This window comes from Mytilus galloprovincialis, chromosome 8 (assembly GCF_965363235.1).
Source record: "Mytilus galloprovincialis chromosome 8, xbMytGall1.hap1.1, whole genome shotgun sequence".
Classification (NCBI taxonomy): Eukaryota; Metazoa; Mollusca; class Bivalvia; order Mytilida; family Mytilidae; genus Mytilus; species Mytilus galloprovincialis.
The window spans coordinates 67,862,226-67,934,314 of NC_134845.1; the positions used below are offsets into that span (position 1 = coordinate 67,862,226).

The 72,089-nt window shown below is 31.9% G+C and overlaps 1 protein-coding gene and 1 long non-coding RNA gene across 3 annotated transcripts; both read right to left on the reverse strand.

The window, feature by feature from the left end:
- Positions 1-17,009: 17,009 nt before the first annotated feature.
- LOC143042429 (KRAB-A domain-containing protein 2-like) lies at positions 17,010-19,273 on the reverse strand. Of its 2 annotated transcripts, none has more exons than XR_012967985.1 (2): positions 17,845-17,949; positions 17,010-17,487 (listed from the first exon to the last, which is right to left on the reverse strand). XR_012967985.1 is itself a non-coding variant. In XM_076214713.1 (2 exons), exons 1-2 carry the CDS (start codon positions 19,226-19,228, stop codon positions 17,194-17,196), a joined length of 1,041 nt encoding a protein of 346 aa, XP_076070828.1. In that variant the 5' UTR covers positions 19,229-19,273; the 3' UTR covers positions 17,010-17,193. The 2 variants fall into 2 exon arrangements, 1 of the variants encoding a protein (XP_076070828.1); XM_076214713.1 differs by lacking the exon at positions 17,845-17,949 and adding an exon at positions 18,482-19,273.
- A 10,567-nt stretch (positions 19,274-29,840) lies between these two features.
- On the reverse strand, positions 29,841-36,272 carry LOC143042435 (uncharacterized). The gene is made up of 2 exons (XR_012967987.1): positions 35,683-36,272; positions 29,841-30,714 (listed from the first exon to the last, which is right to left on the reverse strand). It is a non-coding gene; the product is annotated as an uncharacterized LOC143042435 (long non-coding RNA).
- Positions 36,273-72,089: the final 35,817 nt, after the last annotated feature.

The following is a 72,089-nucleotide window of genomic DNA, read 5'->3' on the forward strand; positions in this document are numbered from 1 at the left end:
AACTAAACTGAGGAGAACGTATTAAATATAATAGGAGAACAACGACACAACATTCAAATGTAACACACACAGAAACGAACTAAGCATTAGACAAAATCCGATGAGAATAACAAATATCACATCAAAACTAAATACATGAATTTGGGATAGAAAAGTACCGCACCACATCTTATAGTAATGTGAATTCACACTCAAATATTAGAGAAAACAAACGACACAACAGAAACACAACGTTAAAATGTAACACACACAGACATGAACTATAATATAACAATGGCCATAACACATACGAAATACTTGTTACATTACATTGTGATTGCCAATTCTAGCATGAGCCAACTGTACCTGAAGATAAATAGAACAATCTTCCATTAATGTGCTTTTCTTTTGGACCAAACTGATTAGTGAAATGACCAATCCAAATTCAAAAGAAGGTTTTGATTTTACGACTTTAATGGACTGGCATAACTGCATAACTGGCAACGATAGTGTTTCTCATTGTGTTTAATGGTCATAGCCATGTCTTACAGTGCAGTTTTGAACACCTTGGGTTGACATTTGATGAGGAGCTAAACTACCTGTTGAATTTGTAGGACTAACATTCCTTCTAATTTGCCTGATTTTTTTCATTGTTATTCGTTTATAGTAGCTCTGTTTTATTTTCAAGGATAGGTAACAAATCTGCAAATTGAAATGTAATGTCAAAAAGCACAAAATGAAAAAAAAAACTTATTTGGTAAATTTGGTTATGAGACCACTCCGACTATGTTTTTATGATAAATTCGCGTTTTTCATCACATTATTGATAAACTTTATTATGAATATCCTTTATAGATACAATTTACCTTTTAAGGATAAATTTGTTCAGAATCCAACCATTGTCGTTAAATCAAATATGTTATATTTGAAATGTTTGTATCATAAGTTACTTGAACGATGTTTTCGAAGATGTTTACTGCTAATTTGTGTATCGAGTCTTGTATTATCTTAAAGACCAATTTAAGCTGATAAATATCATTTCCGATGTAATAGACCACTTATGTTGACATCTTCTTGAGTAAGAAAAATTGACCCGTGCTTCTAACAATTTGCAATATTTTAATTACATATCTTAGTCTGTTTTGATAAGATTATATCCACGCCCTTTCACTGGACTGCAAGTCATAAAAAACGCGACTGATATCTACACTATAATGGAACTTAATTAGGGGGCACAGCAATAATGGATTTATCTCAAAGCATTTATAAATAAAATCATAACTTTTTTTTAAGAATTTGAGAGGAAGCCCCTTAACTACATAGCTTTCTTCTCTTGTGTATGTCTCTTTGAAAAAATACATATACGCATTTAATTTATTAGTATCTTCGATAATTCTTAGATGAACTGCATATGTACTACTGATTATAATGGATATATTTATCAGCATTTTCCCTTTGTTTACTCTTGAATAAATCATGTTGCCGAAACTATATGTGTTACCTTCATCGAAATTTCATTAGTGAGCTTGACGTAATAAAACGACAAACAAATGATTCTCTGAAGATAAAGAATATTCCGTTTTTAGCACATATACTTTTCAAAAAGTTTCATTAAAAAAAGAAAGTTAATATGGCGGCTCAATATTAAAATGACTACGTTATAAATGTCATTCGTGCACTTGATGGTAAATTGTAGCCAATAAATCAAACATTGTTGATAACAATTTTTAAGTGTTTGGGTTAATAATTTGAAGGATTAAACACACTTTACTAGAGGTTTATGATGTGTAAACTAGGTCGATGACTGTTATTCAGTGTGTGAGTTAATCGCCCCAGTTTACACCCAAAATACATCTAGTAAATATAAAATGTATTAAATCACATAATGTAAAGCTCCTGCATATACATATATGTTCTCATAAAAAACACGTGCACTAACATATCGGCACTTCAGTTAAACCATTTTTCCTTTAAAACATACAAAATAACTTTAATGTGTATGCTTGAAAGCCGTTTCCTGTTTAGATCTTGCTTTTTGCTTATTGCACACCAGGATTTTCCTTACCATTCAGTGTTAACCTTTTTTTATTGTCTTGAAAATAAACTGCTATTATTTACAATCATTGGGCGATATATTGCATATTTCAGAAATAAAATAAAAAAAAATTAATGTTATAATCCCATATCACTGATGAAAAATTCAATAACCGAACTTTTACCTTAAGATTTACAAAATTCAATGGGATGTTGGGGGTCCATATATTGTTGCTCCCTTTTCGTCCTTGCTTTTAAGAATAATTAAAAAAAAACACAAAAAAACCCAGAAATTAAACTACGCCCCCCCCTCCTTTTCCCTTTCTCAAAATCTGCAGGGATTTGAAATCATAAAACGTGTGACTATGTAAATTGGCATCTACAAATGTAGTGGCGCTTGTTAGTTCCACACTGGAAACATTTGCATTGTTATGATAAATGACTGTTAATAACATCTTTTTACACTACAATTTGGATGTTTATTGGTTAATATTAAAGTATAATATACATGATTTGTTATTAGCTTTGAACTAGCTCTCAGTAGCTGCGAGTAATCTCAGATCTGTTCTCAGGGCCTTTTAGTTTTGGGGATATATACATATACTGTCACGTTCTCTCTGTTTTATTGTTTGTTAGATGTATTTCTACTTTGTATATGTTTGATGAGTTAATTGAAACTAGTTGTGTTATCTGTGCTATTGCTTTTCTGTTTGTCTTTCTCATTTTTAGCCATTGCGTTGTCAGTTTGTTTTCGATTTATGAGTTTGACTGTCCCTCTGGTGACTACGAAGTTAGCAATATCCTTTAACTCTACTTTCCGCTATATAGGTGATGTTCCTTCATTAAATAATTCAAAATTTGGTCACTATGTTGATTGCATCTATCCCATCGAGCTTGAGTTAAGGATACTCATATCTTTACTTACATCGAGAAATTGACAATAAGGGTCGATTAAAACAATACCTTACGACAAAAGAGATGATTTCAAATTGTGAACTTTCCATTTCTAAGTATCAACATTCCAGCAGCACCTGTATACGGGGTATATATCTCCCAATTTATACAATTATTCCGTGCCTTCATTTCCTATCATGCTTTTCTTGATAGAGATTTTCTGCTCACAAGAAGCTATTAAAACAAGAGTTCCAAATGGTGAAGTTGAAATCATCCCTTTGTAAATTTTACGGACGCCATCACGAGATGATTGACCGTTATGAAATAACCGTTTCACAAATGATATATGATATGTTCCTTACGTCGTAACTACAATCCCCTTCTCATTCATGAATATGACCTACCTAATTAGACTATTTACCGGATTTGTAATCACATAAGCAACACTACGGATGCCACTTGTGGAGCAGAATCTGCTCACCATTCCGGAGCTCCTGAGATCACCCCTAGTTTTTTGGGGGGTTTGTGTTGTTTATTCTTTAGTTTTCTATGTTGTGTCATGTGTACTATTGTTTGTCTGTTTGTCTTTTTCATTTTTAGCCATGGCGTTGTCAGTTTATTTTCGATTTATTAGTTTGACTGTCCCTCTGGTATCTTTCGTCCCTCTTTTTTAAACCTTTTTCAAATGATCCATGTGATTGGAATGATTTGTTCTTAAAATGTGTTTCCCCTTGCAAAAGCTTTGACACACTCACAATGCATGCATAATACAATATAAATCCTCATTAAACACTAAATGCAACGATATGTTCTTCAAATATCATTTATTTATAAATAAATATATATTATTCTCTGAAAATCAAAAGAACTAATGTATCGTCTTCGTCACTTTTGAGACGTCAGGAGCTATCATTGATTGATATTATTTTATGAAGTGTTGAACAATTTTAAACACAAATGTATGTCTTCCCATTTAAAAGTATAGCATCAGCTGTATATGTCACAGACTTGGAATTGGTATACCTTATTATATGTCATGCAAGCTATGTTTTCATCATTGCTGACATGTTTTTTTTGTGGGTTTTGTCGGGTAAATGTATACCATAGTTCCTGTTTCTTCCTGTTCAAATGAAGATCTGTATGTGTATCCATTTCGTTACATCTGCTTGCAATCGCCAATGGTAGTCAGCAGGGTTTATGAACATCCGATGTTCGACCTGTTAGTCAAATGGATTTTGTTAAAATATACTTTTTTTTGGACTTTTAGAAAATGTTTAGTTGTTTGTTTTGTATTTAGTACCCTTTACCAAGAAATTAGATTTGCAAACACATGATACACACGATTTAAAATGATAAGTAAAACAATTTCATTGTGTAGTGTCTTAAAATAAAAAAATAAAGAAATAGGCAAATAAAACAGCATATGGCTACAGTAACCATCACTCAAAATGATTTGACGTTAACTGCATTTAAGTTAAGCCCACAAACTGTGCCCCTCTACTTGTCGACTTGTTTCTTTATTATTATGAGGCTGACGTCATGCAGGAACTTCTTAGGAAGAAAGAAAAGAAGTTAGCAATATCATTTAACTCTACTTTCCGCTATATAGATGACGTTCTTTCACTAAACAATTCAAAATTTGGTGACTATGTGGAACGCATCTATCCCATCGAATTGGAGATAAAGGATACTACAGCTACAGTTAAGTCGGCTTCATATCTTGACTTACATCTAGAAATTGACAATGAGGGTCGGTTGAAAACAAAACTTTTCGACAAAAGAGATGATTTCAGCTTTCCAATTGTGAACTTTCCATTTCTAAGTAGCAACATTCCAGCAGCACCTGCATACAGGGTATATATCTCCCAATTGATACGATATTCCCGTGCTTGCATTTCCTATCATGATTTTCTTGATAGATGGTTATTGCTCACAAGGAAGCTATTAAACCAAGAGTTCCAAATGGTGAAGTTGAAATCGTCCCTTCGTAAATTTTACGGTTGCCATCACGAGTTGGTTGACCGTTATGGAATAACCGTTTCACAAATGATATCGGATATGTTCCTTACGTCATAACTACAATCCCCTTCCCTTTCATGAATGTGACCTACCGAATTAGACTATTTACCGGATTTGTAATCACATAAGCAACACGACGGTTGCTACATGTGGAGCAGGATCTGCTTACCCTTCCGGAGCACCTGAGATCACCACTAGTTTTTGGTGGGGTTCGTGTTGTTTATTCTTTAGTTTTCTATGTTGTGTCATGTGTTCTATTGTTTTTCTGTTTGTTTTTTTTATTTTTAGCCATAGCGTTGTCAGTTTGTTTTAGATTTATGAGTTTGACTGTCCCTTTGGTATCTTTCGTCCCTCTTTTAAGAATGAATTATGCCTACCAATTGAAGAACACTATATAAACAGATTTCATCGCACGAAAAAAAATGTACAATTTTATCACACGTTCTTTCGTCTGGTTTTTAAGCTGAAAAAAGCATTATACTGATAATATATATGTTTACTATTCATTTTATGGAATATAAAATTAAAAGCAGATTTCATGTCAGTATCAAACATTTGGTAAGCCTGTTAATTTTGTTATATTTATTTCCACTACAACATTGATGAAGTATGTGTTCTTTGTATGATACAGGACCTACTAAAGGCTGCTTCTAATGGGGACGACGCTAAACTAGTAAGGTGTTTAATTGGAGGAGCGAATATAGACTATCAAGACTGGGTGAGTTATAAGAATAGCAAAACATTACACATTTGTTTACTTTTTCATTCATATTTAATTTAGCAATTCAATTCCCCAGTATTTGATAAATATTTATATAAATTGTCGAAGTTCGAGACCTATGAAATAACACTTTGCAACCGATTTTAATATGAATCACCTTTTTTAGTGATAATTCGTTTTTGTTTTGATATTGTTAAAATTATGAATTAATGTCATACTGTCAACACTTATATATATCTATAAACTCATAAAGATTATATTCTCCTGGTAAATCCTCAACAAAGTTATGTCAATATTTGAAATGTAATAATCACCTTTTTATCGCAATATTGGTGTAAGAGTATTATTACCTCTCCATATTTTATATTGGTAGGTGCTGATAATTTGTTTTCAATCTTATTTTTTGGGGGGTTTTAAATTTTGACATTGATATACTCAGTTTCTGTTTTTTTGCCCTTATGTGTTGTTATCTATTTAAAAAAGATATGTACATCTATAAAACATGTCGCCTCATTATGACTAAAGAAGTAAAATTAGCGAAAGCAACTATTTACCAATATACTCATGTGAATATGATATCATGTATCGGGTCTACTTGCTTAAATTTATTATAATGTTAGTTCATTCAATCATATGAATTAATCCAGAAATATTCAGTAGTATTACCAAAAATTAAAACGCTATTTATATCAGAAATGTTAAACAGTGCCTGTAACAACACACCTGAGACGAACTGTATTAAAACCTATCATTAAAAAACAATCTTCATGGCATATAACTAAATATGACAAAAAACAGTCATCAGTACACAAAACACAACATGACCACAATAATACTGAGTTAACCAAACCCCAACCAACAAACCTTACAGACAGGTATGCAAATCGTGCTGCTCGTGTGGTAGCGGTAGTGGTCTGTCATATATGTAGACGAAACGCGCGTCTGGCGTAATAAATCATAATCCTGGTACCTTTGATAACTATATACCTAGAGATCCGATACATTCAGGATTTATATTCGAATCAAAAAGCTCATATTTTTCAAATATACACTTTTTACGAGGTAAATACGTTATATATGAACCTGTTGAGAATATTTTTGTATGGACCTGATACATAATATTGACATTCGGACAGGAAACAGTCCGAATGTCAATATAATGTAACAGGTCCATACATAATGTATTGACTTAGAGACAGTTCTTAATTTATATATACGATGTAAATATTGTATTAGAAAAATAGCTTTTAATATTCTTTCTGTGTATTTCAAAATTGTATTCTAAATAACCTAATAGCTAGTTGTGTTAGCGTTTACTGTATTCTCATCGTCTGCATTTAACATAAAATTCTTGATATGTTCTTCTAATAAAACCTGAAAATTGTTTTTATGTCTGCTGAGGCGCTTCTTTTATTGATTCCATGTATGGCCCCATCTAAATTTAGCAAGTTTTTTTATATTGACCGTCAATATACATATACATAGAAACATATCGTCAATTTGACTTAGAAATAGAAACAAGACTCTGAGACATAAAATAACCTTTAAAACACGTGAGTGTTGTAGCCCATGATAACAGAGGAATGCTACACTTTATGTAACCTAAATTTAAGCAGGTTATATCTTTCATTTTTTACGATTTTAGAACAAAATAAAGTCCATGCTAAATGTGAGGAAAATGTTAGAGTAAGCCTCTGAAAAAAAGTATATCTATATCGAAAAGGATGTCAATAGGCTATACACATATTTGGCATGTATGGTAACTTAATTACTCCCGTAAATTGTATAGCAATTTTTTAATTGATAATTGTTTTGGTATTTTCACCTGACTACATCCTTAAAAGTTTCTTTTGCATAATGATACTTGGCCCTCAAAATGCATTGTTAAGATAATTCTCAAGTTATAAGTTATGTGGAGGTGACATGGGATAATGGTTTTTATGTAAAAGTTCACTGCTGGACAACAGTGAATATTTATTACTTCTTACTGTTTTGGGAAAGTCTGATGTCAATGCTACTAATGTGCTAACCATGAATACAAAATTTTATGAGGATATCTCAACTGGTTTCGAAAATACAGCATGTACAAATTCGGCATGCATTTGCATACATCACACATAATCAGACAAATAGGGAAATTCAAACAAAATTCTGACTAATCATCTTAATTTGAATGTAGTATATGTGTTCCACCTCAATATTGTATTATATTTTAATCTAGAAATTCAATATCTATAATGATGATAAAAATATTGTGTATGGCGGAATTTTATATGTTAAACAAGTAGTTCACATGGAAACAATAAATATTCTAGGATTTGTTTTTCGTATTCTCCAAATGACTTAAATTTTAAATCTATTGTTGTTTCTGATGGTAATGTATTGTGTTCATGTCATTGTCCCTCAATCTATTTCTTATTTACATTGACACTTCGAAATCCAGTCATGTAAGTTTCCTGTTTTAGTTTTAGTTGGTTTTCAACGAGTTTCGTTCGTGTTATCGTATGTTTTGAATGTGTGTTTTGTTTTTTAAATGTTTTTAAAAAAAAATCAAAATTTTCATCAAAAGTTCTGTTCTTGATGAAAATAAATGTTTATTAGATTATCCTTCATTGGTCAACCACATTTAAAGCAACAGTTGGCTTTGGACAGAATATGTCATTATTAGTTTCATTATAGCAATATTCCCCTATTTGTATATAGAGAAACAAATATACCACGGTCTTGCTGTATTTCATCCTTAAATTGTTTATGTTGTTTGGCATAATATATTGTGATATAATAGTGTTCTTCTTTCTAAACATGTTAATGATAATAGCCTATGAGTTGCATGGTTCTTTACATGTCAGTATCATGTTAAACATCTGTGTTTTGATGTATCAACAATAAAGTGGTGGTATGTGCTTATATACTGCAATGTTAAAACATTTCTGAAGGTATTGGTTCCAATTTTAGTATATTACAGTTTTCTTCATATCCCTGACTTTACACTGGACAATATTATGGCTGTTCCTACTAGACTTGGTGAAACTAGCTGTTATCTGCAAATAATAAAATATAAATGCTATTACATCATTAATAAATATTACACAAAATGTAGCCAGAAGAGATACTACATTCAAAACAGGTTCAGCATGCATTTTTCCAGCAATAGATATAGGATGCGAACATAATATTTCAATATTTTTATTAAATATATATGGTTAATCAATGCCGCCGGCCATCACTGCCACAGTGATAAGATTCAGTGACAGATCCAGGGGTCAAGAGGGAATGTTAGAGCCCACCGCCTCACGCTCATTTGACAGCTTGAAACAAATATGATTTTCTCAATATATATAAATTTCAGTTTAAAATCATCGAAAACCTTTAATTTTAATTGTCACACATTCTTTTGGGGTAATCTTTTATTGGGAATAACACCACCTTAAAAATCCAAGATTAACCCCCTAAACTTATAATGTAATCTGTAAAAGCAAGCACATTTAGGAACGAGGTATGTTGTGACAATTACAGACAATAATCTTTCCTATTTATGTTGTCCTTGTTACACCTCTTTTAACTCTTAATTTAATTATCATGATTATGCAAAGACATTTGAATATGTTTCTATTTTTATGTTGATGCATTTTGACATTATGGCAATTTTAAGTGTTGCCACAGTTAAACTCTGGTACATTGTATCTTTAAAAGTAAAATGTCAATAAAAGAATTAAACAAAGACATGATATGAAGTCCTTAATTAATGAGAAAACCAAGGTGAAATGTAAATGAACTCATTCAGATTTTTTATTTATTATTTAAATTTGTATATTGAAATCAAATATTTAATAAAATAAGAATTATGAAAACTGCAAGGAGTCTTAAATAGAAAAATGCTTTTGGCATTAGATAAAAATATGATCTTTGCTTTGTTTAAAAATCGGTTTCCTGATAAAAAAGAAATATATACCACGATATATAAAAATAGAGAGATGTGGTGTGATTCTAATGAGATTAGTATCTAATAAAGTTAAAATGAAATAGTATTGTGCAGCCTTCAACAATGAGAAAAACCCATACTTTATAGCTGGCTGTATTAAAATTTCCAGAGCATAAAAAAGGTGAGACAATTCAAAAGAAAACAATTAAGTTAAAGAGCTTAATTCATAACAAAACAATGATGAAAAAGACGTATGACAGATATGATCATACCACAACCACTGAACTGCAGGTGATCAACTTTAAAAGTTGGGAGGGGGTGTTACATCCCAAATGGAACTACAAAACCAGTAGCAATAAGCCTAACTTAAAACGTCTATAGGACGCACAGTGACGAAAACCACTTACATAGGAACAAAAGTCAAAAGGAGATGTAATATAAATGCACATGACTACTACATGTATATAACATTTTGTATATAAAATTGTCTTGTTTCACTCAACTTTTTGTTCTATCTAGACTAAGTTAGAAAGACAATTTGTAGGTTGAGCTAAACAAGATGAAATTCAATGACTTAAATAATAAAGCCACTTCATACATGCCATATATTTGTACATTTCATTTATAAGGAAATGTAAAGGTTGGTATAATATGCATTAAATATAGATGCTTTTCATGCTACGTGCAGTATACTATGCATATTCAGACTGTAACATGAAAATGCAGTTTACAGATTCAATTTGGCGCTGTCAGTGTAATCTGTCTGTTAATTAAAATCATAGGGGTTGTAACTTTAACTTTAACCATGTTTCTGAACTTCAGATGCATTAATTGGGGGTAATATATTTATGATTAAATTTTGTCAATTTCAGATAATACTAGCTTAAATACTCTGTTTTGAGGTATCATAAAAAGTCAATATGTACATGGTATAACATCATAATGACATGTGTCTTGTAACAAAAAAGTACATCTGAATTTATTATTGATTTAGAAAGTTAATTTTTAAATTCATGTAATAAACATACATGTACATGTATTTGAGTGCATGTAATATTAATAGTACATGTATTTTATTTATACATGCATTATGCTTACAGTTCTAAAATTGATACATGTCATATCTGTTGATTGGGTACTAAGCCCTGAGCTTCTTTTCAATTTATTGATTTTCCTTAACAATTTTAGAATTTTATCTAATAAACATGATTACACAATATAAATGTTAACATACAATATTAATAATACAATTATTAATTTATCAATTAATGTATTTTAATCTGAATTTCAATTAATCAAATTACCTGTATCTTCCGGGAGTTTGGTATATTTTCTTTACTGGAAGTGCATAAGTCCCTGTATTAGGTTGCTTGTTAAACATGTACATGATTGTCTTCTGCAAATCTGGTTTTAAGAACATGGCTTTGGCACCTCACTGTTTAGAAATCTTTAGATATGTAAGAAAAAGTGTAAACCAACACTTGTGTACTTCACTTCTGCCGCACATGTTCCATACATTTCCGATTTTACTATTTTGTTTGTATATAAACAGATAATCCTGCATAACTGACTCGAATTCACTCCATATATTTTTAAACAGCGCAAACATCATCTTTTAGATTATCGCGCTGAAAACTTTCTATTCTGGCAAAACATAATTCACCAGCCATCCGTACCTCCTCAATAAACTATCAAACTGAGGTGATACTTTAGCAAAACGAAACGAAACTAGCTTCAGACTCTTTCACTTTATCAACTTTCGTTTTCGGTAAAGGAAGTAACTTATAATGTGATCAGGCTAAAATACGGAATCTTGTTAAAATGGACTTTGATAAATATGAACAATTACGAAATACGCACACATGGTAAGCTGTACATGTGATATGATTAATGGAAGAATATTGTGTTTGGCAGCAAACAAAATGATTTTGCGGGTGCTCGACAACGTTAACTTTTCATCGTCAAAGCCGAAATTACGTTTTACCGCATCTGGGCCCTTTTTGTCAGACGTCGTCACCTATATTATTGAATATTATGTTAAAATTAGTATGCATTTCTTTTTCCAGTTTGGTAACACTGCACTTCATAAGGTTTTATTTAAAACAGGGAAAACTGAAATCGCAACGTTGCTTATAGATGGTGGAATTAATCTAAATTTACAAAATATGGTAAGTGAATGATAAATCACATTAGAGTTACCAATCATATGTAAATGTTTGATATAACATCTCCATTAATATTCTAAATGAACCTAATTTGCATTCCGAAAAATAAATGATGGACGTCAAAATACATAATTGTAATCGAATAAAAAAAAAAATGGACAATATTATCAAATCGTACACGTTCGAAAAGGAATGAATTGTATTTATTCTCACGAAACGGTGATCAAACACATTTTACATACTTTCTCTACTAGGTATCACATTATTCTAACAAAGACATGAAAACGTTATCCGCAGATATTTGTTAAATAAACTGTATTTTTGAAAACAATGTTTCCTAGCAAATCGTTAAAAAGGAAAGAAAAGTATTATGTTTTTTTTTTGTTTTTTTTTTTTTTTTAGGAAAAGTATTATCAGTTATTAGCATGTTAGTGCTTGGTCCTAGATATCACTTATAAAAACAGTTTAACTTCTTACCTTAAGGTCAACGGGCATTTGATTGAAGACTTTGTAGCATTCACATTTTCAGAAACACCTTTAAAAAGAAACTATTTTGTTTAGTTAGTCTATACAATGCATGTAACAGAGATGCCAAATATGCAAAAAAAAAAAATCATTCAACAAATTTACAAAACATGTACAAATAATGACATATTTCAACTGATTTTTATAGTTTATTGTTATGTTATACTATTACATCACTGTCGTCTCAATTTGGGTGGAAGGTTTGGGATCTCGCCTACATGTTTCGCCCCGCCACATTCTGTATATATGTGCCTTTTTCAAGTCAGGAGCCTGAAATAAAGTGGTTGTTGTTTGTTGGTGTGTTACATATTTGTTTTTCGTTAATTTTTTTTACATGAATTAGGCCTAGAGTTATCGATAGCAGACTATGCGGTATGGGCTTTGCTCATTGTTGAAGGCCGTACAATGACCTATAGTTGGTAATTTTGGTGTCATTTCGTCTCTTTTTTTTTTATATATGACGAAAAAAACATCACAGTACACAACAAACAATAATGAAACTAAAATACTGGGTAAGACGAACTTACATACCAGAAAGGTACGCAAATCATTTGTTTCGTGTGGTTTTCGTCATGTCTCTCATATACATGCATTGCTCCTAAACATATGCACTTCTTTTTAAAACCAAAATCTTATAGTTGCACCTGATGCAATTATTGAAAGTTAAGTCTGTAAAATGGCTCGTGACTCTTAAATTTGTATAACAGTTGTTATACTCTAGTTTTAAGTTCTGATGAGGTAGAATAGCCAAATGTGTCCAACGGAAGTTGTCCTATTTCATTTTTCACAGCTGAACAACAGTGTATTTGCATTGCTACTACCTTGTTTGCAGGTGAAGTTGATTTGGTTTCCTCTCTTTGTTTTTGATTGTATAGCAAAACACCACGTTGCTGTCTGTTGCCTTAATTCGGCTTAATCAACTGATAAAATATTAACAGCTATACGAAATATCGCTAAATTATATATTTTATTATTTTAATTATTGTCACACACAGTTATATGACATGTATGATTATCATGTTGTCTACCAGCTCGACTTGCTATGCTAAATGCAAAACAACGTTTTGGCACGTTAGTTGATGCGTCCTTTATCATTACATTTTTTGTTAACATTACTTTGTTTTGATTTTCAGATTGGTAATTCTGCACTTCACGAGGCTGTAGTAAAAGGACAAACTGAAATCATAAAATTGCTAATAAAAGGTGGTATTAATCTAGATTTACAAAAGAAGGTTAGTGGGTTATTTATCATATTGATTTCACAAATCATGTCAATGGTGTTTGTTTAGGGGCCAGCTGAAGGACGCCTCCGGTTGCGGGAATGTCTCGCTACATTGAAGACCTGTTGGTGACCTTCTGCTGCTGTTTTTTTTCTATGGTCGGGTTGTTGTCTCTTTGGCACGTTCCCCATTTCTATTCTCAATTTTAAAAAATAGTAAACACTGGACACTTTCAATTTGCAAAACATTCATTTGCCGAACCGCCGCCGACTCTCCTTAAAGCTTCAGAATCGTGTATATAAACAAAATGTGCGGAATTACATGATATTCAATAATTTCACCGCTTTTCTGCTGTTATTGTTATATATATTTTGCAATTTTAACTAGAAAAAAACATGGAATTTTGAATATCCATGGGACAGGGCGACATCCATGGGATAATTGTAGTCCTATGGAATATTAGTTGTCCAATGGGACAAAATAAATCCAATGGGACCTAGTATCCGACAGGTTTTTTAATATCCCATGGGACAAAACAAAATCCTATCGGATTCAAATTATGAATATACCTTAATGTGCATGTTACAATGAATTCTGTTTGGTAGTAAATTGTTATCAGATGAATCTTTTTAGTTGAATATCTTTTTTTCCTCTGTAAAATTAATGCACTATAATTCTCTATAACTGTTTGAAAACAACAAAAAGCAGATAATGTAAGTATCAATATATATTTGTTTATGAATTCTAGAATACATTTTTGAAACACAATTAATTTCCATTTGAAATCAATGAAAACTCTTTTATTAGGCTTAACACACCAGTTGCTATATCCCTTCACCCCAAAAATAATAGTTTCATATCATCTAGAATTGTGTGATCGTAATGTATAATCCGGTTTTTGGTCAATCAGCAGAGAACATTATCATTATTGTGGTTTCAATATCTTTTGGTATTTAATCAAACTTCAATTCATTGACATAGTAATGAACATGATGACTGATCTGACTTTTGTAATTGTTTGGCTTTTGAAAAAAATTGAAATGAGTTTCACTCATGAGTCTTAAGTTGATGAAACGCGCGTCTGGCGTACTAAATTAAAACTTTGGTACCTTTGATAACTATTTACACCACTGGGTCGATGCCACTGCTGGTGGACGTTTTGTCCCCAACGGCATCACCAGCCCATTAGTCAACACTCCGGTGTTGACATGAATATCAATAATGTGGTCATTTTTATAAATTTTATAAATTCTTTATTAACATTACCATTTTGATAACTTTGTTTTGCTTTTCAGAATGGTTATTCTGCACTTCACGGGGCTGTATTTAAAGGACAAACTGAAATCATAAGGATGTTAATAAACCATGGTATTAATCTAGATTTACAAAATAAGGTTAGTGAGTAATATATCATATTGATTTCACAAATCATGTCGATGGTTGGTATGGAATGACTAATTCTACTTCAACTGTATTGCGCCAACTTTGCATGTCGATAACAAATGGGTCTGCAGTCAAAATCCATTTACACTTTCTAATCTGAATATGTTATCATGAAAAGAAGATCAAATAGACTTAACGTAGTTTAACTAAAAATTTCTAGACATAGACAAACACATAAACTCCGCGGAAATTTAACAAATAAACTGTATTTTTGAAAGTAGTGTTCCTAGCATGAAAGTGCTTTATACTATATATCAATTTTAGAATTTGTTTTCAATGGATTACTTGGAAGTGAAAAGGTAATTTGTAGATTTATAAAAAGATAAAATTGAAATATTCAGTAAAATTACCCAGGGAGAAAATGCTGTTTTTTTTATTGTTTTTTTTTCAAAATGCCATTAATACATTTAATAATGAGGGGAAATATTTTAATAGAATAGTATAATCAAACTGCTGCACAGTACCATGTCAATTAAAGAGATCGGATCAAAAGATGGACATTAGTAAACACTGGACACTTTTAATTTGCAAAACATTCATTTGCCGATTCGCCGCCGACTCTCCTTAAAGCTTCAGAATCGTGTATATAAACACAATGTGCGGAATTACATGATATTTAATAACTTCACCGCTTTTCTGCTGTTATTGTTATATATATTTTGCAATTTTAATTAGAAAAAAACATGGTATCCTTTGCAATTTTAATGCACTATAATTTTCTAAAACTGTTTGAAAACAAACTTTTAAACGAAAAGCAGATAATGTCAGTATCATTATATATTTATTTATGAATTCTAGAATACATTTTTGAAACACAATTAATTCCCATTTGAAATCGATGAAAACTCTTTTATTAGGCTTAACACACTAGTCATTGCTAGTTGCTATATCCCTTCACCCCAAAAATAATAGTTTCATATCATCTAGAATTGTGTGATCGTAATGTAAAGTCCGGTTTTTTGTCAATCAGCAGAGAACATTATCATTATTGTGGTTTCAATATCTTTTGGTATTTAATAAAACTTCAATTCATTGACATAGTGATGAACATGATGACTGATCTGACTTTTGTAATTGTTTGGCTTTTGAAATATTTTGAAATAAGTTTCACTGATGAGTCTTAAGTAGACAAAACGCGCGTATGGCGTACTAATTTATAATCCTGGTACCTTTGATAACTATTTACACCACTGGGTCGATGCCACTGCTGGTGGACGTTTCGTCCACAACGGTATCACCAGCCCAGTATTCAAAACTCCGGTGTTGACATGAATATCAATAATGTGTGGTCATTTTTATAAATTTTCTGTTGACAAAACTGTCAATTTGTTTGGAAAAACTAAGGATTTTCTTATCCCTGGCATATATTACCTCAGCTGTTTTTGTTAAAAAAAAATGGAATTTTCAGTGCTCTTCAACTTTGTAATAGTTTGACTTTTTAGGAGCCTGAAATAAAGTGGTTGTTGTTTGTTGGTGGTAACATATTTGTTTTCGTTAAGTTTGTGTACATGAATTAGGCCTAGAGTTATCGATAGCAGACTATGTGGTATGGGCTTGCTCATTGTTGAAGGCCGTACAATGACCTATAGTTTGTACACACAAAATGTCATTTCGTCTCTTGTTATTTATATATGTCGAAAAAAACATCAAAGTACACAACAAACAACATTTGTGTATTTCAAAATTGTATTATAAATAACCTAATAGCTAGTTGTGTTAGCGTTTACTGTATTCTCATCGTCTGCATTTAACATAAAATTCTTGATATGTTCTTCTTATAAAACCTGAAAATTGTTATGTTGTCTGCTGAGGCGCTTTCTTTCTTTTTGATTCCATGTATGGCGCCATCACGTCATTTGTCTAAAGTTAGCAAGTTTTTTTTATATTGACCGTCAATATACATATATGTTAGCGGCAATAAGTGAAATTAGGCATTAAGCTTAAATCCTAGGCAATAAGCTAACGCCTAGGCATTAAGTCTAATGCCTAAATGATGTTAGGCATTAGTCTTAAATCCTAGGATTTAAGCTTAAATCCTGAAAAATGTGTTCAGGCATTAAGCTTAATGTCTAAAGTATAAATGCGAGTAAATAAAAGACATTTATTCAATTAAATAAAAATTATACATTTGTTACATAATAAAATTACGAGAACTGAAGTTTAAAATGTCATCTACTGGAAATAAAATCACAGATAAAATATGTTTTTATATTAAAACTCATCAAATATTACTTATAAAACATGAAAACTTAATACAAATGTGTGTTAAAATCATTTGTTATCACAAGTTGTTGAACTGTGGCACCGACTATTGCACTTTCTCCCGTTTTTCTTGCATTTGCACCGATTACTTAAACATTTAGTTTTACAAGAACATTTGAAAAATCCTTGACCTCCGGATAATGACTGATGGGTTGCTGCCTCACGTACACTTAAAGTTGTTTCACAATTAATTTCCTCTTCCAGAATTAAATTTTGTTTACATATTCCCATCTCATTTGTTCCAAATGTTCCTAGAAGTTGTTCAAATCTTGTAGCCACAACAGCATTGCCCTTATCATTGACCTGAAAAAATAAACAGATAAAATTCTTTTGCAGGCAGTTTGATTATTTTACTTTAAAATATCGATAAAGAATTATTTCTGAGAGTAGAATTAATTAGGTATTTGCATTTTGCGAATTATGAAATGAATTCGTGTTGCATATGGTGATTTTCAACTGTCTTTGTGGCATTAATCCGCATCTGATTTTCGTCAGGTGCAGATTCTGGATTTTTCAAAAAGTGGGGGAGGGGCCTGGTCCCATAACCCCCTTCCTACATTAATATAAACATATTTACTTTTACTTGTTTTCTTTCTGTTTAGTATTTAATAAACATGACATATTAAATGATGCAGTCAAACTTTTGATTAAATATCTTACCTCAATGACTCGGCCGAGTAAATTTCTACTGTCACCCTTCCCTCTATCAAACATAGGTATTGGTACGGCAACTGTTTGCCCAACTTCTGCCGTCCCTAGTTCCTTTTTGCTCCAGGCTATCATAGTGTTTGCCTGCTTCAGTTGACTGTCCATGGCTCCAGAACGATGTCGAACTCTGTTGGTATCAATTTTACAATTTGGACATACCACCTTTGAACCGTATCTCTCTTCACTTACAGTAGTACCACATATAACATGAATGTGTTTGTCACATTTAATACACATATGAGCTCCAGATGTATCCTTTTCACATACATAGCACTGTAAGACATCCTGAAAAATAGTTTCCATAAATAATAAGGTAAAAAAATCATTTGGTGTGGTCATACATCAGTTTTTAAAATTTAATTACAGTTTTGTGGTAATAAAGTGTTTTTGTTCATGTAAGATAAGACCTATAGGTAACCATACGGCCTTCAACAAAAACTCATAGTAAGCAGACTTTTTTTCTTAAGCTCCGAATATCATTCCTGTGGTTTATTTGTTATATATTACATGGAAGTACTTTAGTTCAAGCTCCCGCCAGGATTAAAGAGTCGTTTTTTTTTTAATATTTCTGAGACTATTTTCAACTTACCTTTTGTGTTTCATCAGTGATTGGAGTAGAAGGTTCCACATTTGGTTCTGCAATAGATTCTGGTATATCAGAGGCATCGACAATGTTTTCTGTTTTATTTTCAGTTACAGGTTGATCATTTACAGACTCTGTCTGGAGCTTAAGTAAGTCCTCTTCCTTTTCTAAGGTCATCAATATTTCCTTTGGAATTTTGGTTTCTGATGTTAATCCAATTGTTGCACATTTACCAAATAAGGCTTCATAGGGGGACCGTCCAATGCCTTTGTTTAGAGCTGAATTCTTTTGAATCTGGACGAACTTGATACCAATTGACCACTTTGTTGATTCATTGTCCCTCAGCCATGCAGTTAGCATGTCATGGATATCGTCATTTGATCGCTCAATGCTACCCTGTGATTGAGGATGTCTCGGTTTCCCATGAACGATAACAAGTTCTGGCCACATTAATTTTAACTCAGATATGACCAAAGCTGTGAATTCCCGACCATTGTCACTTTGCAGTATATGGGGCGCACCAAAAATTGTAAAAATATCAATTAAATTAAAAGCCACCTCTGATGCACATTTTGAGGTAAGGGCTTTAATGTTACAAAATTTTGTAAGGTGGTCTTGAAATACCATAATAAATTTATAGTTTCCATCTGGGTTTGATTGAAAATCCATCAAATCAACTTGTCCTCTACTGTTAAAGTCTTTAGATAAAATGGGTTTCACTACTACTCCTTTCCCTATATGTTTTTTTTTCATATAGCAATTTTCACAAAGTGACAGAAATAATTCAATTGCATCACGTGAAATATTAGCATATCCATTATTTAGATGTTTTATCATGCGATCTCTGCCGCCATGACCTGTTTCTTTATGTGCCTTTTCCAAAATACCATAGAGTTCCTCAAGGAAGACATAAATTTTGAAATTTCCCTCGTCATTCTCGCTGACTTTAGTTATCAACCTCTCAAATCCACCAATGTTAAAAATGTCATACCTTCTTAAATTGTAGTAATCTTTTGTCAATTTCTTTTCTGATGATTCCAAAAGTTTAATCTTTGCCAAAAGATCATGGTACTTTACTCTAGGGTATATGCTCCTTGTTTTCCCCGATTCGAATTTAGACCTCAAAGATTCAAGGAATTTTTCCTCAATAGACATGGTGTCACTTAATGCGAATAATCCAGATGAAGAAGTGAAAAAGACAAGATGGCCTGAGGGCATTTAAGAAATATTTTAACAAAGAAAATTTACTTATCCAATAAAATGGTATGAGCAAAAAATCATATCTTAATTTTGTCTACTTTTGACCAGTTCAAACCAGCTTGACCAGTGAAGTGTAAACATTTTCAAATAATTATTATAAGGATTATATAGAATCTCCCCTTTTTTATGGGATACAGTTACTTTTTTAAATCTTTTTTATTTTTTATACTTCCACAAAAAAGTATGAGTTAATTCTGTTTTAAATAAGAAAAGTACTAAAATTTGAAGATTTGTCAGATAAACGTATATTAATATTAGGAATATAATTACGAAAATACTTTATTTCAAGAAAAATCACTAATCATGCTAAAAACACCTAAATTCTAAAATTTCACTTATTGCCTAAAATCATGTTCGGCAATAGGATGAATAATCATCACCAAATTTCAGGTAATAAGCTTAATGCCTGGAAATTTCAGGCAATAACTTAATGCCTAGGCGTTAGCTTATTGCCTAGGATTTAAGCTTAATGCCTAATTTCACTTATTGCCGCTAACATATACATAGAAACATATCGTCAATTTGACTTAGAAATAGAAACAAGGCTCTGAAACATAAAATAACCTTTGAAACACGTGAGTGTTGTAGCCAATGATAACAGAGGAATGCTACACTTTATGTAACCTAAATTTAAGCAGGTTATATCTTTCATTTTTTACGATTTTAGACCCAAATAAAGTCCATGCTAAATGTGAGGAAAATGTGAGAGTAAGCCTCTGAAAAAAAGATTGATAATTGTTTTGGTATTTTCACCTGACTACATCCTTAAAAGTTTCTTTTGCATAATGATATTTTGCCCTCAAAATGCATTGTTAAGGCATTTCTCAAGTTATAAGTTATGTGAAGGTGACATGGGATAGTTTGTCAAACAGATGTGGTTTTTATGTAAAGGTTCACTGCTGGCCAACAGTGAATATTTATTACTTCTTATTCTTTTGGGAAAGTCTGATAATTTGTTACCTATCTTTTTCATTATTGATTTACATGTAACATGTGTAAGTTTTGATAAATTTGGTTTCTATTTGTTGACTTGATCTGTCAAGATCGATTAACGAGATAAGAAAATCTATACAAACGGTTGCCTAATTATCATTAGAGACTTACAATCTAAAACAATAATTGATCGATATAGTTATTTGATTATTATTTCTGATCCACGTTTAATTTTCTACGCTGAATGCGACAAAGCGTTGTATATTGTAAGTTGATGATAGCATCAACGCCTATGTGACCGTGACTGAGAAAATGGGTCCAGATGAACTTTTTACATATTTTCAGTTTTTTTTTTGTATTTTGTCAATGCTACAAATGTGCTAACCATGAATAGAAAATTTTATGAGGATCCACTACTGGACGAAATAACAACTGTCCATACCAGTAACAGTCGTTCGAAGACTGTAATTGTTTGTTAAAGTTGTAAGTAATAGTAAAAGTTCAATGATAAGTTAATATTGATATTAAAAGACCTCCGAGCAAAAAGGGGTGTTCAGATCCCCGAGCCTGAAGGTCGAGGGGATTTGAACACCCCTTTTTGTGAGGAGGTCTTTTAATGTCAATATTACCTTAATCATTGAACTTTTACTGACTTACAAACCGTCAAAAATATAAGAAAAGTACATAAAAAGCACTTGCAGAAACCTAATTCTCCTGAACTGGACGAGTCCAAATATGTTAAACTTAAATGATAGTTAAACAGTACTCAGACTGATATGTACAATTAACAGTTACCAAATTGACATGAACACGGACCAATTTAACGGCATTAAATCATATAATTATTAATTTATGATAAAAAAAAAAATAAAATCTAAATAACACCAAATGATAGTTTTACAAATTAGGGGTTACATTTATATTTTTTAGCCAACTTTTCAAAATAACGATTTCTAAGCAATTAAAATCCCCATACAGGCCTAATTTATAATTGACCAATGAATATTAGGCCCAACAACTTCATGCTATATATACTTGATGTTTTTGATCTATCAGTAATCATGAAATAGAATCGTAAAGATCAGACCTTAGAAAACAGTAAGTAAATTCTTCCAAGAATTAGCTTTTTAAACAGCTTGTTTAAGAACTTCTAATCGGAGAGACCTAAGGATGCATAAGGTCCTTCACAATATTCATCCGGTAAATGTTCCTTTTGTTTCTGATTTGGTAATTTTCCTACATTAAGATACATGCGAATGCAAAATAATAAGTTTTGTCTATTCAGTCCAATTAATTAATAGATCTTGCTTTATTTTTTGTGTTTTTTTAGAATAAGAACTATGCATACAAACTTCAATGAATAAAACCGTATTAAACAAGGTTTCACTGTCCCGATCAAAACGTGTTGGGTGAAATATACTTGCAAGTTCAATATATTTTATGAAAACAAACACTTTAATTTAGTCGTCCGTTATTCCCTTTTTATGTCTAAATGAAGCAAAAACACCCGAAACAAACTTTTATCTTTCTTAGTTTTATCCTTGCCTGACAAAAAAAATCATATGTTATAAATCGTATTTAAACATAAGATAAGAACAATAGCAAAACACTATTTAAAACTTTTGAATACGCAGTCAGTTATGTGATAAACTGGAGAGAACCCCCCCCCCCCCCAAAAAAAAAGAAAGAAAGAAAACAACATAAAAATTTAAATGAAAATTGTAAATTATACCATTTTACAAGATCTTGTCTTTGTGTGCTAAGTACTAGTAATGTAACAGAGAAATTAATTAAATTGATTGATTGTGGTTTGGTTTACGTCCAGTAGCAAATATTTCATGCCTGTTAATGACTATAACACATAAATTTTAAATACAATAGGTAAGTCGTACAATAGGAGGTCGACGGTGAGGTTGGACGTGAAACTTTAAAATACCACTAGAAAATGAGGGTATATTGAATAAGTACAGAAATTAAGACTTGAAACAGCAGGTAAAATTTGAACCACTCAAATAATAGGTGCAAGAGTTTTTAATTTGATCCATAAAATCTACCCTGAAGTCGATCATCCATGTCACGTGTAGTTTACAAGATCATTTCACGCATCCAATTTAAGCTAGATACGTTTAGCTCGCTTTAGTAACTGTAAGAATTCTGTGAAACTGTATTGTGTATTGTACTTAAGTTTTTGGTATGGTATTCTGTACTACCGATCACTACCGCTCTCCTGGTTGGTCTCGTGTGCGGGAGGTCATTAAATTTGTTCGAATCCCGAACGGGTCAAACAAAGACGTTAATTAAATTGGTATTCTATTTCAACGCTGAACACGTGGCATCATAGAGTAAGAGCACAGACTGGCCGGCTCAGAGTCGGAAATGTGTCCGGGTCGGGTGACTTTTCTTCCTGCGAACAAATATCTTGTGAACTTACACGATAAAAAAAAACCCGACTCAGCTTGTCAGTCTAGTAAAAAAACGGGATTAATACTCTTATTATATTTACACGTAATCGTCCTGAATATTAATTTTATTCGCCGCTGGTCGTCATCCATTGTCATTATTTATTTTACCGTTTTATTATACTGGTATATATTAAAAAGTCTTAAATTTTCATCAATCAAAATTAAAAAAATGGCAGGTGAAATATTTCAAACACTTGTGATTGTTGGGATTATTATCTTTGACGGTATATAATATTTAATCAAATGTGCCTTTTCGGATATATAATATTTGACAGAAAATATTATTCAATTTACTCCGTATAACTATTATTTAGTCATGGGTTGGTTTTGAGAATATTATTCTGTATACGGAATGTTCTATAAAAAAAGACCGAATGTTGACTTTAAATATTTTTATTTATCTGTGTCTTTGGGTTGCTGTCGCATTAATATATACCTTTATCTCCTTTTATTCAAAACCAAGATTCGCTTGGGTATAGAAATATTGACATCTCTAGACCTCTCCCGTCCGACACCATACCCTTGCTAAATGGGTGCGTTCGTTTGGCTTATTGGTTATATAAATACGTAGCTTTGTCCGATCAGAATATAATAGGAATTTATATCTGAAGCCTGGTGCAGTGAGAATTCCACGCTATCTTTACCTTAAAAGAAACATTAGAGGGAAAGACGATCTACGCACTAGTTGAATGATTGAAATGTGTAAACAACAAGAAAGATCAGCTTAATCTTTTTAAATAAGTCGCATGGCTGATTTTAACAACATTTTCTGTGACTTTTGCTAGAACAATAGTAGAAAAAAAATAATATAACAAAACCGATCAACGAGACAATATAAAAAAAAAATGAAACGCTCAAAATAAGTTGAATCTTTTTTATAAATTGTTGTCAACCTTTTTTTATCATTTTTTTTGTGCGTTTATGGCAACAATTATACCAGTGTGAGATATAGATAAACTTGAAACAGCAAATGTTGTCACCTAGACGAGACCGCCGTCATTGTACGCTTCAATATATGAGTTATTGCCACTCAATGAAGACTGTTTTTCTGTTCTAGTCCCTCCCCTATTAGTTTTGCTGGAAATTATACAATGTAACTCTTGATGTGTACTACGACAACGTTTTTTATTAATTAAAAAAAAGATGAAATGCAAAGAGAAAAATGATGGAAGAAATGCTAAGATTTACGCATAAAAATTCAAATGTAAATAAAAATGAAATATATAAAAATTGGAAAACTGTTTGAGACTATAATCAACTGATGACAAATGATTATAAATCACTAAATGAAGCTGATTAATTTATTGCTCCTTTGTGTCCAGTGGCAAATATGTCATGCATATTCACGACTAGATTCAAAGTGGATCAATTTTGAAGCAAATGTTTACAAATTTAGAGTGGCACTTTTTACAATAAGGCAGAGCGTTCGCTAGAGGTAAAACGTATGCCGTAATAGAATAGATTTAAACAATAATGATCAAACTCGTAAGTTAAGCCCTCCTTCCCTCTTTTTTCTCCACGATAGACGAATGCCATAAACAAAACGTCATGAATTTACAATTAATAACGGCCACTATAAGTAAATGAGATATGGACTTTTTTATAAATTGATTCCTATTGCAACCATCTCCCGGTTCTGGACAGGTTATTCATTTCCACAAAATACCGCCTGATTATTGATTGAAGATATTTAAGCAACAAAAAGCACTTTGAATCAAACAAATTCTTGAAATTATAAATTAAGGTATTTTGCTGGGTGTTTTTTCCCAATCCTATTTCGGACCCCCTGATTTTAAGAGGGCGTATCTAATTAGCCATGCCCGATTAACTTTAATTGAATTGAACCTCAACTTAAAGACCTACATCGGGTAAATAAGTTCGAGGTACAATAAGTTGACAATAGAAATCCTTTGTGAAATAGGATTGTCCCAGGTATCTTAGAAAATAAATTTGCGTTGAATAACAATGAAAAATGCACGAGCAGGTTTGTAACAGTTGTAACATTTGACTGTTTCGGTTATTTTGTGACTGTCCCAACTTTTCAAGTGTTTGTCTCAAACATAAATCGACTGCAACAACGCTAGAAATAGCTGTCACAAACATTAAAGGACTGATACAACTAATTTCAAGTTGTAACAGTTGGTTTACAACTGTCCCAACTCGAAAAACGTTGTAACAGTCATACATAAACTGTTTAAACGCCGAAAATGTTGTCACGGTTATAATACGACTGTTGCAACCTTTTGAAAGTTGTTACAGTTATTTGATAACTGTCCCAACACGCAAAACGTTGAAACAGTCGTAAATAAACTGTTTAAACGTCGAAAAGGTTGTTACAGTTAAAATATGATTCCTACAACCATTATACAGCAACAGTTTAATAATCCATAAGTGTCGCAACTTTCAAATATTGGTAGTCATTTTATAGACTTAAAAGTCACGGATACCAAATTTCTATCTGACAGTCCGGGATAGGTTAAATTATTTTAAATACAATTACATCGTGTGCAATTTTTTAAAAAGGCTGTTATAAAAAAGACACAACTGCCATACCCATTTAATACATTAGTATAAATAGAAACTGATTGTAAAAACAAATAACTTATTGAAATATCTGCCGCTGAAAATTTTGGGATTCCACGCTTATCTGGTAAATGTTGTAAATTAATAACTCAATTGACACTCCCTTGTCTCGCATCTCTTCGAAAAAAAACAGACCACCGTTAGATACCTGCAATTTCACATCGGACTGGTTTATGCGCATTTAATTCACAAACACAGTTACATGCACCTGTCAGATAAATTGAACAAGGTGTCTCAATTTATTTGTAAAAAACTGTATCTTATAGCATGACACTTTTCGAAATTATCATGACAACGTTTTATTTTTTATAACCTAGTTGTGAAATAATTCATGCATATAAGGTTTTACCCGTAGATTTACGAATCACATTACTTCATAATAACGGCCAATATACTATAAACCCAGCGGGAATATACACAATTATCAAACTTATCCCAGTAGAAAACTGCCGAGGGCTTAGTTCATACGACATGGACACTTTTAGAATTCATTTTTTTGTTTTTAAGCTCTTGTGACTATTTGAAAAGTATAAAAGTTACCGTACTCGGTTCTAACAATTTTGATTTATAAATTAAAAAAAAATCTCAGTTATGCTGAACTTTCAACGCATCTTTTGTAGCTATGGAAAACACTGAAATATTCGTTAATGTCTTGTATCTAAATTCAATATATATTATTTTACCGTTTTTTTTTAATAGTCTAGTCAGATTTACTCAACTTTGTACTGTTATTGTACCGAGTGGTGTCTTATTTGAGGTTCAAATGTCTTAATTAATAGCTCTCCACATGGACACAAAAATATTAACCATCGAGTTTAGATTTCGCCGGGTTTTTCTCAACAAATTTATCACATATATAAACCTACATATAAAAGTGAGGTAAATCTACCATGTGAACAGACATGACAGAGATATATTTTTCCTGAGACAAGTTCCTGGATGGACGATGTATAGATTAAATGACAGGGAATTACGTCACTGTAATAACTATTTTACATTGTAGTGATACAAATCAGTATACTCTGGTTTGTTGTTATATACATATTTGTATATTTGTTTATACAGTTACATGCATGTATGCATGTATATGATTTTCATCCATTTAAATATAATATTATTCTATATACATGATATACATTACATATGATATTTTCATATCGATATATTCCGCTATCATACTATTCTAATACATGTAATATAAATGAAAGACTGCTGAACCCACGCCTCTAAAGTTTTGTGAAGGTAGAGAATCCTTAAATGGATAAGGATGTACATGTATGCAGGGTTGTCAAAAGAAATTCTAATATAAGTGCAGTGCAAGTGAATGGTAGACACTCTTCTGTAATAACTGATTTTTCTAATAGATTGGATTGAATAGGCATTCATAAAGTCCTTCAAAACATTCTTGAGATATTCTTCTGCATGTGTTAACATATTTTAACACTGATCTATTAAATATTGATTAAATTATGTTGGTAGTCATATATACATATATGGTATTTTGGTTTCATATGATATTTTTTTTGTGTATATCAGGTATTTTTTGAATATTTTTTCTTTATGCTAGAATTGTACATGTACATGAAGGTTGCACCACCCTGACACAGGTTTATTTTTCAATGTATGTAGTGTGTTTTGTTGCTTTGCTGTTTATCATATTTGTTTGTTTGTAGCTTTTGTATATAAATCAAACTCTCATCACTGTAGGGCTTCTCGTCTGATCTTTTTTTTTACATTGACAGTGTTGCGTGCAAGGCTGAACCCTTTATATAGGGTGCTCATTATGAAGTATTAGTTTTGGTCATTGTTGAAGGGTGTGGAGTAACCTATTATATAGCTAACAAGCACATCACTTAGTCTACATGGTCTATGGTTGATGGTTGTCTCATGGAAATTCATACCACATCTCCTTATTCAAATTAATGACAAGAGTGCACACACTGAAATGTCTCGCCTTCTTTACTAATCATTGATGTTATGTTGATAGTCCTAAGTATAAAGCGTTATTACAACTGTCACATAAACTTAACATTAAACAAGATAGTTAAACAAAGACCAATGAACCATGCAAATGAGGTCAAGGTCAGATGAACCATGCCAGGCAGACATGTACAGCTAACAATGCTTCCATACAACACATATAGTTGACCTATTACTTATAGTTTAAGAAAAATTGACCAAAACACAAAAACTTAACACTGTCCAATGAACCGTGCAATTGAGGGCAAGGTCAAATAAAACCTGCGGGACTGACATAAAGATCATAATATATTTCCATACACCAAATATAGTTGACCTTTGGCATATAATATTAGATAAAAAGATCAAAACTTAAAAACTTAACTTTGACCACTGAACCATGAAAATGAGGTCAAGGTCAGATGACATCTGCCAGCTAGACATGTACACCTTACAATCATTCCATACAACAAATATAGTAGACCTATTGCATAAAGTATGAGAAAAATAGACCAAAACACAAAAACTTAACTATAACCACTGAACCATGAAAATGAGGTCAAGGTCAGATGACACCTGCCAGTTGGACATGTTCACCTTCCAGTCCTTCCATACACCAAATATACTAGCCCTATTGCTTACAGTATATGAGATATGGACTTGACCACGAAAACTTAACCTTGTTCACTGATCCATGAAATGAGGATCGAGGTCAAGTGAAAACTGTCTGACAGGCATAAGGACCTTGCAAGGTACGCACATACCAAATATAGTTATCCTATTACTTATAATAAGAGAGAATTCAACGTTACAAAAATTCTGAACTTTTTTTTCAAGTGGTCACTGAACCATGAAAATGAGGTCAAGGACATTGGACATGTGACTGACGGAGACTTCGTAACATGAGGCATCTATACATTGCTATATACAAAATATGAAGCATCCAGGTCTTCCACCTTCTAAAATATATAGCTTTTAAGAAGTGAGCTAACACCGCCGCCGCCGCCGGATCACTTTCCCTATGTCGAGCTTTCTGCAACAAAAGTTGCAGGCTCGACAAAAACCATGAAAATGTGCTCATTGTTAGATAAAACCGGCCAATCAAACATGTACACCTAACATTCATGTTATATGCCAAAAAAAATAGTGATCCTATACATGTACAAATTAGCTTATCGCATCTGAGAAACATTAAAAAATAGACAAAACCAATAAAATTCAACATTGTCCAATGAACCCATGACATTTAGCTTAATGTCTGATGAACCCTGCCAGTCAGACATACATGTACATGACATAGACTCAATTGTTCCATTCTGTCTATGATCAGAAACCAAACTTTGAAACGACTAAGACTGCAGTGTATTAGCTTTCAAATATGGGAAATGTTATCACAGTACAAAAATGTACATTAACCATGTTAACAGAAAAAGTATAGAAATTTAAAAACAAAATTTTTTAATCATGTTAATAGAATAAAATGTTCTGAATTTTTTGTAGAGTGAAATAGGAGACACACAATTATTAATTTGGCCTAAACTGAAATTACTCTTAATCACTTATCCATGAAATTAAGTCAAGGTCAGGTCAGCTCAACCTGATAGACAAGTAGACCTTGCAAGATACTCATATTGCTCGTATGAATTGTTTTATATTGTCATTTCCGGGCCTTTTATAGCCGACTATGCAGTATGGGCTTTGCTCATTGTTGAAGGCTGTACAGTGACCTACATGTATATTTGTTAATTTGTGTGTCATTTTGGTCTCTTGTGGAGAGTTGTCTCATCATGCTCATTGGCAATCATACCAGTGTAACCACATCTTCTTTTTTTATATCATATATTGTATATACAAAAAATGTATCTAATTACAAAATGTACATGTACTCGTATAAGAGAGCATCTCACTTAGAAAAACAGTATTTTGTACATGCAGTCACTAAACCATGAAATGAGGTCAGGTGCAATGGACATATAATGACAGACTGAAACTTCATAACATATTAGCTATCTGAATACAAGATAAGAAGCATCCAGCTCTTGCTTTTAAAATGTAAAGCTTTATAAAAAAGTTTACCTCATCAGCCCAAGATTGTAATACCTATGTCCTGCATACAATCAACTTTAAATGACTTTTGTGGAAGGCAAGACAATAAAATGATACTTTGAAGTACATGTATTGTTTAATATTTTTGACTAGTATAAAATGCCAGTTTCAGAATGAACATTAATTTAGATGATTGATTATATTTATATACTGTATGTACATTCAGACTCTTATATAAGTACAGCAAGCAGTCATTTTACATCAACCAACGTCCATGCAAGGGCTGTAAAGGCAGTCAAGGTCATACTTCCGTCATCATGACACTTACCAATAGTGACGGACCCTGACAGACCCTCATGGGTAATCAAGGTTGTGTAACACCCCCTGGTGGTACATATAGCTAACAATAGGAATGCAAGCATTAACTTCTATAAATTTCACACAAACCAGGTATTCTCAATATCCAAATTCATATAAATTATTATCCAAGATATTCATGAATTCAGATATGATGCACTATTGATATTCACTGAAACTGATTCTTTTTATTAATCCAATTTGCTATTTTGAATAACTATCCAAGATATTTCATAGAATTCAAATATGATGCAATATGATATTAATATTCCCAGAAAACTTTGAATTCTCTTTAATTCCAAATTATTATTTCAATTTCAAATAAATTAATTATCAAAGGTATTCACTGTCATCAAATAATGTAGTCTTTCTTTCAAACTGTAAGTTTGCTATTTGTACAATGCACAATTTTCTGCTTGTCCAATTTGATATGAAATCCCATCAACATCATGGCATATTGCTGTAAGCCCTATTTGTTATTTCCAAAAACAATAAGTCCATTAATCCACTGTTTCACAATTTACAGCTACAGGTATGCGAGATACTTAGTGTCACCTATACATGCTATATGTACATGTATTTCCTTTTTATGTCGGCTTCATAATCTGGCTGGGAATCATGCTCAAACCAATGTGAATTCTACAAACGAAAAAACATAAATTAAGAATAAAGTATTGAATATTGTATAATTATCATGATTATAATAACTTTATACTTCTTTAAATTTATATAGAAGATACATGTATACTCATGTATAAATACTAGCAATCATAATTTTCTTGACAACAAAGTTCTATGATGTACACAAATGAATTTATGAGACTTATACAATTCAATTTATAAGTCCGGTATGCAAAGAAGAATACAACCCTTTTTTGGGGTTTTATTTCAAAAAAATATGTTCTCTCTTTCTACATTAATGTTTTCTTAAGTGTGTACTTCATTGAAGGGTTACTGTCTAATTGAGACTAGCACTATACAAGATTGTTTTGATCAATTATTTAAAGCCAGACAAAGTTATTTCTCTCTAAAACATAACAGGTGATTTCTTTGGATCATTTAATAATAGGAAATAAATACTACAAAGATGACAAAAAAAAAAATGCACTGTTGACTGTCATTTTGTGTCATGAATGAATAAACCTTGTTTTTTATGTAAATCATGAAATGTAGAATCTTTGTTCAAAGGTTAACCCTTTCTATAATTTAAACATTTTTAGCAACCTAAAAAAAGCTAGTATTTCCTTCTTATGATTCGCAGTAAACTTTGAGTTTAATTTGACATCTTAAATGTTACCCAGTTTACTTTTTTACTTATTGCAGCTTGTATTAAATAATGCTTTGTAGTTTATTTAACCAGACAACATACTTTCTTTATTTTGTATTAGTTATTTACTCATTTTTATGTTGATAAATCAATATTTGGCTGCATGACTTAGACATGTTAGATAAACTTTTAAAACTTTTAATATAATATCAAAAAAAAAAAGATTATATAATGTTGTTTCACATTTTTAAATTACTTTCAATTATAAATTTATCCACAATTTGAAAAGGACATTTAAAACTTATTGATATCATTATAAAATCATCTTCAATACCTCGGTACGTCTAAACACTGCTAAGGACTCCTTGGTGCACTAAGGACTATACAATGCCACTAAGGACTAGAAGGACTACTGTTATACGTGTTATTTTTACATATTATGTTAGAGATTGATATTTAATGCATAAATTTCAAATTTTATAGCAAAATAATCATAAATAAAAAAGATATTCAACATTTTCTAGGCACGTGCCTATTTTTCTTTGATATACCGAAAATCAATGCACCGATTGACACGTGCCAAATAATATAACAACTGATTAAACAATCATATTCTTTAATTTAAGTAATTAACAATTGTATCGAAAAGATTAATACTGGATTATCATAATAAAATGTGTTGTTTTTATCTAAAATTATTAAAAGGACAAATAATTTTGCTTTTGTTTCATTTATTTCCCGACAAAGTTATTTGCCATAGGTTTTATCCTTGATGTGCGCCAAGTAGTAAGTAAGAGTGTGGTCAGCTTGGTAAAATGTTTATGTAAGAGACATGAAGACAAAATGAATATATATATTTATAACTTTTTTTTGTTTTTATTTTAGTTCCGACAAAGATGCGTGTATATACAAATGGCTTCACTAAAACATGATTAAATTCCGAAAAAAAACTATAAATCATGATTTTTATTTTTCCACTTTCTAATACTGCTTTATACGTTCTAGTACGAATAACGATTGAATTGAAAAAAAAATCATGTGGCGTCCTTGGGGTTTATCAAAACCACCAGTTTTCAACCAGTTTGATATCAGTTTACAAAGGCTTCATACGGTACTTATTTATTTGAAATGTTTGACATTTTTTTTTTCTAAAAGTAAAAGAAGTTCAAAATAATCATTTAACGAATTTTAGTCAGATTAGGTTTTATTTCAAATATATAAATATGAAAGCAATAAATGTTTTTCAAAATGTTCCACAGTGTTTAGTACATTATTTACGAATAATTTCCTGCATTTGTTAAATTTGGAGTTAAAGATATAATGTTGACAGAAAACGAGAATGCTTTGTACAAATGCCTTGAAAATATGCCTTAACCACATGATTTGAAAATTAAAAAAAAAAGAAAAAGACCAACAGAAATATTTTAAAATAATATTTCTTTAATTCAGTTTTCTTTAAGAAGATCTTGTTTGTTAGAAGGGAATCCAATTTGTATTCTTTTTTATTACAAAATTATTTGTTTAACATATTGTAAGAAATAATTTATGAAATAACGACTATGTGGTATGTGCTTTACTCGTATGTGCTACTGGACTTATCACAGCCCAAGATCATGATGAGTTAAACGAAAAAGCAGCAAACATATCTGTCTTTTACCCAAATTTCGACACGTACTTTCAAAAACTTAAAGAGCGATTGTACGAATATGTATTAAAACCACGTAATCAGCTTCAGCATGTTGATTTATGGACAAATAACAATTGTGAATCAATAAATCATGTGTTCAAAACGGCGATTAACTGGAAACCAAAAAGCATACCAGAACTTGTTAAAATTCTCCACGAACTAGTCAAGCTGGAGTTTGCCGACTTAAGACGAGTACTGTACAGCCAAGGCAATTACCTGCTGTTTGGTTACTATAAGCGCCACCAATTATTGTATCAATGCTGGCTTACAAAATCAGCTGACCAAAAGATCGTCTTTTTCATATACTTGTGAAAGACAGTGACAAGTCAAGATTGACTGCAGAAAAAGAAAAAAACTGTGACAAGTACTCTGTATGACTTAACTATAAAAAATACCATTACCCCAAAGACTTGCCAAGAAACCATGCCAGACAAAAAGACCTAGGGTTGCCCGAACACAGCCGCGACTTTGAACATTTAACTGAAATGTCTTATATTCAGTGCTATGAAATGTAATGTAAATATCTGTATAATATATGTATATATATATATAAATGTGAATTAAATATTTAAAAGAAATATATATATTCTGTCATTTATTAATATGAACATCAAATTAAACAACCTTCATTAGATATAATATGTTGTTCTGGAGACAAATTTATTATTTACAAAAAATAATTACAAAATACACTTGAGAAAAAATACTTCTTCATTCTGAAAAAAAAACACATTAATAGTATTTCAACAACCATTCATTTATTGGTATCCAACTTTACCAATCTTGTCCATTAAACACAACAAATAGCATGATTCCCGTGTAATCAGTTATGTAATTTGACACGTGTCAAACGGTTCATTGATTTTCGGCACATCAAACAAATACGGGCACGTGTCTAAATAATGTTGAATATCTTATTCATCTATGATTATTTTTCAACAAAAATTTAAATTTATGCATTAAATATCATTCTCTACCATAATATGAAAAGAAATTACATGTAACAGCACCCCATCTAGTCCTTAGTGGCATGTTATAAGTCCTTAGTGCACTAAGGACTCCTTAGCAGTGTTTAGACGCACCCTCAATACCTATGACATTTTAATTTTCATCCCTCAAGGCAATAAACTCATGAAACTGTTGTGTCTTAATCTGTTTATTACATATAACATGTATATAAGAAGTCCTGATAATTAACTTTTCAGTGTCAACATCCTGATTGTTACCTTTTCTAATATCACATTTACATGGTCATCAATTGAGGCTCAGTAAACATATTTTTAAAATTATTTATTTTGAAATTGAATTCAACATGTAAAACCTGTTAAGTATCTTTTTTTAACCAAATTGATCTGAGCATGGAAGTAATATTTAAATATTACTTCCATGATCTGAGACATACCATGTAGTTAATTAAGTTAATTTTTGTAATTCAATATCTATAAAATTCATAAAATGCATAAGTATAGGCCATTGGAATAAATTAAAAGACACTTGAAATATGTTTAAAAGGAGATGATTGGTATATATGCAAAAGAGACAGCAGCCCCAAGACCAAAACAAGTTAAAAGGCATAATTGAATTTTGATTAACCATGCTAACCGGGAAAATATTATATTAATGTTAAACATGTTAAACTGACAGAGTTCACATGAAAATAAAAAGTTAAGGCCACACTGATTTGATTAATAGTTGTTTTGATTGATAATATAACATGTACAAGACATACTTTAGAAATATAAAATATATCCATGTTTTGTTATTCATGACTCAGAAATTATTTTAAAAATATACTCAAACATGCTAGTTTCACATTTTACACATAAATATTTACTTTGTCATAATATTCAACTTGAATTTTCTCAATTTAAAAAAAATCCAGTTAGAAATAAATTTAGGATGAGTCATGCAGTTTTCAATACATTAACATACAAGTCAGAACAGGAGCCTGTAATTCAGTGGTTGTCGTTTGTTTGTGTGTAACATATTTGTTTTTCGTTCATTTTTTTTTATATAAATAAGGCTGTTAGTTTTCTCGTTTGAATTGTTTTCCATTGTCTTATTGGGGCCTTTTATAGCGGACTATGCCGTATGGGCTTTGCTTCTTGTTGAAGGCCATAAGGTGACCTATAGTTGTTAATTGCTGTGTCATTTTGGTCTCTTGTGCCGTGGACAGTTGTTTTATTGGCAATCATACCACATCTTCTGTAGGTTTTGTAGTAAAAGGCCATCCAGCAAAACTAAAACCATTGTGAATGCCCCACATCATCATGAAGGGTTTAACACAGTAAGATGATGAACACGGGTGGATCAAGCCATTTAAAGAAAGGGGGTCTCAACCCAGGATAAAGGGGGTTCAAACTAAATGTACCTTCAAATACAATTGATCTTCCAAAAAAGGGGGTTACAATCCCGGGAACAATTTTTACAAGCCCAAATTCTTACTTTGCATTTGAACATGCAACTATATATATATATATAGAGAAAGATATGTAATATGCACGAGTGAGGTGATAAAGAACGTCGATTCATACCTGAAGCATGAGGGTAGGCCTGAGGGGTAGGCACGAAATGTGCACATTTTCGATTCAAAATCGTGGATCCATGATTATTCTGATAGACATGCTTTAAAATATTGTTCATTTCTACTCACCGATTGAAATGTCCAGGTCATCCGTTATATTATAATGTAGTTTCCCTTCTACCATGGCATGTGTACGATTCTTTGTAAAATATAGTTTGCAGACCCGCTATTTCTGCCGACAAGGGTACAATAACGTCAAATCGTTTACGGGTGAAGAATATGATTTCCGTTTTTAATAAAACTTGACAGATTTGATTTATTATCGTCGGGAAATGTCCCTAATGGATATTAATTAAAATTAATCAGCTTTATTATTCTGTATGATATATGTAACTTAGTCATGTTCTTTTAAATTTACTTCAGGTACACCGACGTTATTTATCAAAGCAATTTGAAATATAAATTTCAATGAATTCATACGCTTCACAATTAAGACAATTAAAGCAATCTTCTGCAATAATATTTAAAACTCTATTTTTAAACGAAGGCTTTTGGTATAAAAATAGTTATAAAAGACTCTTGAATAGACTGAATAAAAAATAAAGATAAACCGTCAAACGCACAAGTCCGCCACAAATGAACAGACATAATTATAATGCCATAAACGGAATACGACAAAAGACAGAACGATCGCAAAATAATTAAAAAAAACAAAAAAAACAACAGCAGATGAGGGTTCATATAAATTATGGGTAATTTCACAACTGTATCATCAATACGTGACACTTAAATAAAATACATTTATCCATTTATCCTGTATCAAACTTTGAGAAGGTGCCCCTGAGACGTGTACACATTTTTTTAACATTCGCAACCGTCACACTAAAATATTTGTATTACATATTTACCGACTGTAACAACCCATGAAATGTTTGTTTTAAACATTTTACGACTGTGGCAACCTTTTAAAAGTTTTAATAAACATTTAATGACTGTAACAACCTTTAAAAGTTGTAACAAACATTTTACGACTGTTACAACTCTAAAAACATTGTAACAAACATTTTTTGACTGCTTCAACGTCTGAAAAGTTGACACAAACAAATTTCAACTGTCCCAACTATAAAAAAGTTGGGACAAACATACAACTGCCACAACTTTTAGAAAGACTGTTATGAATAGTATTTGGCTGTGACAACGCCGTAAACCAATGCAACAGTCCTAAAATGACTGATGATAGCATTTAATGTTTTTCACAACCCATAAAAGTGTTGGGACAGACAAAATATAACTGTAACAACGAAATAAGGTTGATTTGACAGTCTTCTTCAGTCTTCCACAGACTAAAATAGTCGTACAATGACTGTTACTGGTATGGACAGTTGTTTTTGGCGTCCAGTAGTGGGATATGTCAACTGGTTTCGAAAATACAACATGTACAAATTCGACATGCATTTGTGTACATTACACATAATCAGAAAAATATGGAAAGTCAAACAAATTCTTACTAATTATTTTAATTTGAATGTAGTATATGTGTTCCGCCTCAATATTGTATTATATTTTAATCTAAAAATTCAATATCTATAATGATGATTAAAATATTGTGTATGGTGGAATTTTATATGTTAAACAAGTAGTTCACATGGAAACAATAAATATTCTAGAATTTGTTTTTCATATTCTCCAAATGCCTTAATTTTTAAATCTATTGTATGTGTTTTTTCTGATGGTAATGTATTGTGTTCATGTCATTGTCCCTCAATCTATTTCTTATTTACATTGACACTTCGAAATCCAGTCATGTAAGTTTCCTGTTTTAGTTTTAGTTGGTTTTTAACGAGTTTCGTTCGTGTTATCGTATGTTTTGAATGTGTGTTTTGTTTTTCAAATGTTTTTTTTTTTCTTAAATCAAAATTTTCATCAAAAGTTCTGTTCTTGATGAAAATAAATGTTTATTAGATTCTCCTTCATTGGTCAACCACATTTAAAGCAACGGTTGGCTTTGGACAGAATATGTCATTATTAGTTTCATTATAGCAATATTCCCCGATTTGTATATAGAGAAACAAATGTACCACGGTCTTGCTGTATTTCATTCTTAAATTGTTCATGTTGTTTGGCATAATATATTATGATATAATAGTGTTCTTCTTTCTAAACATGTTAATGATAATAGGTTATGAGTTGCATGGTTATACATGTCAGTATCATGTTACACATCTGTGTTATGAAGATTCAACAATAAAGTGGTGGTATGTGCTTATATGCTGCAATGTTAAAACATTTCTGAAGGTATTGGTTCCAATTTTAGTATATAACAGTTTTCTTCATATCCCTGACTTTAAACTGGACAATATTATGGCTGTTCCTACTGGACTTGGTGACACTAGCTGTTATCTGCAAATAATAAAATATAAATGATATTACATCATTCATACATATTACACAAAATGTAACCAGAAGAAATACTACATTCAAAACAGGTTCAGCATGCATTTTTCCAGCAATAGATATAGGATGCGAACATAATATTTCAATTGAATAATTAGATATATATGGTTAATCAATGCCGCCGGCCATCAATGCCACAGTGATAAGACTCAGGAACAGATCCAGGGGTCAACAGGGAGTGTTAAAACCCACCGCCACATGTTCTTTTGATAGCTTGAAATAAATATGATTTTCTCAATATATATAAATTTCAGTATAAAATCATCCAAAACTTTTAATCTTAATTGTCACACATTCTTTTGAGGTAATCTATATTGGGAAGAACACCACCTTAAAAATCCAAGATTTGCCCCCTAAACTTCTAATGTGATCTGTAAAAGCAAGCTTATTTAGGAACAAGGTATGTTGTGATAATTACAGACAATAATCTTCCTATGTATGTTGTCCTTGTTACACCTCTTTTAACTCTTAATTTAATTATCATGATTATCATGATTATGCAAAGATATTTGAATATGATTCTATTTTTATGTTGATGTATTTTGACATTATTGCAATTGTAAGTGTTGCCACAGTTAAAATCTGATACATTGTATCCTTAAAAGTAAAATGTCAATAAAAAAATTAAACAAAAACATGATATTAAGTCCTTAATTAAAGAGAAAACCAAGGTGAAATGTATGTTATTGTAATAAATGAACTCATTCAGGTTTTTATTAGCTCACCTGGCCGAAAGGGCCAAGTGAGCTTTTCTCATCACTTTGCGTCCGTCGTCCGTCGTCGTCCGGCGTCGTCTGTTAACTTTTACAAAAATCTTCTCCTCTGAAACTACTGGGCCAAATTAAACCAAACTTGGCCACAATCATCATTGGGGTATCTAGTTTAAAAAATGTGTTGCGTGACCCGGCCAACCAACCAAGATGGCCGCCATGGGTAAAAATAGAACATAGGGGTAAAATGCAGTTTTTGGCTTATAACTCAAAAACCAAAGCATTTATAGCAAATCTGACAGGAGTAAAATTGTATATCAGGTCAATATCTATCTGCCCTGAAATTTTCAGATGAATCGGACAACCCGTTGTTGGATTGCTGCCCCTGCATTGATAATTATAAGGAAACTTTGCTGTTTTGGGTTATTAGAATGAAATTCAAAACAGTGTGGCTGTGGCCATTGATTGACACATCAAATTCATCCATTGACTGGGACAATTTAGGTGAACGTTTGTATGTAACGACCACTGCTCACTATGTACTTTTTAAAGACATTTAAACTGTGGGGTCACCAAAGGTTTCTTAACGCCTTTAATTATAAAGTAATTCGAAAAATTAATCAGAAATAAAACGATGTTTTGATTTATATCAATTATATGAATCAAAACATAAAGGTTATTCCTGATTAATTTTTCGAATTATTTTATAATTAAAGGCGTTAAGAAACCTTTGGTGACCCCACAGTTTAAATGACTATCGTAGGTACGTCGTGAACAGTGGTCGTTACAGACAAACGTTCACGTAAATTGTTCCAGTCAATGGATGAATTTAATGTGTCAATCAATGGCCACAGCCACACTGTTTTGAATTTCATTCTATCTTGAATATTATTATAGATAGAGATAAACTTTAAACATCAATAATGTACAGCAAAGTAAGATTTACAAATAAGTCAACATGACTGAAATGGTCAATTGACCCCCTAAGAAGTTATTGTCTTTTATAGTCAATTTTTAACAATTTTTATAAAATTTGTAAATTTTTACTAATATTTTCATCTGAAACTACTGGGCCAAGTTCATTAAAGATAGATATAACTGTAAGCAGCAAGAATGTTCAGTAAAGTAAGACAAACAAACACATCACCATCACCAAAACACAATTTTGTCATGAATCCATCTGCTTCCTTTGTTTAATATTCACATAGACCAAGGTGAGCGACACAGGCTCTGTAGAGCCTCTAGTTTAGTATCTACATTTGTATATTGAAATCAAATATTTAATGAAATAAGAATTATGAAAACTGCAAGGAGTCTTAAATAGACAAATGCCTTTGACATTAGATAAAAATATAATCTTTGCTTTGAATTGGGCATGTAATATTGGAATACATGTCCTTATAAAAATCATTTTCAATCATTTTCAATCTTAGTTCAAAAATATTTTTTAAAACTCGGTGTAGAAAAAGAATACAACAAATACAATTTAAGTATGAAATTAATTTCGACATTAAATGCACTCCATTACAATTACGTGAAAGTTTGTTTACACATGTTTTAAACCGGTTTCCTGATAAAAAAAGAAATATATACCAAGATAAATAAAAATAGGGAGATGTGGTGATTGCCAATGAGACTAGTATCTAATAAAGTGAAGATGAAGTAGTATTGTGCTGCCTTCAACAATGAGAAAAACACATACTTTATAGCTGACTGTATTAAAATTTCCAGAGCATAAAAAAGGTGAGACAATTCATAAGAAAAAAATGAAGTCAAAGAGCTTAATTCATAACAAAACAATGATGAAAAAGATTTTTTAAACAGCACAAACATCATCTTTTAGATCATCGCGTTGAAAACTTTCTATCCTGGCAAAACATAATTCACCAGCAATCCGTACCTCCTCAATAAACTATAATACTGATGTGATACTTTAGCAAAATGAAACGAAACTAGCTTTAGACTCTTTCACTTTGTCAACTTTCGTTTACGGTAAAGGAAGTAACTTATAACAATGTATAATATGATCAGGCTAAAATACGGAATCTTGTTAAAATGGACTTTGATAAATATGAACAATTGCGAAATACGCACACATGGTAAGCTGTACGTGTGATATGATTAATGAAAGAATATTGTGTTTGGCAGCAAACAAACAAAATGATTTTGCAGGTAATCGACAACGTTAACATTTCATCGTCGAAGCCGAAATAACGTTTTACCGCATCTGGGCCCTTTTTGTCAGCGTCGTCACCTATATTATTGAATAGTATGTTAAAACTAGTATGCATTTCTTTTTCAAGTCTGGTGACACTGCACTTCATCTGGCTGTATTCCAAGAAGGGGGAACTGAAATCCCAACGTTGTTTATAGATGGTGGAATTAATCTAAATTTACAAAATATGGTAAGGGAATGGTCAATCACATTAGAGTTACCAATCATATGTAAATGTTTGATATGATATCTCCATTAATAATCTGGATGAACCTAATTTGCATTCTGAAAAATAAATGATGGACCTTAAAATACATAATTGTAATCGAATAAAAAAAATGGACAATATTGTCAAACCGTACACGTTCGAAAAGGAATGAATTGTATTTATTCTCACGAAACGATGATCAAACACATTTTACATACTTTCTCTACTAGGTATCACATTATTCTAACAAAGACATGAAAACGTTATCCGCAGATATTTGTTAAATATGCTGTATTTCTGAAAACAATGTTTCCTAGCAAATCGTTAAAAAAGGAAAGAAAAGTATTATCTTTTTTTCTTTTTTTTTTTTTAAGAAAAGTATTATCAGCTATTATCATGTTAGTGCTTGGTCCTAGATATCACTTATAACCAGCCCAGTAGCCAGTACTTCGGTACTGGCATGAAAATACGGATTTTTTGTGTTATTAAAATTTGCTGTTACAAAATATTAGAAATTATTATAAATTAAGGAATGTATCTCCCTCATGCAAAGCTCTGATTCCTTTCACGGATTTGGTTATACTTTTCGGACCTTTTGAATTATAGCTCTTCATCTTTTATATAAGCTTTGGATTTTAAATATTTTGGCCACGAGCATCACTGAAGAGACATGTATTGTCGAAATGCGCATCTGGTACCGTTAATTTTATTATAAAAACAGTTCAACTTCTTACCTTAAGGTCAACGGGCATTTGATTGAAGTCTTTGTAGATTTCACATTTTCAGAAACCCCTTTAAAAAGAAACTATTTTGTTTAGTTACATAAATGTAGTCTATACAATGCATGTAACAGAAAAAAAAATCATTCAACATGTTTCGCCCAGCCACATTCTGTATATATGTGCCCTTTTCAAGTCAGGAGCCTAAAATAAAGTGGTTGTTGTTTGTTGGTGTGTTATATATTTGATTTTCGTTAATTTTTTGTACATGAATAAGGCCTAGAGTTATCGATAGCAGACTATGCGGTATGGGCTTTGCTCATTGTTGAAGGCCGTACAATGATCTATAGTTGGTTATTTCGGTGTCATTTCGTCTCTTTTTTATATATGACGAAAAATATATCAAAGTACACAACAAACAACTAAAATACTGGGCAAGACGAACTTACACTCAGGAAAGGTACGAAGATCTTATGTTTAGAGTGGTTTTCGTCATGTCTCTCATATGCATGCATTGCTCCTAAACATATGCACTTCTTTTTAAAACCAAAATGTTACAGTTGCACCTGATGCAATTATTGAAAGTTAAATCTGTAAAATGGCTCGTGACTCTTAAATTTGTATAACAGTTGCTATACTCTAGTTCTAAGTTCTGTTGAGGTAGAATAGCCAAATGTGTCCAACGGAAGTTGTCCTATTTCATTTTTCACAGCTGAACAACAGTGTATTTGCATTGCTACTACCTTGTTTGCAGGTGAAGTTGATTTGGTTTCCTCTCTTTGTTTTTGATTGTATAGCTTGGTTTTAAAACACCACGTTGCTGTCTGTTGCCTTAATTCGGCTTAATCAATTTATAAAATCTGAACATCTATACGAAATGTCGCTAAAATATATATTTTATTATTTTAATTATTGTCACATACATTTATATGACATGTATGATTATCATATTGTCGACCAGCTCGACTTGCTATGCTAAATGCAAAACAACGTTGTGGCACGTTAGTTGATGCGACCTTTATCATTAAATTCTTTGTTAACATTTCTTTGTTTTGCTTTTCAGAGTGGTAATTCTGCACTTCACCGGGCTGCATTAGAAGGACAAACTGAAGTCATAAGGATGCTAATAAACCATGATATTAATCTAGATTTACAAAATAAGGTTAGTGGGTAATATATCATATTGATTTTACCAATCATGTCAATGGTTGGTATGGAATGACCAATTCTACTTCAACTGTATTGCGCTAACTTTGCATGTCGATAACAAATGGGTCTGCAGTCAAAATCCATTTACACTTTCTAATCTGAATATGTTATCATGAAAAGAAGATCAAATAGACTTAACGTAGTTTAACTAAAAATTTCTAGACATAGACAAACACATAAAGTCCGCGGAAATTTTACAAATAAACTGTATTTTTAAAAGTAGTGTTCCTAGCATGAAAGTGCGTAGTCCTATATATCAATTTTGGCTTTTTTTCCAATGTATTACTGGAAAGTGAAAAGGTAATTTGTAGATTTATAAAAAGATAAAATTGAATATATTAAGTAAAATTACTTAGGGAGAAAATGCTGGTCTTTTTTTATAATTTTTTTTTTCAAAATGCCATTAATACATTTAATAATGAAGGGAAATATTTCAATAGACTAGTATAATCAAACCGCTGCACAGTACCATGTCAATTATAGAAATCGGATCAAAAGATGGACATTAGTAAACACTGGACACTTTTTATTTGCAAAACATTCATTTGCCGATCCGCCGCCGACTCTCCTTAAAGCTTCAGAATCGTGTATATAAACATAATGATTGTGCGGAATTACATGATATTCAATAATTTCACCGCTTTTCTGCTGTTATTGTTATATATATTTTGCAATTTTAATTAGAAAAAAACATGGAATTTTCAATATCCCATGGGTCAGGGCGACATCAATTGGATAATTGTAGTCCTATGGGATATAGTTGTCCAATGGGACAAATTAAACCCCATGGGACTATATTATCCCACGGGATTATTAATATCCCATGGGACAAAACAAAATCCTATGGGATTCAAATTATGAATATACAGTAATGTGCATGTTACAATGAATTCTGTTTGGTAGTAAATTGTTATAAGATAAATCATTTTAGTTGAATATCTTTAAACAAAAAGCAGATAATGAAAGTATCAATATATATTTGTTGATGAATTCTAGAATACATTTTTGAAACACAATAAATTCCCATTTGAAATCAATGATAACTCTTTTATTAGGCTTAACACATTAGTTGCTATATCCCTTTACCCCAAAAATAATAATTTCATATCATCTAGAATTGTGTGATCGTAAGGTATAGTCCGGTTTTTGGTCATTCAGCAGAGAACATTATCATTATTGTGGTTTCAATATCTTTTGGTATTTGACATGGTACTGTGCAGCGGTTTGATTATACTATTCTATTGAAATAATTCCCCTCATGATTAAATGTATTAATGGTATTTTGAAAAACAAATATAAAAAAAAGACCAGCATTCTCTCCCTGGTTAATTTTACTGAATATTATAATTTAATAGTTTTATAAATCTACAAATTTTAAAGTTAATAAAACTTCAATTCATTGGCATAGTGATGAACATGATGACTGATCTGACCTTTGTAATTGTTTGGCTTTTTAAAAATTTTGAAATGAGTTTCACTGATGAGTCTTAAGTAGACGAAACGCGCGTCTAGCGTACTAAATTAAAACTTTGGTACCTTTGATAACTATTTACACCACTTGGTCGATGCCACTGCTGGTGGACGTTTTGTCCCCAACGGTATCACCAGCCCATTAGTCAACACTCCGGTGTTGACATGAATATCAATAATGTGGTCATTTTTATAAATTTTATAAATTCTTTGTTAACATTACCATTTTGATTACTTTGTTTTACTTTTCAGAATGGTAATTCTGCACTTCACGAGGCTGTATTAAAAGGACAAACTAAAATCATACCGTTGCTAATAAACTGTGGTATTAATCTAGATTTACAAAATAAGGTTAGTGGGTAATATATCATATTGGTTTCACCAATCATGTCAATGGTTGACATGCCAGGCCCAATTCTACTTCAACTGTATTGCGCCAACTGTGCATGTCGATAACAAATAGGTCTGCAGTCAAAATCCATTGACTCATTCTAATGTAAACATTGTCAATCTTGCAATACCGTAAATGTTCAAAAAGGAATTAATTACTTTATTCTCATGAAAGGAAGATCAAATAGACTTAACGTAGTTTAACTACATATTTCTAGACAAAGACATTCACATAAACTCCGCGGAAGTTTAACGATTTAACTGTATTTTTGAAAGTAGTGTTTCTAGCATGAAAGTGCTTAGTCCTATATATCAATGTTAGCATTTGTTTCCAATAGATTACTGGAAAGTGAATAGATAATTTGTAGATTTATAAAAAGATAAAATTGATATTCAGTAAAATTACCCAGACAGAAAAAGCTGGTCTTTTTTTATATTTTCTTTCACAATGCCCGTTTTAATGAGGGGAAATATTTCAATAGAAAAGTATAATTAAACCGCTGCACAGTAAAATGTGCGGAGTTACATGATATTCAATAATTTCATCGCTTTTTTGCTGTTATTGTTACATATATTTTGGAATTTTAGTTAGAAAAAAAACATGGGATTTTCAATATCCCATGGGACAGAGCGTCATCTATGGGATAATTGTAGATCCATGGGACATTAGTTGTCTAATGGGAAAACATAATTTCCATGGGACTATATTATCCCACGGGATTTTTAATATCCCATGGGACAAAACAAACTCCTATAAGATTCAAATTATGAATATACAGTAATGTGCATGTAAAAAATGGATTCTGTTAGGTAGTAAATTGTTATAAGATGAATCTTTTTAGTTGAATAAATTTTAATGTAATATAATATTCTATAACTGTTCGAAACCAAACTTTTAAACAAAAAAGCAGATAATGTAAGTATCAATATATATTTGTTTATGAATTCTAGAATACTTTTTTGAAACACAATTGATTCCAATTTGAAATCAATGAAAACTCTTTTATTAGGCTTAACACACTAGTAGCTATATCCCTTCACCCCAAATAATAATAGTTTCGTGTCGTCTAGAATTGTGTGATCGTAATGCATACTCCACTTTTTGGTCATTCAGCAGAGAACATTGTCATTATTGTGGTTTCAATATCTTTTGGTATTTGATAAAACTTCAATTCATTGACATAGTGATGCAAATGATATCTGATCTGACTTTTGTAATTGTTTGGCTTTTGAAATATTTTGAAATGAACGTCACTGGTGAGTCTTATGTAGATGAAACGCGCGTCTGGGTCGATGCCACTGGTGGTGGACGTTTCGTCCCGGAAGGTATCAACAGCCCAGTTGTCAACGCTATGGTGTTGACATGAATATCAATAAAACTTTGAAATTTTCGAAATATTTAGGATGTTCTTATCCCAGGCATAGATTACCTTAGCCGTATTTGGTAAATCTTTTTGGAATCCTCAATGCTCTTCAACTTTGTAATTGTTTGGCTTTTTAAATATTTTGAAATGAACGTCACTGGTGAGTGTTATGTAGACGAAACGCGCGTCTGGCGTACTAACTTATACTCCTGGTACCTTTGATGACTATTTGTCTTTTAATTCATTCTGGTCTTTTGTTTGTGTTAACTCCTTCTATTCTATTTCTTCTAAAAAGAACCAATAAAATCCAAAGTGGCTTGCATACATGAAGCAATTACATATGATTTTCAATAAAAATAGTATGCGGTTCTGATATAACTTATCGTTGAGGGTTGTCCAGTGTCATCAATTGCTTAACTACATCCTTTGGTCTGTGATATAGAGCTGTCAAATAAGCAACATATCACATCTTCCTATTTCAATTTTATATAACAATCAATTTATGTATTCTTGTTTATAACGTTAGACATATATAGATCAATGTTAAAACTTTAGGCAATTACAATAACATTCCATTTTTCACAAGAATTTGAAATATATTATACAAAATGTCAACAACAGAAACAACACTTCTTTAACATGTTTAAGCTTCTGAAGTTCTGAAATAGTTCAACTTGCGTTTTATTTCAATGAAAAAATACCTTGAACACGTTGGAAATTATAACATTGATATAAAACACTATAATGTTTTTTTCCCTAATTTTGTTGTTGTTCGCTAGCTGTCTCATTTTTACATACACTTATACATATATGACAAATCTTTTATAACACATAATTATTTATAGAAAAATGGGATAATTTTTATTTTGGTAATCTAAAAACATTATAATTCCACCAAATAACTTATTTCCAAGTTACACCAATGAGTTGGAGATTAATTATAAAACATGTATTATCATGACTATCAAGCAGTTGATAAGATGTCGTGCAAAAATCCCACTTATATTAAAGTACATAAATTCTAGTATGTACATGTGAAACCACAAGTTACTGCCTGAAGTTCATGGTAAACTATAGCAAAAAACATTCAGAGGATACAATTGAGGGAAAGGACTAGACAGCTGCACAAACACACTCATAACAGAGCATAACACTTACCAAACAAAGATGTTTTAGTCAGTCAGTATTCCGATTTAAAACGTATGGATGCAAAAGGCTCAGTGGTTTTAGGCTGACTATTAAATCATGCCCTTTGTCTCAAAATATCCCAGCAGCTTTAAATACCAGTTTAAGTCAGAATCTTGGCGGAGGGGGGGGGGGGGGTCCTTTTCTGTCTTCTTAACAGTTGCAGATCTGACACATGTCATAAGGAAGCACTGTCTGTCATGCATAAGGAGAAGCCCCGCTACAGTGATTCTTTTAATAATCAACCAATTTTATTCTCCAATAAAAGGTCGGCCCTTCCCTGTGCCCTCATCTCAATCCGCTTCTACTTCCTTCACACTTTGTGTCCTTGAATTTAGAATAAGATTCAAGTACTCTCTAACTAAAGTAAGTCAGTCATATTTGCTTATATCAGGGTTTTGATTTGAACTGGCGGATAGTTGTTTCATTATTAAGCATACCGTATCTCCTTCTTTCTTAGTATACGAAAGCTTTATTTCTATTTGGTGTATTGAAGAATGAATAAATATGCAGCAATTGTTTAGATAAATTTTGAAATACAGCAAAAGAGATGCAGATAATATAAAGTATAATAGTCCTAGGTCGAAGACATACTGACAACACCATGGCAAAAAGTAATAAAGGAGTAAATGGCGTGCACCAGTCTATAGAATTTAACGATATTATACAAAACATAGACATTTAAAACACATGAGATGCAATCAGACATTCTAATAGAAATTAAAACAAATAATTTTAAAGATTTTGACCTATAGCTATATTTTATATCTTACCATTTAACAATACAAATATGTTCTGGTATTATGTAATAATTCATTTTTTATGCAGACCCAGTTTTAGTAACACATTGAATTTAACGTGGTTTTATGCATATCAGCTCAGATTATGTGTGTAATTTTATGAAACAATTCAACAAAACACGTTTTAAACAGGTTAAATTCAATTTGCCAATTTACAAATTCAGATCTACTGGCATTCAACACCAAATTACTTACTCGCTGCATATTTCTCACATTGATACTATATTGTCAATCCCTCAACATCGTGAATACGCCATCCAAGGCGTTGGCTATGTTTGATACAGTTTGGCGGCTTCGATGCAGAAAAAAAAATCCAGATAAAAAAGTGTAGAATTTGGTAGTGCCCGCGTCACACTGTCCCGATTTTTACGCCGATTGCAACACGATTATGGAAATTTTCAAAATCGGGACTGATCGTATCCAGATCGGGCTATTCGTAGTGCCATCTTTAACCATCTTTAACCATCGGCCACTTTTTCTAGCCTTCGGGGACAACTTCGGGAAGGGTTCTAAATTTTTTAACATGTTAAAAAATCCCCGAAGGTGCGTCCGATGTTGAGGGTTCGTATTGAGCTCGTATCACCATCCTTACCATTGTAATGTCATCGGGAATGCATCTTTGAACATCGTATTGCATTTCGTGTTTCCATCGTTTCCATCGGGCAGTTTTGACATGACGATGTCTACACGAATGAATCACGAAGCTACCCGAAGGTCTCACGATGGCAACACGACTTCGTGAAGACCTCGTAATCCCGTCGTGTTGACATCGAATAAAAGTACGAAGGCGACAAGATGGAACTACGACGGCAATAAATCCAGCTAAATGTAATTAAGTTAATTTTCGCGCTAAAATACATTTAAAGTGTCATGCGCGATATGCACTGGTCTGTCTAATACGACAGTAAAGAAAGACGTTTACAAAACATGGAGCTCATATCATATGATTCTATGAGAACAAGAAAGGCGACAGCGTTGTTTCTATTAATTTAAATGGAACAAGAAGAGCAGCTATTACAGGCTCATGATTTACTTTTACAAGTAAAATATTATTTTTTGTCAATTTTTCATATCAAGTAACATAATGAAAATCATAAACGCGCCTCGTACACCAACACTGCAGGTACACGTATAAAGGGAAACCAACTTTTTCTTCATTATTCTGATTTTTTATGTATCGTCTGAGTTGTTGTCACACGAATGTTTACTCCATAACCATTTTGTTTTCTATATGTCATATTTTGCAGCATTTGTTGCTTTCCCCACATCTTTCCTTTTGTCTATATTATTATGATATTCTCCTGGAAAGAGCTCTTTTTGAATAAAAGGGACCAACGAACCCATTACCTTACCTTTAAGATAGATCAGTAAACATGGGCATAATTATGGGTGATTATTCAGACTAGTACACACATTTTACAGTTCAAACAAGGCAATGCCGAGCGTGGCATCCCCTCGTATGTAACATATTGGGGACAAATATGGACACTATATATGTATTTGACACATGTAGAAAATGGTAAATTGAATATGCATATTTGATACATAAACTAAAAAAATGAGCAACCAATTTCCTGTGTATTACTAGTATGCTATTTCAAGGAGAACAAACAAGTCCATCTGCATGACCTTGACCTTTGGCCTTGAACGTAAAAAATGTCAGATCATGACAAGGAGGAACAATATACTAAATGTGGTTAAAATCTCTTGAAGCATATTGGTTTTAGAGTGTCCACAAGGGTGATATTGCCTTGTATTACAACTGCCACTGTGACCTTGACCTTTGAACTTTATTGTCAATAGCGCTTAAGATATTCTCCTTCTCCCTGATTCTGCTGGCATTATATTCAGAGACTCAGAGTCAAGTTTTACCCTTCAAACCCACGGTCTTCCGTCTTATGATTAAACCAGAAAGTAAATGTACAATATAATATATATTCAATATCGATCAAACAATTTAAAACGCGTGATCCCTTCGGCATATAATTTTTGAAAACTAAGGCTTTTCTACCTCAGGCATAGATTACCTTAGCTGGATTTGGCCAAACTTTTAGGAATTTTGGTCCTCAATGCTCTTCAACTTTATTTGGCCATTTATCTTTTTTGGATTCGAGCGTCACTGATGAGTCTTTTGTAGACAAAAAGTGCGTCTGGCGTATATACAACATTTAGTCCTGGTATCTATGATGAGTTTATTTAAATGCATCGTAAGCTGTACACGACGTCTTTTAGACATCGTATGGTCATCGCGCCATCATCGTAATCCATCGTGTAGCCTTTGTAATCCATCGTGTAGCCTTCGTGATCCATCGTGTAGGCTTTGGCTGAGATATGAAGCTTAAATACCCGTCTTCGGTTAACCTTCGTATGTCCATCTTTTGCTATCGTATATAATTTCGGCACCATCGTATAGACTTCGTTATTCATCGTACTTGCTTTGGTCACTTTTTAGTATTTTAACGAGATCGGGACCAACTTCGTACGAACTTACAATTTTCGCATTCGGGTGTCCATCGTATATAAAAATCGGGACAGTGTGACGCGGGCATAATGAAAATTTAAATTTCTAGATTTTTACGCCGATGGTAACACGATTATGGAAATTTTCAAAATCGGGACTGATCGTATTCAGATCGGGCTATTCGTAGTGCCATCTTTAACCATCGTAGAACCATCGGCCACTTTTTCTAGCCTTCGGGGACAATTTCGGGAAGGGTTCTAAATTGTTTAACATGTTAAAAATTCCCCGAAGGTTCGTCCGATGTTGAGGGTTCGTATTGAGTTCGTATCACCATCCTCACCATCGTAATGTCACCGGGAATGCATTTTTAAACATCGTATTGCATTCGTGTTTCCATCGTTTCCATCGGGCAGTTTTGACATTACGATGTCTACACGAATGAATCACAAAGCTACCCGAAGGTCTTACGATGGCAACACGACTTCGTGAAGACCTCGTAATCCCCACGTGTTGCCATCGAATAAAAGTACGAAGGCGACAAGATGGAACTACGACGGCAATAAATCCAGCTAAATGTAAGTTCATTTTTTCATTCACACAGCACCTTTAGGGACGTCGGACGGGGGGACGGGCGATGAAATTTGACTTCTAGACTTCCGTTCTCTGTAAAGACGCAGTTAATAATCTGCAATTTCAGAACATTTTCAATTATAGTATATGCATTTCATCATACATGTGTGTACCGATACAGTATGTGTTTCGTGATTAAGGTCAATCAAAGATCATCTGGTTTAAAAATGTTAAATTTAGGCGATAACTTTACACAAAAAAAGTGTCCCCATATCCATTTGACGTATATTTATAAAGTACACTTACGCTTGCCGGTGTATCCTTCTTATGTCGCTTGATGTGTGGTCTAAGAAAAGCAAAAAATCGTAGAATGAACTTCTCACGGTCACTATCATTTTCACTGACTTCTCCTTGAGGAATTGGATCTTCATCGTCACCACTCGAAAAACCATCACCGGACCGTTTTGTAGATTTGTGTTTTGGTTGACCCTCACGATTTTTGAATAGCGGCATCTACAAAGAATATATTATTATGTGTTTGTCACGAAAACTGAATATAAACGAATACCTTTAAATGAACAATTTGTGAATAAAATCCTCTTAAGGGGGCAAATTGTATTTAAATACACATTTTAAACCTGCCAACTATATGATAAAACAATAGTTTTGAAATAACCATTGACAAAAAATATTCTAGTCTCAGTGGGAAAAATTTAATCTATTGACTTACAATTGACTCCATACTCTGCGGCTTTTGTTTCCCATAATTGTCTCTTCAGCGCCTTTTGCTTGTAATCTTTGTCCTTTATGTCATACAACAATGTTTTCGTTTCCAGCCACTTAGCTATTTCCTGTTCCTCCTCCTCTGTAAAAATGCACTGTACTATAGGTTCTTCCGGTTGTTTGCCTTTTTTTCCTTTTCCTTTTCCAATCTTTGGTTTAGTTTTAGCTTTTATTGTCGACGGGTCGATGTCAACTTCACAATCTGAAAAAGCAACGTGTAATTTATTATCTTTGAAGAGACAAAACTTTGACAGGCATATTCATAATGTGTAAAGTTAACATGTATATGTATCATTAAAAATACGACATTTCTGTTTTGGCTTGGTTATAAAGAGAATAGGGGAAAACAAATATTTACCTGCATTTTCATTAGAAGAAGAATCAGATTGTCTGCTATCAGTAAGGGGAGGTGTCGACGCTTGTTTTTCCGTCTTTTGGGGCTCTTGGTCCTGTTTATGGATTTCTTGTTCAGTTGCGATCGGACTTCCAGTTCTTTGTCTCTTTTTCTCTGTGCTATGGGTATCCGATTCCGAACTTTCCACTTCTATATCTGTTTTTCTTTTAGTCTTGTACTTTCCTGCTAGACTCATACCGCTCCGTCTTCCTCTTCCTCTCCCTCTCCCTGATTTTGGTTGCATTATATGCAGAGACTCAGAGTCAAGTTTTACCCTTCAAGCCCACGGTCTTCCGTCTTATGATTAAACCAGAAATTAAATGTACAATATAATATATATTCAATATTGATCAAACAATTTAAAACGCGTGATGCTTTCGGCATATAATTTAAATGCATCGTAAGCTGTACACGACGTCTTTTAGACATCGTATGGCCATGGCGCCATCATCGTAATCCATCGTGTAGCCTTCGTAATCCATCATGTAGGCTTCGGCTGAGATATGAAGCTTAAATACCCGTCTTCGGTTAACCTTCGTATATATCCATCTTTTGCTATCGTATATAATTTCAGCACCGTCGTATAGACTTCGTTATTCATCGTACTTGCTTCTGTCACTTTTTGGTATTTTAACGAGATCGGGACCAACTTCGTACGAACTTACAATTTTCGCATTCAGGTGTCCATCGTTTATAAAAATCGGGACAGTGTGAGGCGGGCATTAATGTTAAACAATAAAATCTTGAGATTTTTTTTCGATTTAATGACTTTTTGACACTTCGGGTAATGAAATTTCTTTAGCACGAACTCTGTATAACTAAGCACAGCACTTTTTGAAAAAATTGAAATGAGGCCTTTCTACCAATACCAGAATTGAGTGGGTTTGTATATCCCTTTTTAATTAGTTTAACATATAGAAGCATTATCGCTTTGAAATGAGGTAGAACCACGTTTTAAATATCCTGTAGTAGTCGGATCAGCTGACGGAATAACTAAGTGTATTGTTTTGTATTAACTGTGAAGCGTTTCATATAATAAGGTCATTTTGGAGCGAATAAACAAATATTCTCTTATTAGGTGCTTAATTTATTGAAGGTTTTTTTTCAGAAAATTTTAATTGTAACAGCTTAGAATATTTTCATCTTCTTTGTTTTAGTTTATTGTCCAAATCCGTAATCCGCATCAATGGTCCTAATGCACGCAGTTCTCATTTTGCAAGTGCAAGTTCATTATATAAATCAAATGAACTGCACACTAGGTCTCTTCTAGTGCTTGTATTTTGGTAAACGTAAACATTTCAATGAACAAAAGTTGCATTTTCACAAAGAACTCTTATATCAATATTCAATCTTTACTATTTGAATATCTCCTAGATCTTGTGTGCGACTGGTGCCAATTTGTAAATCATGATTTGGAAGTCTTTTTTAATATATTCTGGTGGGAGCAGGGTGATTTGTTTATCTCTAAACGAATATGAATTTCCACCAGTTGCCTGGTCAATTCTTTGTATGGCTTGCCCCTTTTTTGTTTGTATTATGTCACTCGTTATTTCCTGCAATATGTTGGATAGAATATTCCTTTTCAACCCATCTGGAAAAATATTTTACTTATTCTTACATTCTTACGGTTAACTGGTAAACTATTCTTCCTTCCTTTTACTTATTTAATTTTGTTTGGAATATTTAAAGTTATGCGCCAGCATTAACATGGGGGATACAATTCCGTTTTCGTAGAATGAGTAAGTTTTAATATTTGCACCACGTACCTTTTTGGAGTAATGATTAGAAGCTGTAGTATTGAGTACCCAAAACTTAAAAGAAAGTACTTTGAGCTATCACGATTTATGCTTACACTACATGTATATCATTAAGCGATAACCAGTTTGACAAATTATATCAGATGCATATACGACTAATTCTAATCTCATCTGTGAAAAAATCCGAAACCGATTAGTTTCAGTTACATGTACAAGGTACCTAGTCATATATATCATCTTAAGTTCTCAACCTTGAAGTACACAATTTTAGCATGAAGTTGGAAATAGTGACCTATTTTTTTCTGTCGCTCATTTCATATCAAATTCCTGACTACCGTACAAAATGTCCACCAATACGAGTGGACAACCAAGAAATAGCCAAAATGCTCACGTGACATTCATCACAATCAATCAGTCGTTATTTTTTTCATTGTTAAATGCCATAATATTTAAATTAAGGTTCATCTTAAATATGTTAAAATCATCAAACTTATTTCTTATCACCTGCTGAGATTTGAGCCAACTGATTAGTAATTCTTTTCTGTCAGAATAAAAGAAATTCTATGTACCAGTATATATAAATATACAGAAATTACTTCACAATTTTTACATATACACAATCCAAAAGTTTCAGATGAATGAGTTATGATATAGGGACAGAACAAAATTGTCAGCATGGAATTAAAAAATGATATGTAATTGCTGATAAAACTATTGCCTACCAAATATTATTGGTTAATCTTTTCCTGACCCAATAAGGGAAAGTAGAATAACTTAATTGTTAATCAAAACTTCATTGGCAATTATATCACATCATCATCAAATGCTAGCTGTATTATAAAAATATGTATGTAAATTCAAATAAAGAAGAAAGCAATTTATGTCTGTGTTTGGAATGCTGTTTCATTGCCGTACATGTATACATGCATGGTATACCCAACATCTTTTGCTAAACCTGCTAGATATAGGAATCTCTTATACTGTGAACATATCACAAGTTTCCAGGTTTATATATCCTTCAAAATGAAATTTATTCCAAAGATAATGATAGCTATTGAAACAAAGCTAGGACAAAAAATATGTGAGATAAATTATTGCAGTTTCAGAAAATGCTGCATTCAAATAATGCCAACATTAAAATCTATTCATATTTTTTTTAACCAAGTTTATACAATGGTTTAACCAATTTAATTTAGACTTGAAATGGAAACACGCAAAATTTTCTGAATTCCAATTATAGACAAACTTGATATAAATTAACATGTATGTACATGTACAGTACATATGTACAAAATATACCTTGTAAATGCAAACAAAGAAAATACCCATATTATTTTGGTTCAAACATTCTGCAGCTGTTACAGAGGTCTTGTTCAGTATTGAAGGCCAACATCAATATGACTAACAACTGCAATTAAAACACATTTTATGCTTTCAACTTTTTGATAACCTGTATTCTGTGTTATGAAATGAAATTGAAATATAAATCATGAAAAAATATGATTTTCTTGCTCTCTGGTGGACAATATATGACTATTTGTTCTCTGATGGAGAGTTGTTTCATTAGTTATCATACTTGTACATGTATAATGTCATATTCTTAGTTTTCTAACTACATGTAACTCCATTTGTGGTGCATCGGTGAATTGTATGCCTACATGTATATCTCATGTATATCTGTAGGTAGGATTTTAGGTAGGATTTATATTTATATCCAATAACTTTTACCTGTTTCCTGTATTTAGTATTACAAAAACCCACTCATATAAGTCTTATAAATGAATATTTCTCTCTTTATCAATTTTACAGTTCAACTGAAAATCATATATGTCTATCTGTTGATCTGTTACTTGGTTATATTTTGCAGATTTTTCACATATTTCATGAAAGAGACGACACATTACATCCGTTAAATCACTTTTTCTTAAATGAAATCCTTTTTTGAAACTCCAATGATAAGAATATTCACAAATGTCCAGCTGCCTATATTTATAATTCATTTTAACTTCGGTAAACTATCTATAAGATGGTAAACATCAACTTCAATAATGAAGAAAAAGAGGCTTAATTGCCCAATTAATATTCCTCCGTCTCTCAGCATTAAAACACTTAATTCCAATTCATTTGGTCTTGAAACAGTCAATGCTTATGTTTAATACGGTACATTATGTAGAATTGCTGTCTTTTTTTCTATTTTTCATGGACATATTTGGTAGCTTTCTAAGCAAATTTTATTCAGATCTTCAATAATGGTCATAATTAGTTATTAACTTTCTACTGGTGTCTGACTGCAGGTCAGCATCCCTGAAATATGAAAATACAAATATAGTACATGTATATATCAAATGAAATTTTCAACATGCTAAAGTAATCAAAAGTTAGTGCAAACATACTTCTTGAAGAAGTCACTGTTAAAATGCTAACAAATTATTCCCCTGTCCTTATTTACCAGGAATAATATCTTCATACAACATTTGAACTAAAAATTAATTTACCACAAACATTTTGATAAGGCACACTTTGTAATAAGTATGCATATTTATGTATTATCTTTAACTTCATTGTTTTGTATCTCCTTTTTCAAATGTCATTGTAAACAATGACAGGAATACTTTAATATCAACATCAGTAATCCACAGCTTAGCAATATTAGCTAGCAGTATATTATTATACATGTATCTGTCATGTCTGTGTAAGTAAATTTTATAAAAGGTACAGATACATTCTACTAATTTCGCTCCTCGAATCTTCGTGTATGTAACTATAGCATTCATTTCCCGATGGTAAACAGAAAGTTGTTGAGTGATGAATCTGAAATAGCATCACACGGTATAGCTAACTCATATAAACCCTGAAATTAAAGTTTAGAAATCCTTGTAATTTTCCTGAGAAAGATGCGACAAAAAAATTTCACGGGACAGACAGACGGACTGACTGACTTTTGGATGTACAGACAGAAATAGAGTAGTATAGATTTGTAAATCTACTTTTTTAAAGACTAACAATTTTTGGTAAAAAAAAACCAAACAAAATGCACACAGTGGCACACTTCATGGGTTATTTTTATGAATAAAACTCCATAACTAGCATAAGTAGTTATAAAATACGTTACATTTCAGCTAAGTTTCATGAAAAAACCCACAAGTATGGGTTTTTATTTTTTTTATATCAGCGGTAGAGGTAGAGGTAGACTTACATTCATAGCAATACGAATTTGAGACACACACCCTTTTTCATCTATGTGTTTATAAAGAGCAGTGACCTTCTTCGTTTATAAAATGATAAAGTGACACGCGTACTTTAATGCTTCCGCACACTGGTCTGTTGGATTAGAATTAACGGCTTTATATCAAGTGGGGCTTTATTTTGCCTCTTGGACTAATGGTCTTCCAAAGGAAATTTTATAAATGCCACTATGGGTCTCTTGTTACTGGGGATATAGCTTTGAGTAATGGATTTAATTCCTGTCAGTGTGGACACAGTTCAGATATTTGATGTAATACTCTTTTTTAGAAGTAAAGTGCATGTAGTGATCTATTCAATTTTATTACTGATAATTATAATATTATATAAAAAGGATTACTACTATACGATTTCATGGGAATTCAATTTCGTGGTTTTCTGAAATGTAAGTGGTATTATATGGAAGTTATTTTTTTCGTGGGGTATTTAATTTCGTAGAAATATTCTTACCACGAAATAAGCGAAATTACACCCTCCTCGAAAATTTCTTTTTTACAGTATTTGTCAAAGTGGGAAGTCTTGATGAGCAAACTACATATAAATTAGTCTAATATTATTGCTTCTTTCAGTTTTTGCTGTGATTCCTTCCTAATAATGAACATTATTATTATACGTAATCGCAGCAAAAAATTGAAAGAAGCAATATTAGACTAATATGACTCATAGATAGGAACATGAGGAAGGCGTCCCAGTTAATCATTAAAAAAAGCCTTTCAAGAAATTATAACATCATTTGAACTATGCGTAAAAAATTACTCTATTTTACTAGAAAGTGGTATTTCTGACTTGGTAATAATTTGAAAAATACTGGTTCTAAGATAATTTATTCAAAGTGCATGCCTTATCGAGAGCATGACGAATGATCCAGGATATGTAAAACAAATTAACCAAATATTAATGTTTGCATACACTTCAAGTAGAATGGTAAACGAAATAGAGGGGGTACAATGGAAACACTAGAAAAATAAATGACAAAAACAAAGAACGAAAAAAAAAAGCCGTCTGCAGTCATTTTTAATGGATATAAAGACGATGCTATCCCCTTTAAACGTCCTTGAATTGCATCTGATTTCAAAAAAATATATACTATAGTAATTTGGAGGCCCTTATAACAACATGATTACATACATAATGTACATGTACCATAATAAATATTATATAGAAATATAAAACTTTTTTCACAAGTACGAGAATTAAAAAGTATGACAGGAAACATGGTGAAACACGAAGCACACACATCGAACCAAACACGGAATAGGTTAAAGGGACAGAGGGGTACACCGTATGTGGTTGAGATCCACATTACGTGTTTAGGGTTACTTTGAAGCAAATATTAATGCCCTGTGCTTCAAATTTAGATTTCCATACTTTGAAGGTAGGGATCATGGCTCCAGCAACATAGGTTCCAGAGAGAATTAACCAGTGAATCAAATGTGCCCAACCAGGAATTGCAGGATACATGTACCTGCAAACCGGATATAAGAAAAGAGTTTAAGGGTAAATGATGAGAATAGGCTGTTAGAATAATGCAGGGAACTTGTATTATTCGATATTTTGTTCATTTATTGACGGGACTTGATACAGTATTCAAATTTCAGATATAATTTTGTTGTAGTCTAGTTTAGTGTTTGCCACGTGTATATTATGCTTGCCAACATTGCACTCGTTTTTATTTAATATATATGTAGCTTTTCGCTTTCTAAAGAAAACCATTAACAAAACAAGCAACGTGTTTTATAAATAATACATATTTGGTGGCTAATACGTACTTTTCTGGTTAGATTTTCACGTAGAAGTGAAATTAATTTTCTCTGCAAGGTTCTTTCCATTCTGCAAACTACAAACATCTGTTTGACGGCGATCATTTACTGATTGGTTGATACGCAAAGAAGGCGGGGTCTACGAGTCGACAATCTCGCCAAGAAAAACATTTACTGCAACTGTATGCCATATTAATTAAAGAACAAACATACAATATTCGTGTGTCGATCATATGAATTCCCGTTTTTAGTCAACAGGCATTAATGAATATATGAATACATAATGAGGTCTTTATGGGGTTGTCTGCTCCTAACAAAATCCTATCGAAATTGCCAGCACATCGCTGCGTGTGTCGATTTCAACTTTACTTTTGTATAATTAGACACTATTAAGCTCATACACTGACAGTAACTTAACACGAAATGTCAACTCACACCGAAATTGATAACTTTATAGTCATTCCAAATTATTTATATCTAATTGGAGCTGATATATAAACTAAACGATTATTAATGAAAGGTTTTAGTAAGTTTCTTAACAATGATATATAAATCTAAAGGCCCATATAAGTTAATCCAGATTCTACTTATCATTCTGGAACACCTGAGATCAGCCTACATTTCTAGTAAGGTTTGTGTTGCTTAGTTTTAAGTGTTATATCTTGTGTCTTGTGTGCTGTTGTCTGTTTGTTTGTCTTTTCATTTTCGGCCATGGCGTTGTCAGTTAGTTTCTGATCTATGTGTTTGAATGTCCTGGTATGTTTCACTCTTCTTTACTAGATAAATTTTAAAACTATTTAAGATGCACAAAATTCGAATGCTAATTTCAAATGGTTATCACATCATCTATCAGCTTCACTTGCTACGCTGAATGCACCACAACGTTGTGTCACGTAAGTTATCGTTGGTGTGTCAATTTATCATTAAATGCGATGTTAACATCACTTTGTGTTGTTTTTCAGGATGGTTATTCTGCGCTTCATGAGGCTGTAATTGAAGGACATACTGATATCGTTAGGTTGCTAATCGACGGGGGTATTAATCTAAATTTACAGAATAGGGTAAGTTGAGAATAACTCATATTGGATTTACCAATTGCATCAATTGTGTTATGCTGCACGTTAAAATCCATAATTACAATATAATTTATACCTTTCAAAAAAAGATGTGGTATGATTGCAAATGAGACAACTGTCCACAAGAGACGAAATAGTTATCAAAGGTACCAGGATTATAATTTAGTACGCCAGACGCGCGTTTCGTCTACATAAGACTAATTAGTGACGCTCATATCAAAATATTTATAAAGCCAAACAAGTACAAAAATGAAGAGCAATGAGGATCCAAAATTCAAAAAAGTTGTGCCAAATACGGCTATGGTAATCTATGCCTGGGATAAGGAAAGTCTTAGTTTGTAAACAGGAAATTTATAAAAATGACCACATTATTGATATTCATGTCAGCACCGAAATGTTGACTACTGGGCTGGTGATTCTCTCAGGGAAGAAAACTTGTTTCCTAGCTTGAAAGTGCTTACAAAACCGTACATGTTTGAAAATGACACACAGAAATTAACAACTATAGGTCACCGTACGGCCCTCAACAATGAGTCCATACCGCATAGTTAGCTATAAAAGCTCCGAAATGACAATGTAAAACAATTCAAACGAGAAAACTAACGACCCATATTTTTATAAAAAAAAAGACATTGCCAATCTTGTTAAAAATCGTAAGAGTTCGAAAAGGAATATATTGAATTTATTCCTATAAAAAAAAGATCAAACCAACTGAACGTAGTTCACCTTCACAGTTCTAAAAAAGACGTATAAACAAACTCCGAAAATATTTGACGAATAAACTATACAAAATTAAAAAAAACTTGTTTCCTAGCTTGAGAGTGTACATGTTTGAAAAGGAATTGATTGTATCAATCACAAAAAGAAGATCGAACATACTTTACATAAATCACCTTTACATATTTGTTTTTCGTTCATTTTTTTTACATAAATAAGGCCGTGAGTTTGCTCGTTTGAATTGTTTTACATTGTCTTATCGGGGCCTATTATAGCTGAATATGCGGTATGGGCTCTGCTCATTGTTGAAGGCCGTACGGTGACCTATAGTTCCTAATGTCTGTGTCATGTTGGTCTTTTGTGGATAGTTGTCTCATTGGCAATCATACCACATCTTCTTTTTTATATTTACAGTTCAAATACAGACCTAGAGGTTGCATTTCTGTAAATATTGACACTGTTATTTCCCATAGGAACTCCTTTTACGGCTAAAACTGTACCACTTTACTATGAAGTTTAAAAAAAAATCTTATCCTACAATTGAGAGTTCATATGCACTACACTTTTTTTCCAAGGTCAAAATATACAGCTGTGCGGCATATTTTCAACGTTTATATGCCCTGAACTTTTCAGAGTTAAAACTAACAATAATTTTCTTAACTGCCCCCTACCTCGACTGAAGGGTTACCACAGATTTCAATTTAAACAATATGCACAAGTATATTTACTGGTAACATTCCCAAGTGATGTCTGTGTGAGATGGAACACAGAGAGCATAACAGGTAACCAGTATGTAAACAAAATTAAATTTCAATGAATATTCAAGATCTCCCCAAAAGATGCGTGGTATGAGAAACAGCTGTGTTTACAGAGTGCAACCTATAGACTTTCGCTTTGTTTCCTAGCAAGATAGTGATTGGTCCTAGATATGCATATGAATGATAGCATTTCTAAATGAATTACCTGAAAGACAATTAGACGTTTGCAGATTTGATTTACGTACACAATTTCATCAATTTAACCTAAAAGAAAAAGCTCGTTACATGTAGTCATCTCATACAATGTCATACACAGAGAGGCGAACTATATTTAATGAATCAATTATACAAATTAATAATACCATACTAAGCAAATAACAACATGTGACGACAAGATAGACAGACGTACAAACAACAAAACATGGAAACATTAATGTGGATTAAAACGAACCACACCCTATGAAAAGATGAGCAGATCATTTTCCTCATATGGAAGCCGTTGCGTCTTTAATAAATGTACAAATCCGGGGGCGAGTTTAATTTTGTAGTTCATTTTTGAATAAAAAAGAACAGGAGTGTTCGTATTGTTGTAACGGTCATTGTATACGTTGTCAAATGTAACACAGAATATCCAAAGCTATCCATTAAATCGTGATGGTGTCCTTATAGGGGTAAATTCAGTAAAAAATCTCCAATTGACTTTAATGCTAATTTATGTGCGGAAATAAATTTATACCTGATTTACATTTAGAAATTAAAAACTTTCATATATCATTCATGAAAGTACAAATGTAGCCCTATCCTTTGCAACAATAAAAACATAGAGTCATGCGGCATTTTTGGTCATTCACATGGCCTTGTTTACAAACATTGTAGATTTGCACTGAATTCCTATACTGACCCCCATTACTTTTCAACCCTGTAGGGAAAAAATATTAGCACATTCAGCATTTATTTTTTTTTTTTTCAACTCTAGTTTTGATCCATCTACCAAAAAATATTTATTACAAATATTATCTACCAATCAGAAGAGCACATGACTTCAGTTTTAGATAGAAAGATCTCCCTCAAATGAACGGTCCCTGATGATGTATGTTTATTTCAGAATTTACCCCTATTAGGGACTTTTTTACTTCTTTTCCCACTTATTTTTCGAGAAGAAAAAAAACATGCTCGGATGCGGGTAACTTCGTTGCCTTAACTACAAAATCCAAATGATCACTTCTTGAACTTAAATAATTATCTCCCTTTTTTATATAACTGATTTATATTCTAGCTAAACTGATAAACTCTTGAATGCATTAAAATAAATATTTGACAAAAAAACATTTACACTTTAAAAAGATGTTCTGTAATGTAGTTTTTGTGTTGTTTTGTTTTCACGGCAGTTCTTATTCTCTTTGTGTATGTTTTATAAAGGTAAAATTTTCATTATACATGTTATATATATAATATTTTTTTTGTATTCGTGGAGTTTTAAGGCATACTGTTATTTCTGTTCATCTGATGAGTTAAGTTTTTTGCAACTGATTTTTTAACTCGTTCATATGTTGTACTGTTAAACCACTGTCCCAGGTCAGGGGAGGATTTGGATCCTACTAACATGTTTAAACCGCGCCACAATATGTATGTATGTATGTGCCTGTCCCAAATAAGAATCCTGTAATTCCGTGGTTGTCGTTTGTTTGTGTGTTAAATATTTGTTTTTCGTTCATTTTTTGTACACAAATAAGGCCGTTATGTTTCTCGTTTGAATTGTTTTACATTGTCATTTCGGGGCCTTTTATAGCTGACTATGCGGTATGGGCTTTGCTTATTGAATGAATATTTATTTGCAAAAGCATATATAGAACATGCTATTGCAATACATAATATATATAATGTGACAAAAGACTGGTAAGAGAGAGCAATACAATAATAACATACATGTTGTAGCCAACCAATAATATCATATCTAATTAGCTAGAATTAGCTTTCAACAAACAAGATTGTTGGAGGCCGTGCTTTGACCTATAGTTGTTAATTTCTGTGTCATGTATGCACTTCATCTGGCTACATTTAATAAGAAAAACCGAAATCGCAAGGTTGCTAATTGATAGCGCTATTAATCTAAATTTACAGGATGTGATAAGTATATGCATATTACATTGATTTTACCAATAATATGTCATCACCAGTACTAACTCAAATCCTATGTGAATAATGAAAATAAATGTCTCTTCAGTGATGCTGGACGTTAACATTTATAACTACATTATATGTGAATTTTGAAAACCCGAACAACCGCACACGTTAGAAAAGGGATCAAAAGGAAACACGTATTCTTACAATACCTTAATGTTTGCATATACAATAGTTATAGAAGAAATCAACATCATAAATCTATTACAAAATATTATCCAACTGCAATGTATTAATTTGCAACAAATATATAATTAATGTCAATACAGATATACCGTTAAAATATGACCGACAATAACAATAATATAACTACTACTATCGTTCACTACATGTAAATACAGGTTAGACGAAAGAAGGATGTCCAAAGTTAAAGGTACATTTTTGAAAAAAAATCTTAAATAACTGTACGAATATAAATAGATTTGAATGATGTATAGAGAAATGAAAGGTTTTGCGATATTTTATTTAATTCACGTAATTTCCTTTATATAGAACATAGTCAAAACTTTAATTTTTCAAATATCTGCATTGTGTGTTAATTAATCTATCATATTATCAGTAAACATGGTAAAAGGAATGTTTCTGCTTTAAACCTTCTTTTGAAAGACAATTTGAAAGGAATAGGAATAAGTTGTTGGTAACAAAACGCGATAACTACGAAATTTCACAATTAAGTGCATTTTAATGCTGAACACAAGTTGAGATTTTAACAAAAATTTAGAAACCGTAATTCATGAAAATATATAAATACGTGCTAAGCAAAGTTAGTGAAATCCGACATGTGGAATCTATTTAATTAAAAAAAGTCTCTAAAAAAAAAATAAAAACGGAAAGTCCCATATCAAATGGCAAAATCAAAAGCTCCAACAGAGCGTATCGATTGAAAATATTTGTAACTGGAAAAAGTAACCATGGAAAGTAACAAAGCTATGAGTTTACTTAACCATGTAAACGGAAGATGATACTTTTTTAAAATTTATCAAACGCGACTATTCACATAATAATACCATAGATTTTGTTTTACCAAGCATGGTTTGACAGCACTGTTCTATGCCGCATATAAAAAGCATACTGATCTTGCCTATTTGCTTATTGAAAATAATGCTGATGTCAATATACAGGACAAGGTAGGTTGGAAATTTTGTATATCATTTTTAAAACCAAATAGAGATTTAAAACTGATCTACACAAATATTGTAATGTTCAGTACACCAAAAAAACTCACTGACTTTTATTACAATTTAATCAATTGTGGATACAATTATAAATATGAGTTATCCAGCATTTGTTATATGTTCATCTCCTTTCCCATGCATGCCATGTATAACTCCAAAACGATTGAAAAACTGTTATACAAGTTAACGGAATGTCCATGTTCAATTATAAATGGAGATGCTTAACCCTTATTAAAACCATATTACGTCAATACATATTTTGTGTATATTTGTATGACAGATGACCGATCTTTTTGCTCTCGCTGTCATTGGAAAAATCAATTTTGCATAACAATAATGAAAGAAACATATCAGTTTCTCCGTCCTGCTTCCGCTTACAAATTAGAAGTACAACACCTTTTAGCAACAACAAAAGTGTTTGGATTAGTTTTTAGTTATAGCTAATAAATGGCATTAAATGTCCACTTCTGCAACGCCAAAGAGGCTCTTGCATTCAACTTTCCGGAATGTTTTCGTTGTAAGTTTATAATACTATTTTATGTACTAATGTCAAGATAATATTTAGTTTGAGAGGACTTCAAAATCAATGAGCTATTACAAAGTAATGTTCCATGTAAATATCTAAATTTGTAGAAATTGGATTATTGCTTTCTATGTTGATATTTCTCAAATACTTGACCGACCATACAAATTGTAAAACTAACACGAGGCGAACACAAACTACATGTAACACTTTATACAAATATTGTGAGGTAGAAATTAACATAACAAAAATACCGAGCTCCGAGGAAAATATAAAACGGAAAGTCCTTAATCAAAATGCAAAATCCAAAGCTCATATACACTATTTTAATTGTTAACAACTGTCTTCTTTAATGGCTTTATACATATTTTGATATGAGCGTCACTGATGAGTCTTATGTAGATGAAACGCGCATCTGGCGCATCTCAGCTATATTCTGACTTGGAACAGATACATGTATTTCTGTATGTAGAAATGGAGGTGAACATACGATGATTCAGAATCTATATTCTGTACTTTTGTTTAATAGATAATGGTTTAAAAAAAAATGTCGACATGAAATTTAAATTACGTGATAAATAATTGATTGCGTTAAATATTTCTTTCTACCTCAAACTACTTCTACATTAGGGAGCGAAACGTAAAATTTATTGCGAACAAAACACGATATTTTTTGTAAGAATAAAGTAACAAAACTATGTACATCTACTGAACAAATGGCGGACATTTGTTTTTTCATTGAACCTGATTATTTTAGATAATACCGTTGTTTTTTATTTACCAAGGATGGTGTGACCGCTCTGCACACAGCCGTAGTGCAGCTTGGGAGCATAGCTACTGTCCGTTTGTTTATTGAAAAAATTGAAGATGTCAATACACAGACCAAGGTAGGTTTGTGATTATGTATTAAAAAACTGATAAAAACAATTCAAAAAATCAATCACCTACTAGACAAACATTGTCATTTACTGAACCCCACATCGCTTATTGAATGCTTATATCACAATTGTTTATATATTAGGTTTCCTTAAAAATTGCTGTCGTATCAAATAATACTATTCCCACACTTGTTGAGTTGGCAAGGAATGCTTATCTGCTAAGATATTTTACAAATATCGTTAGATATTTCAATCAATTGTTGATGACATTATTAATTATTCGTTAATCACTATTCATTTGTTTCACTCCGTCGATATCCATAACATGTATTACTCGATAACGGCTTTCGGCATCTACTGTTCAACAAGTGAACTGTAGACCACATTAAATTATAGGTCATGATAACTAACCTATATTCAAACCATTTTTAGTTGTTTCTAAGGGTACCTACTATTTAAGCATTTTCACACAAAAAGGTAAGCTTTCTCTTATATTACTCATTTTAGTTTTATCAGTCCATATGCAATTCAAAAGTCTTAACGTGCCGGTAGAAAAATAATCTCTTAATCAGCTGTGGGATACTGCTCTCGCTTACAAAGCAGAAATCAATGTAATTAAATGGTTAAAACGGTACGACTAAAGACAAAGGACTAGAAATGTATTTATATTTTTAATACCTTACCTTGATTTTGATTTAAAAAAGAACCAACAAACAACAATGTTAATTCTTTTAGCATTCATGTAAATGTTTAAATGTTTCACCTTAAACATTTAATGTGGTAAATGTGGTTTTACTAATTTCTTAGCGCAAACGAAGGTACGATGAAAACTGATTGCTCTTCTTTTTTATAATGTCAGCAACGATTTCATTTCTGCTCAGTATATTTCCCCCCCCGTAATAAATAATTTTACACCTGCCTGAGTACAAACAATAAAACAATTCTACGTCCTTTTGTGTCTTAAGTGACAAATTCAGGACAGGATTTTCCTTTAGATTAAAGTTTACATTTATGCGAACTAAAAAGGAAAAGATCGTGTTTTAAAAATTATGTTGATAGTTGTGATACCCTGGTGCCAACACATTCATCACATACACTAGAATTAATATAGTGTGCGCCAGACGTTCGTTTTATTTACAATTGACGCTCGAATAAAATATTTTAATAAAACAAAATATTGTTTTCTGAATATGGCTGATGTATCTGCTTTAACCTTGAATCTATAAAAACTATAATACAAGTAAACATTTCATTTGTTTTGACGTCATGAACGTTGCACAATTGACATATTTAATCTGACCTAATAGTCAGTTTATAGAAATGTGAAGTAAATTCAAAGCTTCTCCAGAACTGAAATTTTATCCAACACTGCTAGTGTGATTAAAACATCTACCAGAACAGACTATGAAATCACAAAGGAGAGATATGTGGAAATAGTGTCACAACTATTGGTGGCCTCTGTTATCGATAACATTGGGGAAATATTCGGCCTTCCTCGTGTTTTTGTGTTTTTTTTAAGGTAATACTTGTTCTCTTCTATTTAATAATCATGCACATTTTCTCATTTTTTTATAAAGTTGTTGTGATGGCAGTTCTTTAAATAACACTAAGCAGACCTCAAAACCAAAAGTATATCCCAAAAAACAAAGATATTGAAAAATAATTGTTTGGATAATGTTTTGACTCAATATTGATCCATGTCAAAATATGTCATTTTAGGAATTTCTGAAAAAGATTCTATTCAATGTACGAAATTCAAAAAGACATTCAAAACACGATGAACAAATACAAACACAATATGATATGGTCCTTCGAAATGTTTTTGTTTGATTCAGGATGCTAATGAAGCATTCACTTTTAGTCAAATAAAGTGAACAACTATGTATATTTACTTTGCGTTGGCGGTTGTCTTCATTTCTATCAAACTCTAATACGATTATTTTTGTAAATTTCTACCAAGGATGGTTGTACGGCACTGCACAGAGCTGCAAAATATGGGAACACAGAAATTATCGAATTGCTAATTGACAACAATATTGATGTCAATAAACAGAACATTGTGAGTTGAACATTGAATATCAGATATACCAACTTTAAACAAATGAATAGGAATTAAATTACGATCGCAAAATAATCTCTTTATTTGTAGAAAACATAGAAATTCACATAACACTATCAAGCTCATTTAATGCTTATACAACCAATGTACTGAACAATTGCAGTCGCATTTAACAAAAGTTGATTCTTGTCTAGCTTTATTGTAATAGAAAAGCTCACTTATAAGTCAATATTGATATTTAAAGACCTTCAAACAAAAAGGGAATTAAAAAGTCCTTTTTGTGAGGACGTGTTTGAATGTCAATTTAGCGGCAATTAATAGTAATAACACACAATTGTCGGTTTGTATTCAGAAAAGATTCATGGAAGAGTAATTTTTCTTCCTGCAAAACTGCACAGCGTGTTTGGTGTAGTAAAAACAATTAATACTCATATTGTATTTACAGGTTATCAAATTGAATATTCCTATAATATCCGCTGGACATCATCTTTAATCCTTAATTATCTTACACACATACTATACGGTGAAATGTTTTTCTTCTACTGGTTTATATTACACCGTCTTTAATTTCCACCGATCAAACTAAAAAAAAAGTTCCTGTTTGGACATATTTAATGATAAAACAAATTTGATCATGTTCCTGTTGGTATATATTTGACTGTGCCTATCACAAGAGAGAAGCTTGTAATTTAGTGGTTGTCGTATGTTGCCGTGGTAATATTTGTTTTTTGTTAATTTTTTTGTTTTCTCGTAAGAATTATTTTACATTTGTAATTAAGGGGTCTATGATATCTAATTATAAAATAAGGGGTTTGTCTATGTTGAAGGACGAACGGTGGTCTATAGTTGCTATATTTTTCATAAATTGGTCTATTGGTAAGAGTTGTCTTATGACCAATCATAACACATTCTCTTTTTTTTATACTTGATGGTGAATATTATTAAATTAACTCCGTATTTTTTAGTCATTGAACGATTTTCAGATCATTCTGTGTACCAATCTTAATGTTCTGTTTGTCTCTATCGTTGAGTTGCTGCCGCATTAATGTATACCTTCATTTCAATTTATTGAACGATTGACTTTGACATAAAAATATTGACATTTCTTGATATACCTCATCTGACTGTATACCCGTGATAAAGGGGATGCATTAGTCTGGCTGTTTAGATATATCATGTATACAGATTCGTATTTTTGTGCGGTCGAATAAGAAATGTCACATATTCGATACCTGGTGTCACCGTATAGTAAACAATTAACAAACAAGCATGGATATTGAGCACGTGTATAACATGTACAATCAGATAATAGTTTATTTAAATGACAGATCCATGCCTATAACGATCACCGGATGTTTACGAGAGGGTCACACTAAGGTACCTTTGAACACGGAAAATATTTCGGCGAACTGCTTCCTGGAAGCAAGCAATTAAAAAAGTAAACTTTTTAAATGTAGACAAATTAAATAATGTTCTTCAGATAAAAAGTATATGTACATCAGTTTAAAAATGACAACTATCCATTTGTTATAAAAAATATATGCATTTTTTTTATTTGAGGTTTCATATGACTGTAACATTTTTATATTCTAAATTATTTTTTTTAAATCTGATAATTCAGATATCTTAATCTTTCTTTTAAACATAAAGCACAATTTTAATAATTTCGCTTTTGAAAGCTTGATTTTTTTTTCAATATTGATTACAAAATTAGAAATAAAAACACGAGCTAAATGAGAAGATATGTTTCTTTTTCGCGTTTAGGAAAGCTGTAAAGAGCAAAGCGCAAAAACCCAAATGAAACAAAACAAAACAATTTGAAATTTGTTAAAACAAAATATGACAAAACGAAGTGAAATAAATGCTATTACCAACATAACTTTTTAAAGAATACTTTTGTAATATTTTCATGAATCATAGTGTAAATTCCATACAGGATGTGCTTGTAATATTGTGAGCCGTATTAGTGGAAATACAAAATACTGAATTTCAAGTAACTAACGGTATCTTAATAAAATTGCCTGACAATAAGTAAATGAATATTATTTTACTTTTCTCCTTTGACAACGCCCTGTTGTTATCCATACCCAACAAATTACTTTCTTACATGCTCTTGAACATCTCAATTACTGCATTTTGTTTTGAAATATATGTGTCTAAAGATGTCTCGTCTTTTGGTTTACATGTGTGTAATAAAACAAAACTTGAAAGAGGCTGCCAATCTTAATTACAGAAGAAAAAATATACGCTTTTCATTTCGTAGAGCAACACTAAGCTGTTGGGTAGCATGTATCAGTCAAATTCCGAACCCTTCGTTTTGTTTCTTAGATTTCATATTTGATCATCTATAAAAAATGGTTGCCTTATTATTATGAGCGAGTGGCAACTGAAAGAAATTAAAAGTCAATATTATAGTTTTTTTTATTATTACATAAGCTTATTGATCGAATTGGTACACATTATACGACACAATGTTGACTCAAGTCCTTTATAATTAAAGCTTGTTAACATCGTTACGTGTTTCGTTATACAGAATGGTGATACTGCACTTCACGTGGCTGCATTTAACGGGCAAACCGAAATCGCAAAGTTGCTTATTGAAAGTGGTATTAATCGAAATTTACAGGATATGGTAAGTGAGTTACATATCACCAATCATGTGTCAATATTTGATAATACATCAGCAATACTAACTCAAATCTTATGTGCATATTGAAAATAAATGTTTCTTAAGTGATGCTGGACGTTACCATTTATAATTACATTATATGTGAATTTTGAAAACCCGGAACAACTGCACACGTTAGAACGTTAGAAAAGGGATCAAGGGGAATACGTATTCTTACACTACCTCAATGTTTGCATATACAATAGTTATAGAACAAATCAACATTAGAAATCTATTACAAAATATTATCCAACTGCAATGTCAACGGAATATTGTTAAAATATGACCGACAATAACAATAATAGAACTACAACTAGACGTTCATGAAGGAATGATGTTCAACGTTAAAAGAACATTTTTGAAAAAAAATTCTTCATACGAATATAAATAGATTTGATTGATATAAAGAGAAATTAAACGTTTTGTGATATTTTATTTAATTTACATAATTCCCTTTATATAGAACATAGTCAAAACTTTTATTTTTCAAAAATATACATTGTGTGTTAATTCATCTATCATGTTAACAGCATGAACTGTTCAACAAGTGAACCGTAGACCACATTTAATTATAGATCATGATAACTAACCTATATTCAAACCATTTTTAGTTGTTTCTAAGGGTACCTCATATATGAGCAAATCCACAGAAAAAGGAACAAAATCACAGAATAAGCTTTCTCTTGTATTACACAATTTATTTGTATCAGTCCATATGCAATTCAAAAGTCTTAACATTCCGGTAGAAAAATAATCTCTTAATCAGCTGTGGGATACTGCTCTCGCTTACAAAGCAGAAATCAATATTA

Bases quoted from the DNA above. Each gene is read 5' to 3' on its own strand.
- LOC143042429 (XM_076214713.1), bottom strand. From the start codon at position 19,228: ATGAAAAAAAAACATATAGGGAAAGGAGTAGTAGTGAAACCCATTTTA. The intron at 17,488-18,481 runs GTAAGTTGAAAA...TTATTTTTTCAG, and splicing joins TCACTGATGAAACACAAAAG to GTCAATGATAAGGGCAATGC.